The following is a 72,089-nucleotide window of genomic DNA, read 5'->3' on the forward strand; positions in this document are numbered from 1 at the left end:
GGGATATAGGGGGAAATCAGAGTGACCATTTACAAACTATACAAGCTTGAGACAAGATTTTCTATTTACTGAAGGTTCTGGGCACTTGTATACCTGTTTTCATGTGCCTCGGCCTATGCTGGGAAGCCCCAGAAGTTAGGAAACCTCTGGCCCTGGTTCTGACAAGAACCCTTTAATCTCCAGGACTGAGGGTTTTGTTACAGAAGGGGCAAATCTTTCCGGGCTTCAGGATGAGCCTGTTCCCAAGACACTTACTCCCTCCCATCAAATAAGGTATTCCCAGGCTCTGCCCCAGCCGGGCCCCACCCTCCCCCACAGTACACTGACACAAAGCCTGAGGCTCCCTTGTTGGAGACCTCTGGCCCTCTAGCCTGGGCTGCCCCCAACCCCAACCCATACATCCACTAACCAGGGTGAGGCCACCCACAGAGCCATTTAATTATCCCTGAGTGCAAGGCCATGCCGCAGGCGCATGAAACAGGAAGGAAAAACAAGACCTGCAGCTGCACTATGATGTCAGCGATGGGGCAGATGGGCATTCAAATAAAAATTAAAATTACCAGGCAAATATGCCCTTGGCACACCAGCTGTCCGCTGCCCTCAGGCTGACAGGGTTCACCGATCTGTGTCTATTTACGTCATGGCAGGGCCTATAAAACCCCTCTTCGGAGTCCCTTCAGGCTCAGGGACAGGAGTCTCACTCTTTCCCAAGGCCACAGATCTTCCCTCAGCCTGGCCTTCTTCTTCTGGTGGAATTTATTGAAGATTTTAAGGGAGATAAGGAGAGAGTGTGGATCATAGCTGGAAAAATGACCTAATATTGAAGCCCTACATATAGAGGGTCAGGATATCATCATCGCACAGAAGGACAGCCCCGTGTTACCTTGATGCATCGCAGAGCATGTAGGTGTTAATCATGCATCCTGTAAGTGTCCCGGCCAGGAAGTATCAGATTTGAGTCTTGTCCTCTGAGAGTTTATAGTCTGGGTAAAAAGGGAGAGAATAAACATTAGAGAGGCAGTGTGGCAACTTTTGGCTCTGATCGGGCCGGCAGGGTAGGCTGCATGTGTCCTTGTGGAGGAGAAAGGAGAGTAGGTTGAAACCCCGGAATTCCTCCAAAGTGGCCTGGCCTCACTAATCTCTGCCCAGCCTCCTGCTGGCTGGCCCAGCTCTGCAACAGTTGCTCCCTCTGGTGCAAGGAAGTGGGAGCAGGTCTAGGTGTTACTGAGACAAAAAGGTCAGCAAGCAAGGACAACTAAGGGGTCCCTGTGCGTGGAACCTCAGCATGCCGAGGGCTCCCTGTGCGTGAGACCTTAGGTGGGGCGGGCACCCGGGCCACCTTGGGAAACTAATGGCCCAGGCTAGCAAAAACACACCATGCTCTCTCAACACTGTACCTCCAGCCCTGTATTCTAGGGATCAGGCTCCTATACTCCTGCTCAGAAAAGGGCTTAGCCTGGGCTGGTGAGCAGGTGGACAGCAGCCGCTCCCTCGACAGAGCAAGTTTGTCTCCATGACTGCAGAGCAGGCCCAGATGCTGCCCCTTTGCATGAGGGTGTGTCCTCTTGGCTGAAACAAGTCTCTCCACAGAGTCACCTGCAAAGGGCCATTGGCCAGCAGGATAAGCGAGGGTGCCATAGCTTCCCTCCTCTTCTGCAAGTCACTTTATCACAGCAGCTGCAGCCCCTGAGTCCAGAATGCAAGCCTATTTTCCCTCTGGTCTTAGATCAGTCCTTACTGGGCCTGCCTCGTTTCAACCAGGCCATGGCCAAAATGAGGGCCAAGACTACTTATGAGCACTTGCTCTATATTCATTTCCCAGAAGCCAACTCTCCTTCTCCCCATGTTGCAGGGAGATGGGAGAGGAAGCTTGCCCTGACCCAGCATGCCACTGTCTCCTAGGCTGCTGTGATTTGGATGTGATTATGATACACATGGTCCCACAACCCCTTCCCAGCTCCTCACCCTCTCCTGGCTGTTTCCTGGGAGATGCTGCCGATTTAGGCTCTGAGGAGTTGCAGGTTTCAATCAACCTTGTTTATTGGTAAAAACTGACCTAATAAAGCACCTACTGGAAAATCCTGACAATTTCATTTTTAGAACATATGATTAAAACCATTTCCCTTAATATCCAGCAAACCGGCTGGGCACGTTGGCTCACTCCTGTAATCCCAGCACTTTGGAAGCCCGAGGCGGGTGGATCACAAGGTCAGGAGTTTGAGATGTGGTGGTGCATGCCTGTAATCCCAGCTAGTCAGGAAGCTGAGGCAGGAGAATTGCTTGAACCCAAGAGACGGAGGTTGCAGTGAGCTGAGATCATGCCTCTGCACTCTAGCCTGGGTGACAGAGCAAGACTTTGTCTCAAAAATAAATAAATAAATAAATACAAACCCCCCCCCCCCCCAACAAACCTACACACAGCTATTCTGTCATCAAGGTAGGTTCCATTTTAACCTATTCCAGAGCCGCTTACAAACTCTACACCTTGAATGAGAACATCCACATCAGTTATGTTTCCAGTGTTTCCCAAAAGTCAAGGCAAAAGTACAATTCTGGTCCTCCCAGGATAAATGAGATAACAGCATGTCGAAAGTACGTGATCAGTTGATTTGGCTCAGGGATTTTACGTTTTTTTTTTTAACTCTGCCAACTCAAATATCCAGTTAATCTGCTTGCATTTTGGGGATTGCAGGGAAAAGCCTGTGTGAGCAGTGCATCATCCCTGTTATATTTAGCTCATAGGGCACCTAAGGAGGGCTGCTAATACCCTAGTTGGGGCACAGCACAATTCTGAATGAAAGGCATTTTGTTTTGTTTCTATCTGACAGAGGGCCTCCTTTTCTGCAAGTACACTTATATTCAACCCAACTCCATTGACTGTCTGCTGCTGACTGCTCCACAACATGCTCTGTCCCCTAGACAAGATTCAGAGACCAGCCGGGTATGGTAGCTCACACCTGTAATCTCAGCACTTTGGAAGGGAGAGGCAGGTGGATCACGAGGTCAAGAGATTGAGACCATCCTGCCAACATGGTGAAACCCTGTCTCTACTAAAAATACAAAAATTAGCTGGGTGTGGTGGTGCGCATCTGTAGTCCCAGCTCCTCAGAGAGGCAGAGGCAGGAGAATCGCTTGAACCTGGGAGGCAGAGATTGCAGTGAGCCGAGATCGTGCTACTGTACTCCAGCCTGGCGACAGAGCGAGACTCCATCTCATAAAAAGTAAATAAATAAAATAAAGATTTACAGACCCAGTGCCAAGATGTCCACAAGCCAGGATATCTCCAATACTCACAGCTTCTAATTTTTGAGCACCTACTCAATACCAGGTCCTGCTCCAGATGCTTTGCACATCATCTCTCATCCTTGCAGCAACCTGCCTGGAAATGTGGATTTTGTGATCCCCCTTTTTCTAGTAAGAAAACTGAGACGATGAGCGGCCAAGTACCATCCCCAGCATCTCACACACACCGAGTAAGCAACAGCATCAGGATTCGAACTCAGACCTGTCTGCATCCAAATCTCACCTCTATTCCTACATCACATGACTCTGGGGAGAGCCCCCTGCCATTCGTGGTGCCTGTGAGCTGGTATTAGTATGAGAGGAGATGGGGGCTACTTCTCTCTCCTTGAGAAGGGCATGCCTGCAGCCTGCACCCCACTGGTGTGCTCTCCTTTTTGCAGATTCAGGGGATGGAGCAACACTTGTCTTCGGAGTTGTGGGCATGGCCAGGACTCTGCCTCCCCAGGAAGAATGACATGCTCCGAGGATGTGGGACAAACTCGCATGGCTGCACCTGTACCCACTGCCTGGAAACGAACATATTGGGTGGATAATTGGGTAGTCCAATTTCCAGCAGGCTTTGCAGCATGTTTGGAAGAAATGGAAGGAAGTTAGCCACCAACATTTCCCACCAGGCCTCCAGCTTCTCCGGGAGCTCACATTTCTGAGCGAGCAAAAGACAGAGAGAATTGACTCTCCCATTTCTCCTCCTACCTTCATCTCTAGCCGACCAGCATTGGTGTGGACTCATCCATGACATCCTATGAGCAGTTTAGCTCCAGCACCCCTGACAACACCCCGCCACCCCCATTTCCTTGCCCCCTGGCACCTAGGCACCTGCCCCACTCCTACCCCTTCCCTATATTTACATCTAGTCTACAGCACAGTAGAGGTTCAGAGCACCAGCTCTGGACTTCTATATCGAGGGTTTTAAATCCCAATTCTGCCACGTACACACTGTACAGCCTTGGGTAGATCACTGAAGTACTTCTCTGTGCTTCGGTTTCCTCACCTGTACGTGGGGATTAATAATAGTGTCTATCTGTGATGGGCTTAACTGAGTCCCCCAAATTCCTGTGATGAAGCCTAACCCTAGTACCTCAAAATATGACTGTATTTGGGGAGAGGGCTTGTACGAGGTGATTAAGTTAAATGAGGCCATTAGGATGGGACTTTAATATGACTGGTGTTCTTACAAGAAGCGGAAGGGACACCAAGGGTTAGGGTACAGAGGAAAGATTGTGAGGACACAGCAAGAAGGCAGTCATCTACAAGCCAAAAGGAGAGACCTCGGAAGAAACCAACCCTGTCTGCACCTTAATCTTGTTGGAAGAAACTAACCCTGTCAGCACCTTAATCTTGCACTTCTAGCTTCCAGAACTGTGAGACAATAAAACTCTTGTTTAAGCCACTCTGTGTGTGATACTTTGTTTTGGTAGCCCGAGCAAACTCTTACATTGCCTCATATAATTGTTGCAGGGGCTGGGCTTGGTGGCTCATCCCTGTAATTCCAGCTACTCAGGTGGCTGAGGTGGAAGGAGTGCTTGAGCCCAGTTCAAGACCAGCCTGGGCAACATAGGGAGAAACTGTCTCTACAAAACAATTTTTTTAATTAGCTGGGTGTAGTGATGCACACCTGCAATCCCAGCTACTTAGGAGGCAGAGGTGGAAGGATTGTTGAGTCCAGGAGTTTGAGGCTGCAGTGAGCTATGTGATAGCACCACTGTACTCCAGCCTAGCTGATAGATGAGACCCGTCTCTGAAATAACAATAGTAATAATAAACCATTGCAGGGACCCAACTAGATGAACCATCTAAATTGCTGGTAAAGTACCTGGCCCCTAAATGTTTCCTGTTAGTATAGCAGCTTCTCATTATGCAGCCATTGACTTTCTATACCACTCATTCGGTGAATGCCAAAGCTTATAAAGTGTTAAGTCTTTCTAAGAATCAAGTAACTTCTATGAGGGTCCAGGTTTTAGATTTCTTGCCTCCACCCCCAATCTACCCAAGTGACTAATCTATAAGAGGTGGGGCTGGGCGCGGGGGCTCACGCCTGGATTCCCAGCTCTTTGGGAGGCCGAAGCCGGCGGATCACCAGGTCAGGAGATCGAGACTATTCTGGCTAACACGGTGAAACCCTATCTCCACTAAAAACACAAAAAAATTAGCCAGGCGTGGTGGTGGGCACCTATAGTCCCAGCCACTTGGGAGGCTGAGGCAGGAGAATGGCGTGAACCTGGGAGGCGGAGCTTGCAGTGAGCCGAGATGACGACACTGTACTCCAGCCTGGGGGACAGAGCGAGGCTCCATCTCAAAAAAAAAGGTGCTCAAAAAATATTTGTAGATGTAATGTTCTTCCAATAAATATTTAGGAACTAGGGCAGTAAACAAAAGAGACCCAGGGAGTCTGGGTCTGGAATTACAGTCTATCTTCAGGGATTTTAGAGTTTAGTAGGGAAGGGATGTGATGTTGATTCTGTAATATCATTTGCTTTGAGTGTTTTTCTTTTGCGTTTATCTGAGAAGTAAGTGAGCTGTGAATGAGGTGAATCACTCCCTAGTGATTCCAATATGAGAGAATGATGCCACTTAGCACACACTGTGTGCCTACTAGGTGCCTTGTTCTTCCTTGCTTAATGTTCATAATGACCCCAACCAGTTGACTCTGTTATTATTTTAGTTTCACAGATGGGAAAACTGAGGCACAGGGAAGTAAATTCCCTAGGATCACACAACATGTAAGAGTTAAAGCTGAGATTCAACCCAATCTGGCATCACAGCCCAAATTATCAGGAACAGTGTGCTCACGTAACCCTAGTCAAAGGCTCTCAGGCTTATGGCTTTTCTGTTTCCATGGCTGGGTATCCAGCCAGTGACCTGGGGTGTGGACTGGGATGTCCCTCTGTGCTGTGGAATGAGGCAAGAACAGGGGAGGCATGTCCCCACCCTTTCCCTCCAGCTTTATTCTCCTTTCTGGATAGGGGACTAGGACAGACTCTAAAATGGACTGAATATTTGTGCCCAGACCCCAACACTTATATACTGAAACCATGAACCTGATGGGATGGTATCTAAAAGTGGAGCCTCTGGGAGGTGATTAGGCCATGAGGGTGGAACCCTTGTGAATGGGATTAGTGACTTTTATAAGAAACCAGAGAGCTAGGTAGCATTCTTTCCACCATGTGGGCATACAACAAGAAATTGATAGTCCACAACCTGGAAGAGAGCCCTCCCCAGAGCACAACCGTGCTAGCACTCTGATCTCAGACTTCTGGGCTCCAGAACTGTGAGGAACAATGTCTGTTGTTTATAAACCACCAGTCTATGGCACTTTGTTATAGCAGTCCAAACAGACTAAGACAGGCCCCGACTAAGAAGCACATCCTCCAGAGGGAGTTATCTCAGTGACCTCTTCTGTCTCTCTCTCTCTCCGTGGCTTTGTTTGTAGATCCTAGGCTTGTGTTTCTCTACATGTGCTGCATGTTAGCGAGATGCCGGGCATAGTGCTAAGTGTCTCACATGTGTAAGAGCCTCTGTCAAGGTCTAGGAGAGTGATCTCAGATACCAAAGTAGGTTCCAGACCAAGCCAACACTCCAGGGAGGGAGTGGAGAACCAGTGAGTGGCACTGAGAACCTGTCCCTCAGCAAAAGATCCGGGGCTGGAGAGAACTTGTGAAGGTTTTCGGAGAAAACTGTTTGTGTGCTGTGAGCCCCAGCCCCCTGGAAGGACGGGCAGGGTGCCTACTCTCACCTCATTCCGAGGGAGTGTGGGTTCTGTGGGTCCTTGGAGCCTGACCTGTGCCGCCTTGATGCTTGAGGACCCAGGAGACTGGTGTCTATTCCAGCCTGGAAAATAAAAAAGGTGAGCAGCGGGCTGGCTGGTGGCTCAGGCTGCAGAGCAAGAAGAGCAGCTGCTTTCTTCTAATTCTAGGAAAAAATAAGATCCAAGTGGTGCCAATGGGCCCGCTATGGGCCCCTGGAGAGGAGACTAGCATGAGTTCAACCTAGGACCTGTCCAAGTGGGCAAGTGGACAGCAGCAGAGAGAAGCTGGGGCACTGTCAGGAAGGACCAGTCCACCCGCCAGAGGGAATCATTCACCCTCACCAGGAGACTTGCAGGGAGCAGATTCCCAAGACACAGGGTCTCCAATGAACCAGGAAGGACTCCCCTTTCCCCTCCATAGAGTCCTCCAAGGCTGGAGAGCCCACAGCCTATCTCAGATGGCATCTACATCAGGCCTGACCCCCCACCCACACGCCTCATCCTTGGCCTCTTATCCTTCCCCTTCCACTCTCTCCTGCAGGGGTCAGGAGCCCCAGGTGGGAATAGGGGTAGAAGGAGTAGAAGAGCAAAGCCAGAAAGACAGAAACCAGCCACACCCCCTCCCCAGTGGTGGACTCCTGTCTGCAGCAGCCCAACCTGCCACTACTCCTTGCCCAATTGGAATTGAGGGTGATCATTTGCTTTACAAAATGACTTTTCTTTTAACCCAAAGGATTCATCTTGAGGAAGCATCAGCTTTCCTTTAAAGACAGACCTTTTCCAGAGCATTTTCAATTATTTGGATGGTTAAGGTTTTGCATATCTCTGTCTTATCACCCCACTGGAAGAATGAGCTTTTGTGAGCAGATACAGTGCCTTATTCTCCTTCCTCCTCTCCACAGGACCTGATCACCAGAGGCACTTAAAGATCTGATGACTAATACACACTTTTGGGGACACATTGATTGTATAAAGTGAGGTACAGCCCTAAGCAAGATCAACCCACTGCATTTCCAGATTGCTCCAGCTGAACAAATACACAAACCATCCTCACCCTTTTTTTCCTCTCTGCATTTTCAAGCAGTAGGTGGTAGTAATAAAAACACCACCTCGAATTGGGACAGCACTTTACAGTTTCAAAGCAACTTTCATAACCCAAAGTCACTCTCCACCCAACGCTCATCCCCAAGCCAGGCCCATCCATTTCCACCCACACCCCTGCTTCTCCTGATGGCCAGCCCTGTGCCAGCTGCTGCCAGATAGGACCACGTGCCCTCCCTCCAGCAAGTCCATGTGTGATATGGAGAGTTTCCTCATAAAGAGTCAGCTGGGCAGAAATGTGGGCAGAGACCAGAGGGCAGCTTGTTCAGGTTCTGTTTATTATGTTCTCACAGCCTTGTTTATAGTAAAGGTGAAAGACATGATTCCACTTTACATGGTAATGAAACAATTCAATGAGGACTCCATCAGCCAAGCGGTTTATATGGCAGATGAGCTGCTACAAATCTGTTGTGTGCTCGCCGCGTGACTCAGCTAATGCTATCGGGGTTGGAGCGCACACCCAGCCCAGCCACCTTTTCCATACCTGGCAGAGGGAAGGGAGCAGAAGGACCAAAAGGGAGTAAGAACCAGGAAAGGAACAGTTTATTAAAAGGACCCAGAGCCCAACCTAGGAAGGCCAGTGGCCCCATCCTGAGATCTCCCGTCTTGGTCCACAGCATCTTGTGGAGTCCTGAGAGGCCATGGGAACAGGAAGGCATCTCTGCTCTTGGCTTCTTCCTCCACCATCTCATGCCGAGTGGCACGGTAGAACAGGCTCTCAGTGCCAGGGAGACTTTGCCACCTCTCTTGCTTCTAACCCAGAGGGATGCAGATTTAAAGAGGCCTGACACTTGGAAGGGTGGCCTGGGATGGAAAACCGTGATGCCTCTGCCTTCCGTGGAACTGGGCACAGACAGGGTCAGGAGAACTCTGGATACTCTTGTTGCTGGGAGACCATCCTGCCTCTGCATTTTCTACTCATCCCTTCTCCTCTGGTCCATGGAGAAGCAGACACCATGTTAGCGGCTGATCTCTCCCACCCGCTCCTTCCTCTTCAGTCTTCCCCATTCTACCCTCCCCCAGCTCTCAGCACAGTTAAGTTCACAGCTTCCCCTCACAGCAGAGCCAGCTGAGCTGCCCAGCTCAGGTGCCCAGGGCCTGCACCCAGAGGCTGGGCCCACAGCCTGCGCAGAACGCTCTTTCACAGCTTTGGTTTATTCAGAGCAGCAGTTCTGGGGAGAGCACCGGAGATTAAAATCAACTAGGACCTTCCCAGCTGCCCACCCAACCTGGGACCAAAGAGGGAGGGAATGGTGAGGGCTTGGAAAGGCCTCACAGATCTTGATATCCCCAGGACGTGACACTCTCCACTGAGAAATTTGGAAGTTGTGTTACTACTATTATTACCACGACGCTCTTCACTCACCACGTGAGTGGGGGTTCCAACTACCTTGTCGTGTGGCCTTGGGTACAGAGACACACCCTAATGCAAAAATGGCCAAACACAAGGGCGCAGGAAAACAGACAGGGGAAACAGCCTAGGAGACAAACTTGGAGGAGACAGGACTCGGAAAGCATGGCAGAGCGTCTTTCAATCAAGGATCCCTTCAGCTACCACCTTCGGCAAGGCCACTGCCCAGCAACGCACGCAGCTTGGGCCAAATTACCTTTATCTCAAAAGAGCAAGTCAGACCTCAAGGGCATCGAGGCAGCATCCCGAGTCAGGTTCCAAGACTGGCCAGGTTCCTCAGTATCTACGTGCTTGCATCTGGAAATGTGCCAGCCCCCTTGGTCCACACAGCTGTGTTCCCCCTGCCCTTTCCCCTCCCCTACACTGTGTTCCTCCTCACTCCTTAGGCCAATGCTTCCTAAGTTCAGCTGCACATTGGAATCACCTGTGGAGCTTTAAAAATGACTGATGCCTGGGTCTCTACCAAAAGCTTCTGATTTGGCTGTTCTGGGGTGGGAGCTGGACATCTGGGTTTTAAAAACTCCCTAGGTGATTCTAAGGAGCAGCCATGGTCATGAGCCACTGTCTAAGACCATCCTTTTTCCAAGTCCACAGGCCACTAGCCACCTAGGAACTTATTAAATATATTGATTTCTGGGCCCCATCTCAGGTCTATCAGATCAGCATCTCTGGGTGTGCACCTGGGAATTAGCACTTGTCACAGGCTTTCCAGGTGATTCCTGTGCATGCTCAAGTTTAATGAGAAGGACTGCCTCAGAGGATTCTTCCTCACCCCAGAGGTGCCCAAGGCCATGAATGGTTGATACTGACAGTATTCTATTTAGTTTGCCAAGGGCAATAATGAATCTCACACCAGCCCCCAAACAAGTTAGCCCTCCAGTGGGGCAAGGTCACTCAGGGATGGAGAGCAATTCTGGAAGTCACAGCTCTGCCTGGACTCCTGCCCTGGCTTGCCTGGAGGCTGCAGAGGCCCACGACCCAGCAAGCCTTGAGTCCAGAGAGCAAGTCCACAGCACAGGCCCGGCTTGAGGAGCAAAGGAAGACAGGCAATAAATGGAAGTGGTACCCAAGGACATGAGCTTGTGGAAGAGGCAATGGGAGAGAGGGCAGGACTGGGAAACATGGAAGCTCAGGGATGAGGTATGCTTGGATATTGCTCTAGATGTTGTAAACATTTCTCTTTGTTTTATCACAGACCAAAATCTGGGTTGGCACAACCAGAGTGCCTAAAACTAGGCATCAGAGTGGAGAGTGCTGCGCCTCTTGTGGGAAGCAGGGCATACAGGGTATGAGGAAAGCTCCACCCCACGGGAAGATCATGTCTGCCTTGTACTAGTCTAATGCTCACAATTGTCACACACACACAAACACACAGAGACGCTCCACAGGAGTACCATAAATTTAGCTATCACGTTCCTCTACACACGGACACACGCCCACATACTCTTGCTTAGCTGCAAAATTCAGGATCCCCAAGCTGGGTCTTTCACACCTCCCCATTGTAGGAGGAAGTCATCAGGGCGCCATGACACCACCATCTGCAGCCTTCGTTTCCTCAATAGTTGGCAAGAACTCTAGGCCCCTCTATGAGGCCATAGCATGACACTCTTGTTCAGGCTTTTCTCCTTGGGATAGTGGAAGTGGTGAAAAAGGCCCCTTTTAGAATGTTTCACATTTCTATAACTCTGTGCAATTCCAATTTATATGCACCTCATATTTGACAGTAGAGTTGGCAGCAGATGCACATTTCATATGTAAACAATGTTTAAAATACCCTGTTAGAGAATTTAATCATTAAATTAATTCTGGCAGCTTTATCTAAGAAAGAACGATTTGTTTTTTTAACCACGGTTGAGAGGATACTACCTGATCTGACTAGGATCACCCATTTGAGGCTTTGGAGTTCTTGAACACGAAATTCCACAGGTCTCTTCGGTGTGAGGGCTAGGAGACGTGTGTTCTTCTCTCCCCTTGAGGTTCACACAGTCACGCCCATCCTCACTCACAGATAACAATGTGCCATGGCAGTGCAGTGGGCCCTAGCACTAGTGGGACTCAAGGGCCTTCTTGGCCTAGTCTAGCTATAGCTAGAAAAGGAAGAGATTCTCAAAGTTAACGGAGAGGAACACAAGCACTAGAACACCACCAGCATAACCTTAAAAGGCCCCTCACCCCTTAAAACGAGAATGGTTCAGCCCAGTTTGCAATTGCCTGCACAGAGCTTATACCTAATCATGTGCTGTTCCATTTAGTCAAGCTGAAAGTTTTGTAGATCTGCAGTGAATCCAAATCCATTGATCGTGAATTATTCCAACAGTAACTCCACTCTGTTATCCTCTCCACCTGGAAACCAGCCTCTTGCATGCCCTTCTTTCACTTTCTGGTCTCTCTGCTAAAGGTTCATCTCCTTGGCACTACTCTTGTGCCAAAGTCAGCTTTTTCCTGGGTAGTTAGAGTAGGTTCCAGGCTGTTCACTCATCCTCCAAGGAAGAGTTGCCTGACACACTTCCAAGAGCAGCTCTAGGGTATCATGAAAGCATTTTAGGAAGGTTCTCCACGTCCAGATGTTCACAGTGATCTTCTTAGACACACCTCCTATTTCATGCTCAATTCCAAAAGGTCAAAGATCAAGAAAGAAGCTGCTTCATGGTGTCCAAGAGAGAGATCTTTCTAAGAAAGCATGTTCCCAGGAAGTATGCTGGAAAGAGTTTCAGCCTAAATTCCCGTTCTCCCCCATCATAATTACATGACTGGCATGGAACGGGGGAGGTGGAGATACAGGGAAAGTACTAGGCACCGTGGGAGCACTCCATGCTACAGGAATTCACCTCCCTTTGCCAAGTTGTCATCCTAAGAGATCAGTGATGTATGATGCTGCAGAGAGGTGAGGGCAGAGAAGACACAGAGCAACAGACAGGTTATATGGTACCCCTTTGAATAGAAATCTACTGGTGCTACATTCCCTCGTCTCCTGACTTCTGGAAAAGTTCTTCGTAGAATTGAGGAAGATTTGTAAGCTGTATCTTTCTTAATGGCAGTTCCACTTCAGAAGTCATGAAGGACATGTCCCAAGACTCTTTCTGGAAATGTAAGGGTAGGGTAGTCTTGTGAATTCCTAGGCCAAGATGGAAAGTAATCACAGTTTTTCACACTGGTCCAATGGAAATGGAAGAAACAAACAACCCCATGGATTTCACTCCTTCTCCGAGAGGTCACCTGTCAATGACAGCACTAGAAACCTGGAATTCCACAGAAACCTCTCTCCTAAGCTGTGAGGTCCCAGTGAGCAGAGCTGGCCACTACAAATCACAGAGTGGAGCCCAAGTCTTTCAGCTACTCCTTCCAGGGATTTACAACAAGTGGAGTCAGGAATCCTAACTGAGGAGGGTGTGGAGGTGGTGGGAATTGCATTTGCATTATTTACAGATTAGCCTAGCACAGCAAATCTGCCCTCTCAGCAGAGGTGACCCAAGGCATTATGAAGGGCAAGTTGCTGACCCAGAAAAGGGTGACAGCGGCAAGGCGCTACCACTAACCAAAACACAAACATGGGTAAATGGAATAGAGTCCAAGCTCCAGCAGCTGGGTCATATTTTGGAAAGGCCCTTCATTCCCTCCTCACCCCCAGCCTCCCACCCTCAATGCCACTGCTTTTGAACACCTATGACATTTCACATTAGAATATGATCTTTGCAGCAAGGGGAGGGGAAAGCCGGTGATTTCCAGGAGTCCGCTTCTGAGGTCTAACTGAGCCTCCTCTGGCTTTGGGACAGCAGATCTAAGTACATTTTGGACCTCAGGAACCTGGGGTAAGAGTCTTTCTCCATGAGGCTGTGTACTTTTCCTTGGGCTTGGTCAAAGCAAGTCAGGGACGGCTCCTGAATGTTCTTCCTCGTGGCTTCTCGGGTCTGGAAGTCAATGTTTACCTAGAGATACAAACAGAGAGCAAGGTCACAGGCCCTCAAGGGCCAAGGTTTCTGGCAGCTGGCCCTAACTATGCAATAATTATTAATGACAGCGTCTACATGTTTAAGACGATTTTGGCTTTTCAAATTGCTTCCATGGAGGTCATCCCTTTTGATCACAGCAAGAATCCTGCAGCGTCTGAAGACTAGATATTCTCAGTCCCAATTTATAGACAACAATACTGAAAAGAAGAAACTAAAAAGCTTGTTTAAAGTAGTATGGAAAGTTAGCAACAGAGCCAAGGCAAAATCCCAAATTACTTGAATCCCTAATCCAGGGACCTTCACCCTGGCAGGCAAAGGGATAGATGGCCAAGCCAGTTGTTAATGCAACTCCCCTGAAGTAAGTTTTTTCTCCTGTCTTTTCTTGTCTACTAAGGAAACAAATGCCTTGTGGAGGGAGGCCCTGGTTAGAATGTACATCTTTGTTCCAACCAGCATTATAAAGGGCCTGTAGCATCCTAGACAACTGGTAAAGACTTCTTGCATCCCAAGTCAAAGCATAATTGAAGGAATCTAAAAATGCAATGCACCTAAACTGGTAGCAAACATTTTTCTTCATGTAAACCCTCCCCTCCCAAGTAAAATTCTGTATTATAACTCAGAACAGCAATATAATAGAAATTCATCCTATTACTATAAATCATTATAATTAAATAATATAAATAATTATAATTACTCATTAATGAGCAGTGGCAAATACTGAACAGGTGCTTCATCTCTCATACTCTGAAAGGTAGGTACCCTTTTACATTGGGGAAATTGAGATCCAGAGAGGTTTAGTAACTTGAACAAGATCTCATAGCTAGTAAGTGGTGGAGCTAAAATTGAAACAAGATTTCAAAGCAGATCCACATTTCATTAAGCTATGCTGCCTTCCACCAGGAAAATGAACATAGACTGGGTAGCATTTATTCTTGCAAAATCTCTGTAGCAACACAGTTCCTGCTAGCACGTGCTTCACTGACAGACAACTAAAACACTCCTAATGGAGCTCCTCTGATGGAAGCCCTGGGTTTCTGTTTCTTAAAAATGATCTTTTTTTTTTTTTTTTTTCATCAAGGGCCACCAGAGCGATGAGGTTCAGTTTTGTATAAGAAAGTCCTCATCAAGCCTGGCTCAGATCCTCTCTGAGGAGAGAAATGCAGGCCAGAAGCCACGGACAGACAGGATGGTCGCCGCTGCCAACACACCTCCCGTGGAGCCTGCACATCCACAAACTCCTCAAAGATCCTATGGGCCTTAGAGACCAGTTTTGCTGTTGACCTGGTCTTCTTAAACTCCTCACAGGCCAACCAGAACTCCAGGTTCTCCTCACTGAACTCCGTCTTCAAGAAGGCACGGAATGCAGCCACCCCATCTGTGGATGTGGGAGGAAGAAAAGGAGAGATAGGAAGCAGCTTAAGTTTAAGAACTGTAGAAGAAAGGAAGGAAGTAATAGTGTGAGGGTGCCCCTAATTGTCCAATCTCACTGCTCCTCCACACCCTCTTGAAGACCCCATTCTCAGCTGGGTGCAGTGGCTCACGTCTGTAATCCCAGCACTTTGGGAGGCCGAGGCAGGTGGATCACCTGAGGTCAGGAGTTCGAGACCAGCCTGGCCAACATGGCGAAACCCCATCTGTACTAAAAATACAAAAAAAAATTAGCTGGGCATGGTGGCACATTTCTGTAATTCCAGCTACTTGGCAGAGAGGCAGGAGAATCACTTAAACCTGGGAGGCAGAGGCTGTAGTGAGCTGAGATCACGCCACTGCACTCCAGCCTGGGCGACAGAGTGAGACTCCATCTCAAAAAAAAAAAAAAAAAAAAAAGACTTCATTATCCTAGACACACAAGTGTCCTCAGAGACAAGCCATGCTTCTTATTCAAGTCACGGGGCCGGGCGCGGTGTCTCACGCCTGTAATCCCAGCACCTGGGAAGGGAAAAGCAGGTGGACCATCTGAGGTCAGGAGTTCGAGACCAGCCTGGCCAACATGATACAACCTCATCTCTACTAAATACAAAAAATTAGTTGGGTGTGGTGGTGCATGCTTGTAATTCCAGCTACTTGGGAGGCTGAGGTGGGAGAATCGCTTGAACCCAGGAGTCAGAGGTTGCAGTGAGCCAAGATCACACTACTACACTCCAGCCTGGGCGACAAGAGCAAAAGTACATCTCATTAAAAATAATAATAATAATAATAAAATAAAATAAAAATAAAGAGTCATAATGATATTACAAAGCCATATTTAGGAAGGTGTAGTAATATGTTTGGGGCACAGGTATCTGTTCCCTAGGTCTATTGGTGAGCTATGTTGCTATTTAATAATCAGGTCAAATTATTTGTTCTCTAACCTAATCCAAGTCAACCATCCTGAGGAAACACAAAACTTGTTACAAGATGAGCCAGAGGGAACGTGAATGTCTCATCCTTTGCTACTACCAAAAAAATCTGAAAGTAAACTACCTACTGAAATGCAGTCAGTGGTGTCATTCTGTTACCTGGATGGGGTTGCAAGCCTTTTTTTAAAAAAAAAATTGAGGTGCTATATTTTGATGTTTTTCTTCCATGTATACTTTATTTTAAAAGATATTGCCTATCAAATTATGTTTTAGTTAAGATTGATCATAATTTTCCTGCCAAGTGATTTAACAAATTAATATGCCTTTTCATTTTTGTTAATCAGTATCATACATATTGTCAAGCAGTACTTCCAACCAACACAAGATGAGCAGGGTTACCATGTCCAGTTAGAAAGGGAAATCACATTTATTGATAGCTTATGCATCCAGTTAATGTTTTTACTTAAAAATATTTTTTATAAGTTATTTCAACCTCAACACACTCCCCTCTAATCAAATAACGCTGTAGTTTTCTATAAACGGTCCTCAGGGGAAGGGCACATACAACCTAGAATAAAGAAGTGTTCTACTGGTTATAAAAGACACTGGCAATAATCTTTTATTTCTTTTCTAAAATTCCCTAGAAGAACAAAATGTTAACAACTCTTAATTCTAGATGACAGGATGACCTGGGCATCTGACGTCCACCACTATCCACCAGGACCGTGCACTGGCCAGGGTCATTCGATGGATTGCTGGTGCCAGGCTGTTGATATATTCAAATGCTTACTTTTACTTTCTTGAAATGTTTTCATTTCTCTGAATAAAAAAGTCATTGTATATCTTTGTCTTTCAAAATAGATATTTTAGGGCTGGGCGCGGTGGCTCAAGCCTGTAATCCCAGCACTTTGGGAGGCCGAGACGGGCGGATCACGAGGTCAGGAGATCGAGACCATCCTGGCTAACACGGTGAAACCCCGTCTCTACTAAAAAATACAAAAAGCTAGCCGGGCGAGGTGGCGGGCGCCTGTAGTCCCAGCTACTCGGGAGGTTGAGGCAGGGGAATGGCGTAAACCCAGGAGGCGGAGCTTGCAGTGAGCTGAGATCCGGCCACTGCACTCCAGCCTGGGCGACAGAGCGAGACTCCGTCTCAAAAAAAAAAAAAAAAAAAAAAGATATTTTAATGTCTATACTAGAACAGTATCATAAAAGCCAAGACCTTTACTTGCAAGAGCCAGGAACTTAAGAGAAAGGTTTTTGGGTGGCTCCCAACACTAAGCTTTAAGTCACAAGGAGATTTAAATTTGGAAACCTGAGTTTAAACTCATTTTGAAAAGTAGGAATGGCCGGGCGCAGTTGCCCACACCTATAGTCTCAACATTTGGGAGGCTGAGGTAAACAGACTGCTTGAGCCCAGGAGTTCGAGACCAGCCTGGGCAACATGGCAAAACCCTATCTCTTCAAAAATACAAAAATTGGCCAGGTGTGGTGGTGTGTGCCCAGCTATTCGGGAAGTTGAGATGGGAGGATCACCTGAACCCCAGAAGTTGAGACTTCAGTGAGCTGTGATCACACCACTGCACTCCAGCCCAGGTGACAGACTGATACCCTATCTTTAAAAAAAGAAAAAGAAAAGAAAGATGACCATGTTATTTACTACCCAAGCCAGGTCATTTTGAGAGTGAAGGTTGCATTACTGTTAATTACATGCAGACAATAGTTATAAACCATGACCACCACAGGCAAAACCCAGAACACATGATCACCTTAACTCTAAACCATAAAGTATAGAGAAAGTAGAATATAATGTAAAGTTACTTCCTGTCAGGCAGGTGGAAAATAAAATTGTTCCTGTACCGAAAGAGAAGAGGAGAGTAACGTAGTTTAGACTCATATGAGAGGTCTGCTCAGGGCATCTCCTGCTCCCATTCCTACACTGGATTCAAAACTCTGGAAGAAGGGACTAGAAACCTGAGATAAACTGAAAATCAAAATGAAAGAATGACACAGCAATGTTTAGGCAGAGATGGACTGAGAATCATTCATTCAATTCAGCAATGTCTTTTAAAACAGCTACTAATGTAACAAAGCACAGATGCTTCTCAACTTATGATGGGGGTATGTCCTGAAAAACCCATCATAGATTGAAAATACCAAGAGTCAAAAATGCACTTAATAAACCTAACATCACAGCTCAGCTGAGCCTACCCTAAATGTGCTCAGAACACTTTTGGTACAGTATTTAGTAAATTACATGAGCTATTCAGCACTTTATTATAAAACAGACATTGTGTTAGATTATTTGGCCCAGCATTGCAAGAGAGTATCACATCACATTTTGCTAGCCTGGGAAAAGATCCAAATGCAAAATTTGAAGTATGGTTTCCACTGAATATATATCACTTTCACACCATCATAAAGCTGAAAAATCGTAAGTCGAACCATAGTAAGTCGGGGACCATTGGTACTGTAAGAGAACAAAGTCTTAAAATCCTTGCCCATGAAATCTCTCAAGGAAACTCTCTTTGTCACCCCTCCCTCACTCTGTCCCCTCCATGGAGAAGATCCAGAAGTCTCCACAGGCTCTGGAGGGAACTTGGATTACAGAACCAGCCTCCCTGCCAGGAGATCCCCACTGCTTGCAGGAGGGGCCCCTGAGGCAGAGGCTATTGGCAGAGGTCGAAGGGAAAAATAATTGGAGCTGTAGAAGCCTCAGTGCTCTTGGAGGAGGTTTTCTCCTTGCGGAAGACCCAGTGCCCGTGAGAACTCAGTGAAGGGCTGGTTTAGCAAGGGGGGACTCTGAGCAGTGACCAGTCCACAATTTCACTATCCATGGGCACAGTGAGGACCCGAGGGACCGTAGGCCAGAGGCTCCCTCTCCGCGTCCATCTTAACACACTTCCACTGTATTCAGTGAATGAGGAGGGGAATGAGGGGCCCTAAAAGACTGTGTGTTTATCTAAAAGAGTAACTGGAAAGTGACTTGGAAAAGCAACTCAGAAGAGCCTGTGGTTGGTTTTAAACCAGAAGAGACTACATTCTTCGAATGGGAGAGTTTAAGGTTGTTTGTGTCAGATTTTAATTTTTAACCAAACAGAAACAGGTGCTTATGAGCAAGGTGAATGTAGTTATAGACAAGGAAAGCATATTACTTTTCTGCCTTCCTTCATGCTGCTGGTAAAGATAGCCTTGCTAAGGAAACTGTCTGGCCCTGTGCTAGATGAGGTACAGGCATCACCTCCTTAAATCCAGGTTTCAACTCTGTTGGGTCTTTGTGTGGATGAGTAGAGATAACTTCTGCAAAGTGCTCTCAGGAGCCTTGCTTAACTTCTCATCTTACAAATGAGGAAACCGATGCTAAGAAAAGGGACTTGCCTGGTTTTAACAGGTAACAATATGTAGCATTGAAAACTTCATATAAAGTACACTCACCTTCAATCCAACATAGCAATAATGTCATCTTCATTCATTCATTCACTTGTTATGTGACTCAGGCTATGCTATGTGCTAAAAGCAGATATAATCGTAGCTTCACAGAATTTGCCATCAAGGGCAAGCTTGAGCCAAGAAAACATAATTATGATGATTATGATGTAGTGCGATAAGTTACATGATAGAGAAAGCAGAGGGGTCATGAAGGACCCAGAAGGGGTGCCTTTGCCAGCCCTGAGGAGCGAAGGGAAGACCTGTGGGAGGAAGAGGCTTCTAAGCTGACATGGGAAGTAGAGGAGAGGGAAGCTAAGCAAGGGAAGGAAGGAGAGGAAGGAGAAGAGAATTTCAGCAAGAGGGAACCACAGGAATGAAGGCCTAGAATTAAGAAAGTTTACTTGAGTAATTGGAAGTAGTTCACTAAGACTAGCATTTAATAATAATACAGCTGAAAATGACTAGGCCTGCTTATAGGATAGCATACACCAAGAGGCCTGTGAAAGAGCCAGAGAGACAGAAGAATTTTGCAGGACTACAAAAGGCCAGGAAGAGAACATTTCAAGAAGGAAGTGGTCACTGTGACTAGTGCTGCCCAGAGGTCAAGCTAGATACAGTCTGAGAAACAGTCACTAGATTCAGCAAGCATTGGCAGGAAGAGTTTTCACGGTGTAATGGGGCACTAGCTGTCCCATGGTATGTATGGTGGTGAATGAGACTGAAGGAAGTGGAAACAGTCATTCAGATGATGCTTGCAACAAATTTGGTAGATAAAAAAGTAGAGAAATAAGACAGCATAGCTGGAAGGAAACATGAGGTCAGGAAAGAGTTTTGTTTTGTTTTGTTTTGTTTTAAGATAGACTTGGGTAGGGCAGGGCACAGTGGCTCACACCTGTAATCCCAGCACTTTGGGAGGCTGAGGAGAGGGGATCACGAGGTCAGGAGTTTGAGGCCAGCCTGACCAACATGGTGAAACCTCATCTCTACTAAAAATACAAAAATTAGCTGGGTGCAGTGGCATGTGCCTATAATCCCAGCTACTCAGGAGGCTGAGACAGGAAAACCACTTGAACCTGGGAGGCGGAGGTCGCAGTGAGCCAAGATCGCACCACTGCACTCCAGCCTGGGCAACAGAGTGAGAATCTGTCTCAAGCAAACAAACAAAAAAAGATAGACTTGGGTATGTGTAAATGTTGATCTGATCAGAAAAGACCAGTTGAGCAGCAAGAATTGAAGTTCAAGAAAAGAATCTAATTGACAAAATGTTGCACCCAGGAAGGTAGAAGAAATGTGATGAGGAGCAAAAAGAAGGACTATGTGTGAATGCAGGGAAGTTTCTCATTTCAGGCAGGAACCTGAAAGTCTGTCTGACGTTAGCTGGAGAAGATGATAGGGCCTAGGAGAGGTAGGTGTTGTTTTTACTTATTTATTTAGGATTTGGGATAAGGAATTTTACTTATTTACTATACACCATGCTTTTTGCTCAGGACTTTACAAAACATTAGCCCAATTTATTTTCACAACGCTGATCCACAGATAATATCACTCCACTTTCTGCAGGAAGAAATTAAAGCTTAGAGAAGTGGAATACATGGCCCAATTACACAACCACCAAGAGCAGGGCCAAGATTCCCAGCCAGGTCCGTATGACTCCAAAGCAAGGTCTCTCCTGATGTGTATGCAGACAGAAAGGAAAGGGCACTGAAAATGGGATATTAAAAGAAGCAAAAGAATAGTATTTGCTGAAGAGAAATTTTAGAGGAGAGGGACCAAGAAAAAGTGAAAGAACTTCTTTTCCTTAAGGATAAAGGCAAAGAAAAAAAGAGAGAGGTAGAGGAAGATAGAGAAAAACAGCTAGAAAAGGGACATATATGAGATATGTCAAGTGGGACAGCCTTAATCTTTGTTATTAATTTGGGATAAGGTCACTGTGAATGTGGGCTGCATCCATGTGCTAGGTTTTGGGGCTATGCCACAAACAAATGAGATAAAGTCACCACCTCATTGAATTTAGAGGCTAGTCTAGTGTAACCAACATTAAGCGATAATTTAAAATAATCAATTGAGTAATCATAAATGTAGAGTGGGCTATAGTAGGGAAGTCTAAGAGAGCGGGAAGGGTTTGGAACAGCGACCTTGGAAAAGTAAATAAGCATGTGATTAAAACAACAACAACAACAAAAAAAAAAAACAGTCAAACAATTGTAAAGGTTTAGACTTAGATTCCTGGAGGAGTTACAATGCATCAAAAAGGGAGCAAGAACTTTTAATTTGATGGTGCAACAATCATTCAAAGAGAGGACCCATCAGTTCCAGGCCGGCAGATGATCCTTGAAGCTGGAGAATAGCAAGGATTTAGCAAGTGGCAATTGGGACACAGAGGAAGGGGAGAATGATAAGAAGGAAGTTAAAAAAAAAAAAAAAACAGTTGAAGCCAAAGAAAGAATTTTAAAGTGACATCAGCAACCATTGATGGCACACTTACTTTGGGCCCGGCACCACACCTAGTGGTTTATGAATCTTAACAGTACTGGCTTCTCATAGCACATCTATAGCTTAGATCCTGTTATTTTCACCACTTTTTAGGAGAAAAGAACAAAGCTTAGAGAAGCTAAATAACTTCCCCAAGGTCATACAGTCAGTAAGTGGCAAGGATGCTAAACTGCAAAGCCAGCATTCTCATGCATGTAGAAGGTCTAGCCTCTAGTTCTGTGCGACAGTAGCCTGAGGGATGCCTGTGCCAGTGACCACTGAAGTGGAGGGAGAGGACCCCCACTGTAGGGCAAGACAAAGAGGTCACAAGTGACACCATAGATGGTGACATTTCCAGGTGGGGTGGAGAAAAAGTGAGAAAAGTCACTGCAGAAGGCGGAGGGGTATCTGAGCAAAAGTCAACATAGAAACAGGGTATACATGGGCAGGAGAGTTCAACCAAGTTACACCGTAAGCAGTTAAGGCTGACTCAGCCGGGATGGAGATTTGGAGTTGGAAATGTGTGGTGAACTCATAGCCAGCTCTCATTACCTGGCAGCCTGCTGAGGCAGAAGCACCACAGGTCTCAGCTGGCAGCACCAGTTCTGACCAAAATCAGCCCCATCATTAACTGTGTGACTTTGGACAACACACTCAACTTCACTAGGCCCCAGCATCCTCATCTGTAAACTGAAGGGGTTGAATATGATGAGCTTTCCCAGGTAGAGTTAGCACTCTGTTCCACGTCCTCATGGCAACTTAGATTAGCCTATATCAGACATAGCTCTTAGCGGATTGATTGTCACACCTCCACGACTCCATCTTTCTCCTCATCAATGTCAATGTCAACGTCATCACTGAATTCTGTGCTGCCCAGTTTATATACATTAACTCAATCCTTACATCATTGCTCCTAAGCAGACAGAGGCTCTGGAGTCACACAGCCTGGGTTTGAATTCTGCATGACCTTGGAAAAGTGCCTTAACATCTCCAAGCCCATGTGTTCTCATATCTAAACTGGGAATAATGAACAATGTCAGGACCTACTGAATTGGGCTATTATAAGGATTAAATGAGGCAAGCCATGTAAAAGTGCCTAGTAGTTCATTATAAGCAGTCAATAAGTGTTAGCTCTTAGCAAAGTGTGTTTTATAAATAAGGAAAGTGAGACATGGAGAGTTAGTCTGTAGTCACTTGACCAGTAAAAGGTGAGAAGTGGATTTGCACACACATGTGCGTGACTTCATAGCCACCCTGGTCTCTCCTCTGGTGATGGCTGGCAGGCCTCCAAAGGAGAGATAGACAGTAAGCCCAAATCAGACAAACACATCACACACATACCACGGCCCAGCAAGTGTACCATTTGGCTCACAGACCTGGAGATTCTCCAGCAAAAGGACACCTGCTGTCACCTTTTCTGTGGCGAGAACTGAGGCCATTATGTGCCACCATTAACTTGGAACCTGTGTAAAGTCTCTTCTCTCCCACAGCACTGATGGCCCAATGGAGTGGCTTTTTCATGTCAAAAGAGCTGAAGTGTGAGCAGAAAGGCATCCTTTCCAACCATGTCCAGGGGATGCTGTAATGAAGAACAGCTGAGTGGCCTTGCAAAGATGCTATTGTCTCTCAGGTAGCCTCAGCCCAAAATGTGGTGGCCTGCATTTTCAGGGAAGGCTCAGAAAGAGTGAGAGGAAAACCGAAAGAAACTTGAAAGTTGTCTGGAATTTCAAGGAAAGCGCTTGAGAGATGGGAAAGGAAGGGAGAATGGCCCTGCCCTCATGGGCCCTTCCTGGGAGGGTCTGGACCTGAGATGCAACAGAGAACAGACTGTGGCAAAGACGCCCCAATAGACACAGATCACAAAGGCTTGTGCAGACTGCACCTGCCCTCACCCCTCCTCCTCTGCTCACCCACTTTGTATGCCCACCCCTCTCAGCCCCAATCTCCCCCAACCCTTTTTATATTCCCAGAGCCTGCACTGAACAGAGATACTTTAGTCTGAACAATGGAAGGGAGAAGGTGGTAGAGGGCACTGCTGCAGGAGCCCCTCCTCTTGCCTGGAGCAGATGGCAGCAGCTGGCTTCTGTAGACAGACCACTTGTTTCCCCACCCACCCACCTGGCCCACCTTTCCTGCTTATGTGACCAAGCAAACAAATCCAAGCACAACTGTGTAAAATCCTAGCCTATTGCATAGAATAGAGCCAGCTCCACACTGTTTCTCCCCTTCCATCTACCTCCCACCTCCTCCCAGCAAGCTTTTCATCTGCTCCTTTCCCTGACTCCTCAGCATCTTTCCCTGCCCCTTTCCCTGTTCTCCTGTTCTCTTTCCTTTTTGTCCTCTTCCTCTATCTTGCCACTTTCCCTCCACCGGCACCCTCCTACTTGTCCATGAACTGCAGTTGGTTCCAAACACAGGACGTTGGTTTATTTCTGAAAGGCTCATTTGTGTCTCCCAGCATCTCTCAGAGTGACATGCTTTGCATTAGCTGTGTTTCCTCTGCCGGGGCCCCATGTACCCCAGACCCTGCTCCTTCCCCAAGCCCAGGCAACTGGAGTGCCCCCCCAGTTTCCCCCAACAGACCTCAGGTAGTTGGAAAGAGTGACTACTCTTTGACCCCTGAATTCTGGGATTCTGTCCTGGCTCTAACCCATACCAGCTAAGTGTGAGCTTGGGCAAGAGACTTAACCTCTCTGTGCCTCAGTTCTCTCACTTGTAAGATGCAGGTCCTAACAGCATCTGCTCCATAGGGTTATGGGATGCGGTAAGTTCATACGCGTAAACAACATGCAGGCCTGACACATAGACAGTGATTGCTCAATCCAGGTTAGTGACTATTACTCCTGTACTTCAGTGGCTTAAGGAGTCATCATACAGAACATAATATACCCAATACAAAACAATCCTGAGTAACTGAAAGGCAAGGAGGTGGCGAACAGTTTGGGCAAATGGGAAGAGAAATGACAGAAGGACCTGCTGTTTTGTCATTTCATTTTTATTTCACTTTGGTTTTCTTTGTACGACCCTTCAAGAAGTCAAGAGTGCTAAGAAAATTATAAATTTTTGAGATTGATACACATCTAATGACAGAAAGGGAAAGACCTGTGTCCAGAATTCTTGGAACAGTGAGCAGAATATTGGCATCTACCTGAGCATCCACAGAACCTCCAAGAACGCTCCGCGGCTGTACATGCTGCCTGCAGCTGACTTTCTCCCTCTAGTTATTTGATGGAGGATGCTTACATAAGAAAGGAATCTGGGTCACTATGAATGAGCAGTGCAGCTGGTACAGCAGGGAGTGGAGCTTAGGTGACAGTTCAAGGCCCAGGAGCCCTGATGTAGCTGGCATCAGGGTGGGCTTGAGCCTAGCTCAGTTCCCAGGCTTGGAAAAATACAAGAGCACAACAACAATTTATTTTAAGTTCTCTATTTATGAAAAATGCTGTCCCAAAAACCAGAGTCCTCTTGTATCCCTGAACAACTGGAGAAAATAAGCTGGTGAATGTGTTCCAAGACCAGATAGAGGAGAAGAATGGAAATTACATTTCTAAACTCCAGGATACATATACTAATAGTGATGCCAAAACTTCTTTGATCCAGAAACAAATCACTGCTTTGAAATTTGTGATGAGAATAGCATCAGGATCAGAGCTTTTCTTTTGTGAAATCTGTGAAATAAATGCTTTTAAACAAATAACTGGAGGTGGCCACAGTGGTTTGTACCTGTAATTCCAAATATTCAGGAGGCCAAGGCAGGAGGATCTCTTGAGCCCAGGAGTTCAGGGCTGCAGTGAGCTATGATCATGCTACTGCACTGCACTCTAACCTGGGCAACAGAGCAAGACCCTGTCTCTAAAAAATTCTAAAAATAACTGGAGCTAAGTAAGATTTATGTAGAGAGATTATGTAGAGAACAAACTATTTCCAGTTGTGACATTTTATTGGCAACCATTTGATATGCTAATTATACTTCAGTAGTGTGATTAATGTAATATTCTTCAATGATCTCTACTTCATTAGCATATACATAGCAAGGTGATTTATTATAGTTGTATTAGGACTTGAAGATTCTTAAAGTCTTTGCACCAGAAAGGACATGAGAGAGCCTATGATCAAACCCTACACCGGACATAAAAATGGTGAGCTCTGAGATTGCATGACTTCTTATACCTAGGATGTGATAGCAGAAGAGTAAGGAGAGCCTGGGTTTACAACTCCTATTCCAACATTCTTTCCTATTTTATCAAGGAGAAGCTGAATTAAGTAACCAGAAAATCAAGGTGGAGCCTGTATCTGCAACTATTATAAGAAATCAGCAAAAAATTTCCATTAAGGGGTAGACAAAAGAAGTGTGCCCCTAACAGGGTAAAGGTTAGCATTCACAAAGGAATCCTTTAATACAGGAGAAGTATTATAAAACCTCATGTAGCCGGGCACAGTGGCTCACGCTTATCATCTCGGCACTTTGAGAGGCAGAGGCGGGCAAATCGCGAGGTCAGGAGTTGAGCCTGACCAACATGGTGAAACCCTGTCTCTACTAAAAATGCAAAAATTAGCCAGGTGTGGTGGTGGGCGCCTGTAATCCCAGCTACTCAGGAGGCTGAGGCCGGAGAATCGCTTGAACCCGTGAGGTGGAGGTTGCAGTGAGCCAAGATCATGCCACTGCATGAGTGAGACTCCATATCCCAGCCCCTCAAAAAACCCCCATGAACACGAGTCCGTAGGCTAAAAGATTTTGAAAATCAAGTATCCAGAAATAATGGTCTAGTTAGTTTGATATAGAAATACTGCAGGGACTCACACACACAAAAAAGGGAATATATCAAATTTACCTTCTGGGCTTTTAAAAACTACATCCTCAATGGAATTCCCACACATGCATGGGGAGGTTTGAAGAGGGGCTGCCAAAAGCTCATGAGGCAAAGGGGACGAGTATTACGGGATTCAAAGAAGCCCTACTGGCAATTCTAATACTACCTCCAATCCACAAACTCAAGCTGCCTGTGGGATCAAGAAGCTGGCACCATCTCTGGCACATAAGAGGCATGAAATGCATGTTTTCTCAATGAATTTAATATTATGTTACAGCAAAAATAATTAGAATAGCTATTTTTTATTGAGTGCCTCTGTGGAGAAGTCATCCTGCTTAGCATTTCAGAACCATGATCACACTGAACTCTCACAACTGTACAAGGTAAGTCTCATCATTCCCCTTCTGCAGATGAGGAAAGTGAGGTTCACAGAGGTTAAGTAATCTGAATATGGTCACATCGCTGGTGAGTGACAGAATGGGTTAGAAGCCTGTCCAGTTGCTTTCATTCAGACTTTTCTCAACAGACTTTTAATAGTTGCCTAATATACTCCAGGCATTCCTTCACTGAAGGCCAAATGCACCCACATTTCTGGGTCCAAGTGCAAACTACAACAATGTGAAGATGATGGCAAGGAAGCAGATGTTTATTTTCCACCCATCTCTACTTCGCACATCTTTTTCTAGCTCTTATCCTCAATCTATCCAGAAAGCACACCTGCCATATTTGTTTGTTTACTGTGGAATCCTCCTCCCTGTGGAAACTGGGATACACAATGCACCGTTAGGGATGCGCTGCCTGAGCACTTTGGAAAGCTTCCATACGAGATACAGTCTTTAGTGTGTTTCTTGGAAAGCACAGGCCATCTGCCCCACCAGGATGCTCCAGATTCCTGGTTTTACTTATGTGCCTTTGGGAACAGGACTTCTCAAGCTGAGATGTGCATAAACCTTCCTGGAGGGCTTACGGGAAAAAGATTCCCAGGCCCCAGCCCCAGAGATCTCGATTCAGTAGATCTGAGAGGATCCCCAAATTTTTATTTCTCACAAGCTCCCAGCAGATATTGGTGCCACCTCCCTTGAATACCACTTGGAGTAACGCTGTTCTAGAACGTTTTGGCTTGGAGAGGGATGTGGGGAGGGCTGTGCAGTGAATGGAAGCCTGACTGTTCAACTGTACATTCTAGAGCTACAGGCCATTTAGACAAATAATTTAAGAAATTTCATGAATTGATCATTTTAATGTTTGTTTATTTGATTGTTTGGGGTCTTCTGCTTGGTTGCTGTGTGACCAGCTCCAGTCATTATATTTTTACATCTCAACCATTATCTCAAAAGGGGCTAGTTTTTAAAAACTAAAACTTTCTCTGTGGGTCTCCTGTTCTCAGAGGTGGATAACAGCTCTGCAAATGCAGAAGAGCTTTTAACTGTACTATCCATTCACCCAGCATTCGCTGGGCCTGGCGGGATGGGTCAGGGAGAGCCTCTGTGCTCCGTGCAAACAGTGAAACAAGGCTAAATACCAAGTAAATGACTGGGGTGAGGTGCTCATTCACTCAGGTGTGTGGTCACACATAAGAAGTGAGAGGGAAGGGGAGGGAACCCTGCCTTCACCTCCACCTTAAAACTGGAATAAGCCTAACTTTTTATGTCCAAAAAGTATCAAAGGACAGAGGGAGGCAAGAAGGAAGGGAGAAAGAAGGGAAGGAAGGCAGGGAGGAAGGGAGGAAGGAAAGAAAGAGAGAGAGTGAAGGCGAGGAAGGGGGCACCAACTCAGAGTTCAGGACTTAATGTCCCACTAAACATTTGCATGAACCTCATAAGGAATAAAGAAGAATACACAGCATTTTGTACCTGTTTCCCAGCAATCTGTCAGAAAAGATCTTCCACAAACGAGGAATCTTTTCTCTCTTGGGTATGAGCTGCAGAGCAGAAAGTCTCCTGAGCGCATACACATTCTCTCTCTCTCTCTCTCTCTCTCTCTCTCTCACACACACACACACACACACACACTCGGGGCCAAACTACACACACAACTCATAGACATGGAGACTAATTGTTACTGGTGGACAGGAAAAAGATGCCAAATTAATGCACATTAGAAATCCTTCCCTACTTAATGAAGCCATCAGCAATTTCAATTTCATTGTTCGTTTGTTAGTTTTTGTCTGTTTTTAAAGAGTGCTTAGCTAGTAGTTACTTCCCGGACCTCCATGGGTACTTCTTCCACTTTGTATGGCGTTTGTAAACAAATAAAATTGGAAATAAAATGGCTCCAAACATTTGCCCTCCAGATTATTTAAATTCTAAGGTTTAAAAAATAGCAAAGTTGCTTTCTTTTGCTTGAGATTTCAGCCTATGAGGTGCTCAGTCAAGGAGAGAAGCAGCGTTTTAACACAGGCACCGTAGCCCCTCTTCTGGTGCTGGAGCCATTTCAGCTCTGAAGCAGTATTTTACATAACCCTGCAGGCAGCGCTGAGTCAAACTACCTGCCAAAGGTGATTGGTTATTGCCCAGCCTCTCTGTGTGCTACAGAGAGCATCCTGGATCCAGCTTCTGACACCTCCTCCTACTCCAGATCCTTCATTATGTAGATGAGGAAACAGAATTTCTAAGAGACTGAGAGACTCCATCCTGATCATCCAGATATCCAGTAACAGCTGGGTCAAAATCGAGAACACAGATGTGACTATCAGACAATGCTCTTCGCTTAATTGTCCAAAAGCATGTTCCCCAATTAAGTGGAAATCATGCTGTAAACCAAAAGCAGCCTCTACCCCCGATCAGTTAGGTCTTCTAATATTGACAAGACGGAATTGAAGAGGAGCACTGATGTCAGGATTCTATTTGGAATCTTGAGGCCACCCAGCGTGCAGTCAGCACACTGCATTGTTTCCTGTATTATTGGTATGCATGCCTGTTCGCTCAGAGGCTGCGTTCTTCACCAGAGATGGACCATGCCTTGTTCATTTTTGTGCTTCCCCTCCTCCAGCTGCTTACCATAGATTTTGCACATAATGAGCACTTGGTACATCTTTTTAAACATAAATGAGTGCCTAAAACACCCAACAGAACAGGGATGGCAAAGATGTACTACAGATTGAGAAAGGGGGGTAAAATAATCATCTGTATTTTCTGAAATAGAAATCTTAAGGGGGACAGCTGCCTACATGGATAGAATTACCAGGGACTGGGTTCTAGACTCATGTACTTTTTTTCTGGAGCCCAGTCATTCAGGGATTCTTCACTCTTCACTTCTTAGGACATGTTATTGTCTTAATTGCAAGCTCCACAAACCTCTGATCAACAGTCTCTCCTAAGAGACCCGCACACGTGCAATCCCTTTGGAAAAGCTCAGTCAGCCCTAATTGAGTCACAATACCAACCCAAATTAATTAGACTTTCAGAAAGTTGTCAACATCTTTCAAGATAACCTGGGCTGACTACTCCATAGCCTTCACAGGGGAGTACACGCTCAAATTCTAAAAGCTTGAAATTCTACCAGTGACTCCTGAATAAAGATCCCTTCCTTTTCAAAGACATTCACTCCCCTGGCTGTTTACTTCTATACTAAACAGAAATATAAACAGAACATCAGACTCCGAGAAGGATCACAAAACTTCAAAGCTCAAAAAGCATATTTCTGCAGTAGTTTTACAAAGAAGCAATCTGGTGTCAGCTTGTTGTTTTGTTTTTTAAGAAACAGGGTCTCACTCTGTCACCCAGGCTGGAGTACAGTGGTGTGATCATAGATCACTGCAGCCTTGACCTCCTGGGCTTTAGCAATCCTCCTGCCTCAGCCTCCCGAGTAGCTAGGACGACAGGCATTCACCATCACACCCCACTAATTTTTTATTTTAGTAGAGACAGGGTCACTATGTTTCCCAAGCTGGCCCTGAACTCCTAAGCTCAAGTGATCCTGCCACCTCAGCCTCCCAGGTAGCTGGGACTATAGGCACCTGCCACCACATCCAGATAATTTGTTATGATTATTACTTTTTTAGAGATGGGGTGTTGCCATGTTGCCCAGGCTGGCCTTGAACCCCTGGCTTCAAGTGATCCTCCTACTTCAGCCTCTAAAATGCTGGAATTGTAGGTCTGAGCAACTGTACCTGTCAACTTGTAACTCCTTATCAGAGTCCCCATCTCAGAAAAGTGTCATTGCATTCCTGAAAACCAAAAGCATCCCTGACAGAAGCAGAACCAAGTGTCTTCAGATTTAAAAGCCATCAAATCAGAGAAATAAAATTAAACTTCTTACATTTCTAGGTCTTGCTACTGCAGCAGTCTAAATATACCCTAAGCTTCCTATCACTAATTTCAACACCATAAACTCTGACCATAATGGCTTAATATTAATAACTGGCAGCAAAATTTTTAATCTTATTCTCAAGGCACATTTATTTTGCATTTGATAAATAAAAGTATCATTTAAAAAAAAAAAACCCACCATATCCTTACAAAAGATTCTTAAGTAGAGAATCTTTAAGTAGAGAACCCAAAATCAACTAAAGGTGTCCTCTTATTAAATTTCTCATATTCAGTGACAGGTAGCAAGCATCTCCATCTCCATCCCCATTTTAGAATGAGGAAACAGCCTCAGGGACTTGAACTAAGTGAGTCAGTTGTGAGGCTAAAATAGAAACCAAACTTCAAGATGACCTTGAATGAAATCCAGCCAGAAAAGAAGGCGAAAATTGGTAGTGATACTTGTTTAGCCTAATGTGACTCCAGAAAAAAAGTCAGAATAGCCTCATAAAAAAAAAAAATAGCATTACTGCAAATCCTAAATATTATTATACATTTGCCATTACCTTGGCAAATTCATCACATAAGCTTGCTGTTTGGGGTGTAGCCATATGTTACATATGCTATATCTATGCTGTCTTATTTTCCTTCCTAAGTGCAATCCACAGAATACTAAAGTGACTATTTGTCTCACAAAACTGCTTGCTACAATATGTACTTATTCTTAGATTTTGCATTTCATTTTAAAATCTATTCAAACGTATTTATTAATCAGTGTATCCAGATCAGCAGCATGGTTGGAGGGAACTGCTCATCAAATTGAAAGCAAAATCACTTCTTTTTTTTTTTTTTTTTTTTGAGATGGAGTCTCGCTCTGTCACCCAGGCTGGAGTGCAGTGGCCGGATCTCAGCTCACTGCAAGCTCCGCCTCCCGGGTTCACGCCATTCAGCCTCCGAGTAGCTGGGACTACAGGCGCCCGCCACCTCGCCCGGCTAGTTTTTTGTATTTTTTTAGTAGAGACGGGGTTTCACAGTGTTAGCCAGGATGGTCTCGATCTCCTGACCTCGTGATCCGCCCGTCTCGGCCTCCCAAAGTGCTGGGATTACAGGCTTGAGCCACCGCGCCCGGCCGAAAGCAAAATCACTTCTAAAGACATCTGAAGACTGAGAGTTTCTGTCAAGACCACCCAACTACTTAGTAACAACGCTGAGTCAAAATCAAGAACGCAGGTCTGACCTCCACCCAGTGCCTTTCATGTAATTGTACCAAACCATTTTCTCCAAGTAAGTGGAAACACTACTCCAAACTAAAAGCAGCCCTCTGTTCCCAGATCACTTAGGGCTTCTAGTGTCACTGCGACATATTTAAGAGGAGCAGGAAATGTCTGTTTGAAGCCTTCTTTCTCTTCACAAAACCCCTCCCTCTTCCTCACCCCTGCTCTGCCATCACCAGGTATTAAATGCCACTAGTTTCAAAAGCCATTGAATTTGAACTTGCACATAATGAGAAAAAGCAAGAGATGAAAAGTTTGGCTGACATCAAATTGCCCTCTCCACACCACAATATGCACAACTATTTCTGCCTTTGTGGGAAACAAAAGGCATTACAGACGAGGAAGGGAAAAATGGAAGAGGAAGTATAGCAGAAGTTGTATTTCAGTAAAATGTATACTCAGTAAGAAATTGAGGGGTAAATGCAGCTGGGATAGCAAACCCTCAAAACAAAAAGCAACAATAAAACTCAAAAACTGTCAACTCAAGTGAGTAATAAAATGCACAAAATATTCATTTGACTGATGCATAGCCCAAGACTCTCCCATAATTTGGGGGGAGGCCATTCAATTCTACAAACGAGATCTGGCTGGAACCTAGCTTCTCTCATTCCCAAATGAGCCCATCATTCCAAACCTCTAAGCTAAACTCTCTCTTGCTAAAACTGCTGAGAATACAAAGGCTTCTTGGGATCACACTTTGAACCCAGAAAACAGAAAAGAAGGCCCTCATCTCACTGCATTTAAATCATTCATTTTCTTTTCTATATGCTCCTCTAGGCAGGAGGCTCTGTGACAGCATGGCCCACAGAGGTCTGGATCACCTATTACATACCTGGATCATCACAGGCCTTTGGTACATCTCTCACTAAATGGATGATTTGCCATGTCATAATATGACCTGAATTCTACTTACACTTATGAGAGAGAAGCACATCAAAGGAATCTGCCCACCTCGTAGCTTCTTCTGTGGATAATCTCCTAGAAAAAAAGAAACATCTGTCTTGAATGTTTCTGAAATAACCTCCTTGCCCTCAACAACCACTAAGATTTTCTCAAAAAAACAAATTGGAAAAATGTGGGGAGTGGATGGGGGGAGTGGGTAGCAAATGAAATGAAGGCTATACCTGGATTCCTGCAATTCTGTCGCTGTAAATTTGTACATTCTTAAGTAACTGATGAAAAAAAAACCTCAAGACTGGAATCCAGTGAGTTTTGTCTGTTGGCTTTTAGTCTAAAGAACAAAGCTAAGTAAGTACATGATTTAAAGGTGTCGAGGTAACAATGGAAAGAAACTGGTCTTAGAGTCAGAAAAGTTAGACTCAGCTCCTGACTCCATTCTTACTGTCACCTAAAGGTCTGCACTCCTGAAATGGGGATAATGATGCCCATAACATAGTTGTGTGAGGGTTACACAAGGTAACATCTATGACATTTAATACAGCACCAGCATAGAAGAGGTGCTGAATTCAGGTTACGTGAATCTAAGCATATTTTTAGAGTAAGTTTAAACATTTATTTCCAAATTGAGAGCTCAGATTGACAACTAAGTAGAACCCAGAAGTATCCTTTGCCACCCACAGTTTTAAGAGTGATGGATGATATGGCTTTCTTAGGGAAAAAAAAGAGGATTCCCATTCTGAGATCACTAAGCTATACATTTTGAAAAGGAAAATAAACATTCCTTTCACTCATATCCAGTGATATAAAAGGAGCTGCCAAGAGACAGGATTTTTCCTGTGGCTCATCTGGTCAGCAACTCACTAAAGAAGTGAGCTATATTACTCGCTGTATTACCCAGGGAATGGCACGTGGCCGTACTACTCACTTGAGAGCGCGGTTGGGTTTGTCTGGAAGAATAGCTGTGAAATCACTACACGAGTCTGACTTGTGAGACAGGCATCCCAGTCGAGTCCTCATCCCTTTGTTCCTGCAACAAGCACAGGGGCAGAAGGACGGGGAAACTCTCATGATCACAGCTGTCAGCTCTATACAGGGCCCCTGGAGCTGCTGCTACGGGAGCCAGCACTGCCCCCACCCTTCCCCAGGTGGTCTCTGAAGACTTCACGAACAGGAAGAGAACACCTAGAGAATCAATAACTACCTGAACAGTCATAGGTACCCTACATGGCCCCCTAGAGGCTTAATGCTTTTTAAAGCTGACTCGGCAAGTTGATGGTAAGTCAATGAAGGTCACTGGCTTGGAAGAATTTCTAAATTAGGATTCTCTGTAGGGAAAGAAAATACAGTGATAACAAAATAACAATCCACATTTTGCTTTTCCACAAGGAGGGCAAAATAACAGCAGCAGCAGCAGCAGCTCCTGATTGCAAAGACCCAGAAGGAGTACCCACACCAGGAGCAGAGGAATGTTTGCAAGGTGCAGGGTGCATATCAAAGTCTTAAGCACAAAGTAGGGGGCCTCAAGGCAGGTCAGTTCCAACTCAAGTTCTCCCCACTCATCCCACAAATCTAGCTATAGTCAACCCATAGGATTGATGCTTGCAGGGGGAGAAGAGTAATTGGTACAATCAGCAATTAAGAACCAGTGTCCCCTTTGTCAGTTCTTATGCTTGCCTAACTAAGCTTATGTATTCCTATTTACATTTAGGCTCATCTCAATAAGCATAATTAAATTTTTAACATGTATGTTTACATTTCTCATATGTTTTATTTCCCAAAGGACCCATATAATGACATCGGGCAATTAAATAGTTATCTCTTATAACAGATCCAGTGAGAAGTTACTCTAATGTCTCTTTCTGACTCCCAACATTAGCCTCCGTTTACCAGTTTACATTTTTTTATATGTTTAATTTTTTTTTAGAGACAAGGTCTTGCTATATTACCCAGGCTGGTCTCAAGCTCCTGACCTCAAGTGATCTTCCTGCCTCAGCCTCCTGAGTAGCCCAAGCCACCATGCCCAGCTAGCCTCTGTTAACCTTTAATTAGAGGTTGACAAACTGTAGCCCTGAAAAGGTGCCTGTCTATGTAAATAAAACTTTATTGGAACACACCACCACCATTTGTTTACAAATTGTCTAAAGCTGCTTTCAACTACAAGGGCAGAGTTGGGTTGTTGCAACACAGACCATACGGCCCACAAACCCGAAAATATTTACTCTCTAGCCCTTGACAGAATAAGTTTGCTGACCCCTGACCTTTAACTATGACAACTCCTTGTGTTGAGGGCAAAGGTAAGTGGGACGGGTTTAGTATAATCAAATCAGGACTTAAGAGTGACTTAGAAAAAGGAACTGCCGCTTGCATGTTTGCAAAAATTTGCCACAGAAATAGTCCTAGAAGATGCCATTCTGCACATTGAAAGGCGTCCTTCTGGCCTAGCTTTCTTTCCTGTTTTTCCTAGGGGTGGGAAGAGACCTTAGAGGTCATCCAATTCAATCTCTTTTACTTCAAATGGATTTTCATCCCTGGTAATTGTCTTCGTTCACAGAAATCTTATCCAAGAAATGTCTGCTGGGATGGTTATTATATTTGGCAGGGGTGGACAGCATTTGTATTCCACAGCACGTCTCTGAAGAGCCTCCTAGGGCTGGAACATCCAAGTTCCCAGAAATATCCTCTCTCCTGCAAAAAATTGGGCCTGCACGTCCCCTGCTTCCACCTTGAATCTCAGCCAGGCTGCGTTGTAAAGCTATCCATTTCATGGCATTTCCAAACATTGGCTACTGCTATTCTCTCTCCTGCGACAGCGAGCATCTTATGTGTCCACTCGTGCTTGCAAATTGCAGGGTGTCTGACAGCACGCCATGCGAGCAGCTGATTAAGGGCCCTCCAGTCATCACATTCCATGAATTCAAGTAAAGGTCCTGCTCAGGCTGCCCCATAGGCCAAAGCCCAACTTTCAGTGAGTTGGTTCATTCCTCATGCCTCAGGATCATCAATCATAAAACACTCAGGTCACTGTCCTCAAAGAGCAATCAAGAGGACTTTCAAAAAATGGCAAATCCACGCAAGCCATTTAACAAGGTTTAGCAGGGGCCAGTGTAAAGGATGCTACTTGTTACCAAGACAACTGTGATTCTCCCAAATAGTTTGCAAAAATCTTCAACAAAATATTCTTTGGGACAAAGTGGTTTTATTTTTCATCTTTCCAGCTAAGACCTCAATTATAATCTTCTTAGCTAGGTCTGAAATAATGAGGTTAGAAGTAGGAGTCAAAGGTTAAGGATACTTTTTTAAAAATAACGAGGCTTTCCCTTGTCTGTCTCTTTTCCACAGCCCCTATCCCAGTAACTCACAGAGATCCCTAAATGGTTCCATACAAGCTCATGCACAGTCCCTCATCCCACCCCATAAGTCACTGCCAAGCTGCCTCACCAGTCAATGGGAGGGCTTCAGCTAAGGCAGGTCCTGCTTGCAAGGCCACAACTTTGCAAGAGGCATACAGACAAGAACCGTGCAGTTCATACAGGAGGCCTATGAGGACAGATGCAATTAGACCACGCATGGGCTAAGGAGGCTTGGGCCAGGCTCAAATAGCAGAGGGGGTGACAAGGTGGAGAAAAGAGGAAAGGGTCAGGGGCAAGAAAACAGGCCATTGATTAATTACCTGCGTGGCATCAGTAAGGCCGCCATACAGGCATCCGCTTACGGTTAACCTTTGGGCTGGTTTGCAGGGACGTCAGGGCAGGAAATAAGACTGCGGGGCTCAGGAATTTACCCTTGCACGTCCTCTCACCTAAAATCAAAGAATCTGCTGTAAGAGGGGCCACCCTCTCTTATCTGACTGCACTACATTTCCTCTCAGACGGGTTTCCGCCAGCGGAACACCTCCCCACACACATCCCCCCAGGCCCCACAAATGTCCACTTGTCCTTAGCAGGGGCGACAAACCAAGGATGGACAAGAACAAATTGTTGGCCGCTTCATGTTGTTGATTATTGGTTAGGAGTTCCTGATTCCCCAACCATTGGCCATCAAAAATAAATTGGGACGTGTGCCTCAGGGGAGGCGTGGGCCTCGCAAACCAAAAATTACTGTTCTCTTTCTCTTACTAAAGTGGGGCCCAAGTGACCAGCCAGCGGGGTTGGAGGAGGGGGTCAGTACTTGCTCCAAAATAATCTGATTGGATGCTGCTCTGATTCTCGCCTCCCTCCAAGGGCACCTGTCCCAGGTGGGAGTGCGTGGAGACTCGGGAAAGTGGGAGTGGGAGGGAGGTTGGAGGAACTCCAAAAGAGGCTTGTCAGGCACCGTCACTACACAGGCTTGCTCCTCTGCAGGGATCACAGGTGCAGGCTGAAGAAATGAATATGCAAGTCACCCTTTCTCGCCCATATGGAGCCTATATGACCTTCCTCAGTCTGGGGACTGGCCTATTCTTGACATGAAGCAGGAAGGACATGAGTGTGGGGAGACAGGGGTCATTGAGGTTGAAAGCTGATTGACTCACAGTCTTCCTCTCCTGAGGGTCCCATTCTCAGTGCTTCAAACCCTTTGTTCCCGCAGAAGACCTCTGATAGGAAGAAACACGTGAGGAGAGCAGCCTATCCATAAAGCGCTCCCCTGGGGAACTCTGACACTGAACATAGAACCCATTTTAAAAGAAACCTAATTTAGATAGATAAGACTCTTATGTCAGCTACACCATTTAAATTATTTTTATACTACCGTGACTATTTCACAAGCACTTTTAAAAATAGCTTCTTTAATAATACTACCATTAATAAAATTAAAAGATTGCTTTGTTAAAACTAGAAAAAAAAATTAGTTAGACTGTGTATGAAGGCCCATCATCATGGATTGTGTTCCCTGGCTGCAGGGACATTTCCTTAATCTTTCTCCTAACCAGGCTTATACCTAGACCCCAGGAGTCATGAAGTCAAAGCTTTTGCAGCTGTGATGGTCCCTAGAAGTCATGTTTGGGGCACCTAGGCCTCTTGCTGTGGGATATGGCCTCAGGGGAAGGGGAAGTCCATGCAGGGACCTTTATTATCCTAGAGCCAAGTGGAACCAGAGACGACTACCCACCTACGTTGCAGACAAGGTCATTTGGGGCAGGGGATCACCCAGCCTTCTGTCCCCACCTTGTCTCTCTTCCCATCCCACTGCCAGCCTACACTAGCTTGCCCATGCTGTTCAGATGCCTGTCTCTCTCCTTCAAATCCAGCACTGCCCGAATTGCTGCTCAGACCCTCCACTACCCATTTGATGTGCTCAGCCACAGATGCCAATAAATAAGAATCAGCAGGACACTCTGACCCAGCTGCCTTGCCCATCCCAGCACCTCAGGGCTTTTATCCCATTTGGCCCTGGACTTCTGAGAGTTAGAAGTTACCCAAAGCCCAGGAAGTTCAATGGTGTGATTGCCCGCACAGTGCATGTGCCCTCATAGATGGGCATTAAGTCATAAGTGCGTCTGGGGCAGACAGGATGAGATATAATGGGAAGAGAGGATACTCAAAGAAAAAACAAAGGTTAAAAGCAAAGAGCAAGGATTTATAAAGAGGGGGAGAGAAACTAGAGCCTCTGCGGGAAGAAAGCAATCAATATGCATGAAGAGACAAGTTAATTAAATATGGATAATGCAATCGGTGCACACAGACATCCCGGAGAAGAAAGAGAAAAGCAAAGGCAATACTCACTGTCTTTGGCCAGTCCTCATGGCCTGAGGGTCTTTGCCAACTGGATGGTCAGAGAGGCTGCGGGTTAAGGCGCTCTGGAGAAAAAGTAGATCTTTCTTTTAGCAGTCAAATCCTCGGCGAGTGAAGGGCATGTGTGCATGAACACATAGGCGCGCACACACACATATACACACACAGGCATGCACAACACACCTCCCACCACTTGAGCCAGGCAGCAAGCGGCCCCGCTGAAAGCTCTTCTCTCTGCTTGTCACATCCAGTAAATACTGAAGCAGCCTACACCCAGCGGGCGGCGGCTCAGCTCCCGGGCACGGTCTGCATGCCCATCCTCATTGGCAGGATGCAGAAGGTGCCCCTGAGCCGAGCTCAGCCTCACTAACCTGAAGCTCCTCTGGCTGCAGCTCAGGGAGAAGTCCCCACAGCCCACAGCTGCCTCCCTCTGCACCCAGAGGCTGTGCGGGGGGCAGCAAAGAATAGGTATTAACTCTTTCCAGTCACCAGTGAGCTGAAAATCAAGTGTCCAGGGGGCCCTCTTCTAATGAGCCCTGCTGCTGGCTGAAGGTTGGCTGCTGCACTGGCAGTGGGGAGCGTAAAGATCTTGCCCCAGACAGCTGCTGACAGCAGGAGCCACTCCAATTCAGATCTCCTAATGAGCCAGGAGGAGGGGGGCTGTCTTGCTGGGTGTGATGTGATGTGATAAATGCAGAGAGCAAGAAAGCTACAGGGCAGGTCACACATCTAAATTCCACCCCCTTTCTCCAAATTTCTATTGTGCTGCACTACCAAGCCAAACCACACAGCCCTGAAATCGCCCTCTCTGCCACATCTCAGCTGTGCCCCTTACTCTACAGAGGCATTTCTCCCCCAGCTCATCTCCACTCCCACCCTAACCAGCACCAACCACACCACTCCCCACTTCTTAATGAGAAATTTCCACCTCCTCTGCCTTCCCAAACATGCATATTTCCAACTCTATGCTCCTGCCTCTCACCTGGTTTTTCCTACAGTAGAAACTCACCTCTCTCCCTCATCCATCACCTAGCAACTTCCCCCTACTTGCATTTGTTATGGAGTGAGACTTTTTCCTTTGTTCTGCCCGATCTGCACATGATCCCTATTTTTCTGTCTTTTCCATTTTTTTTTTCTTCCAAACCTCCTTACCCACATGGGTCTTCACACTGCCTTCTTCAGTTCCAGAAGGAGGACCCTCTTCCTGCTTGCCCTAGTGTAGTGGGTCTCCAAGCATGGTCCCTGGACCAGCAGCGTCAGCATCACCTGAGAAGTATCAGAAATGCAAATGTTCAGGCCCCACCCCTAGACCTACAGAATCAGAAACTCTGGGGACAGTAATCAGCCTTCCAGGTGACTGGTGCATGCTAAAGTTTGCAAACCGCTGCCCTGGGAGAAAGCTTGTCTTCTCATTATGCTCTAGGTCCCTAAGGCTGAGTCTATACTCCCTCTCAGGAACTAGCTCCAAAGACACACAGCCTTAGCTGCAAACCATTTCCAAAACCCAGAAGGCAGCAGAAATCTCAACAGAAAGTGATGGCTTTATAATAATGGAAATGAATTCCATTTTTCAACCTTTTTAAATGTATAAAGCATTTTCACGTATTATCACTCAACAATCCTACGCCATCGTCACAGAGGGTATTATTATTATTCCCATGTTACAGATGAAAAAACCGAGGCCAGAAAAGGTGATGTACCTTTATCAAAGTGACACAACATGCCAGAGGAGGCACAAGGACCAGAAATTGAGCCTTATGACTCTAACAGCAGAGCTCTTTCTACTACATCATACCAGGACCCAGTCTTTCTGGGCAGATCTATTGGTGCATAACCTGAATTCTCTCAGTGAAATGATTCTGCCACAACTACTCATTGCCTGATGATAAGATGAAATAAAAATTCTGATGCTGCCTCCACAATGACTCATTGTCTCTTTCTGATATCGTCCACAGTGCCCCACTATTAAAGAAAGGGAACTTTGTGTTATAAAAAGAGAGGCAAAAGAAAAGTTTCTCATTTCTTATTACCCCTTTCTTGAGCCCTGTTGCTAATTGGGGTTTAGAACTTCAGCAGAAAGAGAACCCTTCATTTCTGGACATTTTCTTGGTACACTGCACCATAAGAAACTGGCACACAGAAAAACTGATGAATAAAAGCCCATTGATAAGCACTCCCCGAATTCAAGATATGTTTATAGAATAAGGTGAATCCACATAGCTAATGTTTAATGAGCAGTTAGTATGTGCCAGACACTATGCCAAACATTGCTTTGAGTTATCTATTTAATTTTCAGAACAAATTTACAAAGCCAACACCTTTATCACCCCTCTTTTACAGATGGAGAAACAGAAACACGTCATTTAAAAGTAGCAGAGCTGGTATCTAGCACCAAACCTGGTGCTTCCAGCTTCTGCTCTGCTCCTCACTTTAACACAAAGGTAATGCCATCATAGGACACTTCCTACCAGCACTAAAACAGTAGAACAAAGGTCTCCTCCAAATCTCTTACTGCCCAGGCCACTATCCAGTGGGTAAAGGCCCTGAGGAAAGAGAGCAGGGCTGCAAATGGGCCTGAGTCACAAGTGGAAGCTAATCAATATTAACCAGGCATCAGAATCTTCAATTAGCCTTTGGAGAAATAATATAGTCATAGGAAGTCAATAAGTCCAATGTTTAAAAAGAGCTATAGTAAACAAGAAAAATGTAAAGTAACAGGAATATAAAGAGCAGAAGGAAAAAAAGTATGTGGACATGAATAATACAAGGAAACAGAACATTAAAACTAGTCCAAACTTTTTTTTTTTTTAACCAAAACACTGCTAAATGTCAAGAAGTAATCACAGAGGACCACAGTTTGAGAAGCACAGACCTAGTGCAGGCCCCTCTCACAAGAGGACACCAGCATAATCTTCCAAAGAGACCGGTGCATAATTTCAAGGAGAATTAAGCTGAACCTAAAGTTAAGCATTCTAGCATTGTCTTCTTTCCTGAAATAAATAAACAGAAAAGGCAAGCAGGGCTAAGTGCTTGTGAGAAAGGAATTCATCACCTTGGACTCTGTAGTCCCCAGGCTTAGAGCTCTGCCCCAGGAATGTAGAGCTCTGGGTTCTTTTCCAGCTACTGCTCCTGACTTGCTAGCTGGAGTTGGCACAGGACATCTCAACTGGCCACAACTCACGTCTCTTACAGGAACACAGTGATTGCAAGCCCCGCTCCTGCTTCTGGGCTGCCCTGCCCCCCTCTGCACTTCCCAGTCTATACTCACTTGCCTTGGGAAGCCCTGCCCTCTCCAGGCACCCACCACTCCTCTCCAGAATCAGTGCTTCAATCTTGCCTCTTCAGCTCTAGGCTGTTTTTCCAGAGGTTTGCTGGACAGCTCCTCACATCTCAGACCCTGCGCGCTATACTGGCTCTAAATAGACCCTGCATGCCCTACTGTCTCTAAACAACTACCTTCCCACATCCTCCATTCCTGCTGGGCTCCCTGTGTTTGCTTGTGACATTACTCTGCCCAAGTCCCACAAGGGACCCTAACCGTAACCTTAACCCCAACAAGTACAGACATTTCTGGCTTCTTTTTCTCCATTCCCCTTCCTAAATTGGTTTTTAAATCTTGTCACATTTTTGAAATATTTCTCAACTTCATTCCCTCCCATCCATTGATGTTGACATATGAGAGGTTATTCAACCCCCAGCACCTGCACAACACCCTGCCCTCTCTTAAATAACTGATCTCCCTGCCGTCATTTCTTTCTCTGTCCGCCCACAAACCTTGCACACCACACTACTGCTGGAGTACCACTGAATAGATGTCATAAAGTGGATCATCTGTGCAATCATCTTTGATGGGCCCCAAATCTAATATCCAAATGACTCCTTGTCCTGCCTGACAATGAGTTTGTCCCGTTTGCCTATCCCAGTTTTCTATCCCACACACACGCTTGATTCCTCTGCTGTCCCTTCTGCCCAGAATGTCCCCACCCTTGATCTGCCTGTTAACTCTCAGCTTCTTCCCTAAACCTATTACCTCAAACTAAAAATTCTCCTTTCCAAACCTTTTTCAGAATTCTCCCAATCAGAAGGAACCCCCTCCATCCCAATAGCACCACCTTGCTGTAAGGCTCTCTGACAGCCCACATCACAGGCATAGTTTATTCTTGAGATTTATGTTTTATGATCTTCTCAACTGACTGTGTGCTCCAAAAAGACAGACTCTTTTACTTACTGCCCTTACTATTAATTCTCATTGCCTCACAGAGAGCAGGTGTTGAGTAAATGTCAGCTAAATTTGATTTCGAGTTCATGAAAAAAATCAGAAAAATCGCAAGGATTCTTTATGGCAGAAACATGTTAGACTTCTGCAGCCTTCTGGTCAAGACTGAAGTCAACGGAATGCTAATGACACTCAGGGTCAGCTGCACAGGTACGTAAGGCATTTGCAAACTAACCCAATAGCCGGGTCAGAGCAGGGTGGAATTCATCAAGAGCAGAAGGAGCACCTGGCATTGTCACACAGGCCATGAGAATGTAATTAAATTGAAGATAAAGGGAGCTTAAATCTGCAATATAATATTTTTAAAAGCCACCAGAGTGGAAGAGGAGGTTTATTGCCAAATGCCCCTGTGTGTTTATCTAACCAACATACCACCTAGGATAATACCACATTTAAAGCTTTTAATAAAACAGTCATTTGGATATTAGATTTGAATTCTGGTCAGCATGCTAAAGCTCTTCCGTAAATCTTTTAAAAGCAATTTCCACCTCGTAGCTTCCTAGTAACAGTAGAAACATGAATCAACATATGCTGCATTGATTTAGGGTTTCCATGGAGACCGGAAGGACACAGGGAAGGGCAGGACAGAAGGAGGCCACTTGGCCCAAAATTCTACTTTAAAAAATGCATCTCGATCTCATTCCTCTGAGCATTAGCAGCCTCATTTCCTGTTCATCAGTTCAAGTATCCACATATTTAATTTGTAATAATGCTGCTCAGCTCCTCATAAGGAACATCAGAGGGGACATGGAGAAAAGTCAGCAGTTAAAGCTGTGTGCCCATGAGGTTTGCAAAGAAAACCAAGAAGCACAGGATTTGGAATCAGAAGAAAGGGCCTTTGGTACTAACTCTGCAATTAACTAGCTCCATGACACTAACTACTTCTACTAGCTCTGTGATCACCAACTAACATCACCAAGACATTGCAACTTCAATTTCCTCATCTGTAAAACACAAATTAACACACCTGCCCAGTCTATTTTTCAGGGTGATTATATGCAAAGAAATGAGAAAGTCTGTGGGGGAAATGCGCCGTAAATTCCAGTACATCACACCCTATTATTATATTTGAAGATGATTTTGGCTTCCCTTTAAATGGGATTTTGCCAGTGAGCAAGGAGATGAAAAAAAAAAAAAAAGAGATTCCTGATTTACTAGAGAGTAGACTGACTGGAAAAGAAAGTGTGGTGGATTTGACAGCCCTGAGCTTCAACCCCAACTCCATAATTTTCCAGATTAAGGGCAGATCCAGAATTGTGGGCAAACTACTCGCCCTCTCTGAGTATCATTTTCATCGTGGTAAAATGAAGATAATAACAATAGCAATGTCATAGTCTTGTTATAAGGATTGAATTAGATAATGTAATGGAGTCTTCACCATGATTCTCAACAAATGGCAAATAGCTGTTCTGTGTGAGCCACTTTTATCATTATTCGTAGTCTTTTCAACTATATTTTATCATCTGTAAAATGGGAATTAAATTTCCTGGTACTTCCTCATTTTACATAGAGAATTACTTAGATGTCCGTTCAGCTATTTAATAAGCTGTTTGGGGAAAGGTGCTATATAAATAGAATGTCATTATTTAAAGATTCATTTTTTACCACCTGCTCACCAAGGTGAGACAAAAATGCATAAGATAGCACATCTGTAATGATTCTTGAGCTGCTCAGTGGCTGAGGGTTACGTAAGTCTCTGTTACCTTTCTCATTTCCTTTTGTTCCTCTTGAGCATTCATTGTCTCCTCACTGCTCACTGCAGGGTTTTCCTCTTGCCAGCCTCTTTTCTTTATTCACTATCTTTATACTCCCCCTTCTAAGTGTGTCTAGAAAGAAATTTCAAAGTTAAATTTTGGAGGCTTTGGTATCTAACCCTGCAATTCTTCCTTGTGTCTCCTAAAATGAAATGGTATAGCAACAGCAAGGAAAAGGAAACAAAATCAGGAGGTGTTAGAGGATTCCACAGTGCTCCCTCACAGACAATGGCCATCGGGGTTAAAAATAAAGCTTAAGAAACACCTCAGCCAAATGTAATACGTGGACTTTGTGTTGAACCCTGATTCAAATGTAAAAGTTTAAAAATAATTCAGTGCCATTGAGAAAATCTAAACACTGATTGGATATTTAATAGTATTAAGATATTATTGTTAATTTTTAGTACAATTTTGATATTGAGGTTTTTTTTTTTTTTTTTTTTTGAGACGGAGTCTTGCTCTGCCACCCAGGCTGGAGTGCAGTGGCCGGCTCTCAGCTCACTGCAAGCTCCGCCTCCCGGGTTCACGCCATTCTCCTGCCTCAGCCTCCCGAGTAGCTGGGACTACAGGCGCCCGCCTCATCGCCCGGCTAGTTTTTTGTATTTTTTAGTAGAAACGGGGTTTCACCGTATTAGCCAGGATGGTCTCGATCTCCTGACCTCGTGATCCGCCCGTCTCGGCCTCCCAAAGTGCTGGGATTACAGGCTTGAGCCACCGCGCCCGGCCAATATTGAGGTTTTTTTTAAGAGATCTTATCTTTTAGAGGTACACTCTGAAATATTATAGTTGAAATGATATGCTATCAGTGAACCACTTCAACATCATCTTGGGTGGGAGGCTGAGTGGTAGGTACATAGGGACTCACTGTTCTGTTCTCTTGACTTGTGTATATTTGAAATTGTGCCTAGAATGTGTAGCTTCAGTAAAATAAGCCAGTAAAGTGCAAGAATACTGAAATACAGAAGGAGGAGACTATTTGAATGGAACTTGATTTTCTGTACATTTTCCACTGTAAGTTTTTCTCCCCTTGAATAAATCCATTTTAAGAAAAAATCTATTATTTTATGCCTAAGGAGCAGGCGCTAAAATTCACAGAGGTTTAGAGTGGGTATAGCTCCTAGACATCACTACAGAAACTAAACTTTGAAGACTTTGTCCAATGTCGCATTTCTTAGAGGCATAGCCAGGGCTCCAACTCAGAGTTCCCGGGTGGAATCCAGCCACATCCTTTATTCCCACTGCTGAGCTGCCTATCTACACATGCAGAATCCAGGGCCATACGTTAACACTGGACAAGGAGACAAATGATGGCCTGTTTGCTCACCTCCCCCAGCCCTTCTCTGTTCCTACTGTGATAGCAACCTTAAACACTGAACTCAGGTTTTACAAATGACCTTTACAGTGACCAACTGGTTTCTGTGAGGGCAGCTGAAGGGCAAGAAGGTAGAGTGGAGAGAGAGAGCTCATGCAACATACGCAACTCTTCACACCCTCACAACCTGATCTCCTTGTCCCATCAAGATCATCAAGGCCTCAGGTATGAAATACCCGGACCTCGTTTTGCCTCCTAACCCTTACTAATCTATCCATGTTACACACACTCTGACCCACTTCCAGCTGCTCTCAAATATGTCTGTTTAAGGAGAATGCTTCCTCCTGTGGCCTTCCGCTTATCCTTTCCCGTGGACCCTGCTTTATGAACCCTCTATCTTTATTTTCTCTTTCTCACATGTTATTCTGCACTTAACAATAACAATATTCATCTCTTCTATTAAAAAAAAAATTCCCTTTGGGAAACATGTTGGGCATTTCTCCTTTTATCAGCAAAACTGCTTGAAAGAGTCTCCTCTGCTTCCTCACTTCCTATCCCTCCTAGCTCCTTTTGCCATTTGGCTTCCATTCCCACCATTGCCCCAAAACACAGCTTCCATACTGTGAGGTCCAGTGGAAATGTTCCAGTACTTGTCTTTATGAACCTCTTTGCTGCCTTTGCCATGGTGACCATTCATTTCTTGCACCTCTCTCCTTTGACTTCCCAACATTACACTCCCCTGGCTGACCATCATCCTTTGCTGGCTTCTCCTACTCCTCGTCTGTCCACTCCATAAACACCGTTATTTTCCTTCCTCTCTAATCTTAGCTTCCTGCTCCTCTCACCTTGCCTGCTACTTGGACAATCTCATCCTTGCCCATAGTCCTAACTACATTGGGTATATTGACCATTTCTAAATATTTTTCTCCAACTCTAGCCGCTCTCCCAACATGTAGACACCAACAGCTCCCAGTCATGCAGACTCAGATAGCCCTTGGGTTGCTGAACGTACCCCTCAGATATCCTACAGGCCCAACAACTGCAAGTATATCTAAATAATGGACACATCATATTTCCATCTTTTCTTGGCCCATTTTATCTGCCACCCTCACCACGCCCACCTCCCACCCCACTCGCACCCCCTACACACACATACAAACCTTGGCTTCCTCTGGAATTGCTGATCTCAGTTTCTGGCACCACCATCTACTGAGTAACTCAAGCCAGAAATAGGAAAGTAATTACAGGCAACTCCCTTTCTCTCATCTCCTGTCGACAACCAATTACCAAATCATACTGATTAAATCTTTCATAGTTTTCAAATCTGCCTCCTTCCCTCCATCCCTGCTACCACTGCTCTGGCTCATGTCCTCATGGTCCTGGTTCATGTCCTCACAGTCTGTGGTCTCCATTGACACAGCCTATTCTCTTAAATTCAGCTCCAATCTGTAGCCATAATCACCTGGTTAGTCACAAACATGACTGCATTTCCTTCTCCTCAAAATCTTTAAGCCCTCCTACTCTAGGGGTAAAGTTCGAGCTTAAGAAGGATCCTGACACACAAACTCCCCAAGGTCTGGCTACCTTGAGAGTTACCTACCACTCCCCTGGCTTGTCCTTCAGGCCCCAACAACTCTACACTTTCCACAATCATGAGCACACATCACAGGGTTTCATGGCTTTGGGCCTCCTTTGTTTCATTTCCTCTGCCCAGAATGTCCTTGATCTGAGTGAGTCCTGCTCATCCTTAAGCTGCACTTCAGGACGACTCCTCCAAAAGCCTCACCTGAACACCCAGGTTCAGGAAGTGTCCTCTGTGCTCCCATGGCTTCCAGGCACACTTCTCTATGTCAGCACCTGGCATAGCTAGGTACCTACAACTGTCTTCCCCTAACCAGACCCTAAGTTCATCAAGGGCAGGGAGCATGGGTTCATTCATTCATTCACTCATTTAGTCATCTGGCTAACATTTAAGTGTCTCCTATGTGCCAAGCAAGGTCCCAGGCATGGGTACATTATATTCCCTATGTACATTGCCTAGGTAAAAAAATGTATTTTTCATCTCTATACCTCCAAAATGTAGCACAGTCCCTGGCAACAGGAAAAGGCTCAGTTAATGTATGTTGAGCTGACATAAGCCCCCCAGCAGGTAGGTAAGGAAACTATGTTTGGTGTAGGATGCTGGCCAACAGAGACAGCGTGGAGTCACAGTGTGGCACAGGGTCCAGGGTCAGCAACAAGGGTTCAAGCTCCAACTCTGCCCCTGTATGGCAGGTTCTCCTTGGCTTAGGACCTTGCCTTCTCATCTCTGAAATCAGAATTACTAAGGCAATGCCCACTTCCTGTGTTACTGCAAGAATTCAGTGAAATATATAAGTAAACACTGGATGTAAATCACTTAGGCTTACAAAAACATTAAGTCACAGGGAGAACATCAGAGTCAGAGAAGGCAGAAGCCCCACACCCAGTGGGGAGAGGTGTGGAAGCTGCATGGACGGGACAGCAGGGCCAACGGTGGAGAAGCAGAGGGATGTAGTTTTCAAAGCCATGGAGCTGAGAGGCAAGCATGAAGCCCTGCCACAGCTGAAATGTGGCTTTCCCTCCTATCTCTCAGTGCCAGGGTGCTGGTTATCAATCTCTTCCCCTTCTCAGATAGTAACAAAAGCTTTACCATTTGCCATCAGAGTCTACAGCTGTGGGCAGAGAGCAGCTTCAGCACTCTCCCCCTCCTCTGAATATAAAATAAGCTCTTTCTAATCCTCCATTTTTAATGACTTCAGGCAATGGCTTTCATGTCCTCCCTCCCAGCTCCATTCTAGCCAGACACCTAGAATCACACAGCAAGGAGAATCCACAGCCATCAGACCCAGGAGTGGGGTTCAGCCACAGCAACAGCAGCAGGGAATAGTGAAGTGGAGCCTGGGACTCTGGGAACAGTTCCCCCACTGGTATCTGCTCCGAAATTCAGAGAACTGTGAACTGAGAGCACTCAGTGAGATGCCTTGCTTGCGGGCATGTGCTGGTGCACGTTAATGTCTGTGCTGGGGGCGGGAGGAGGGACGAGGGCTGTGTGGGTGGGTGCACTGTGATGCACAGAGATGCTGAGCAAATTCCCCCTGACACTTTTCCTTGAGAGACAAGGCCCTGGGAGGAATCTACCTTAAGTCACTTAGCTTTTCCAAGACCCTCTTCCTTCTAGAATCTTTTACAGATGAATTCAAAAGCCTTTGGAAAATTCCATACAGAGAACATTGACAAATTCCATGCAGAGAACACTGGCAAAGGTTCTGATGATGATGCTGATGTTTCTTGGACAGTGAAAAATACCCCTAGGCACAGAGAGGAAGCAAGGAAGCATTTCTGACATCTCTAGAAATGTAAGTGTTTGGACAAAGAAGAAACCAGAAAGCACAGACAGCCTGGAATAGAATGGACAGGAAAATTGTTCTAAGCCATAAAGTCATTATATGTAACAAAATTTACATTTGTATAGCACAGTCACAAGTTAGGGTTGTGCTATACAAATGTGAGTTTTGTTACTTATAATCACAAGTCAAAAGTTGGAGTTGGGATTGAGAAAGGAAGATGGAGAACAAAAAGGACATTTGAGGCTTAGCACCTGCTAACTAGGAAGAACAGGCAAATTTCTGCACCCTTGCTCCTGGCAAGAGTGGTGGGCTTAAAGGTTCTGAAGAATCTGTTAGACAGTAAATGGGGACGCTGATACAAGGACAGGTGCTTTCACTTCTTTGGCTAAACTTCATCGAGTTTTTTTTTTTTTTTTTTGCCCCCCTTGAGCCTCAATTTGTTCTAGCAAGTTGGGATAATTAAACAGCATCATGTAGGGCAAGCACCTAGCAAAGTTGTTCAGCACATCTTGACCACTGGGAGCTATCATTCCTTTCAGCTGATCCTCACAAGCTCCTTTGAAAGTGAGCCAGGCACTTGTTATAGCTCTCATTTTACAGATGAAGCTGCTCAGTGGCCCTGAGTGGAGGGCCTAGGGTAATTCACTTAATGGCCCTAGGAAGACTTGAACCCAGGACCTCCAGTATTTTTTCCACCCCAACTCTGCCTGTTCAGCTCATGCTGCTGCTCACCCATGGCTGAGATCCACACTTGGAGGGGTTTTCTTAACAGAAAGATGAGGGTTGGCTCAGCTGTCCATCCATACTCTTGCCCTGTCCTCTAGGAGCCCCTAGCAGTAGTGGCATGGCTGTTGGACTAAGGAACCGTGTTCTCCAGGTCAGAGTTCACTGACCCATGGGAGAAAGACCTTCACCTAACTGGCATGTTTCATTCACCTGGACAAAGAATAAGAGCAAGTTTTCAGATCCCTTTGTGTGTTAGAAACTATGTGGAAAATATTTTTAAACAAAGAAGAAGCTAAAAGAAGGTGATACCCAAGGGAGGCTTACCTTAGCCTGGCCATGGTGAGACGTGAGCCACACTACACGCTCTACTCCCCACTCACTCATCAACTTTCCAATCTAACACACACTTCTTTCAGGAAACCTGCTCTAAGAATGGGGGGAGAGCAAACAGTTACTAAAGACTAGTTTACGGGAGTGAACGCTCACCGGACTCTCATTCTCAAAATAATAATAGCCATCATCAGCGTAATATCATGTTGCATGTTCATAGCTTTTAACTATAAACAAGCACTACTATGATCTCATGAATACAGTTATCTCACTCCCACTTGCCAGCACCTCCTCCATTTTCCAGGAAAACTCTAAAGTTCTTCAAATCTATAGGAACATATAATCCAGAATTAACCCGGACTTCAGGATGGGGTAAGATTGCCTTCATTATTTCATTAGATTGTAAGCACCCCAAGGTCAGGACCTACAAACACTTGCAAGCCAGGTTCTCAGTATGTAGTTCAACAATAGGTTGATATTGAGTCACCACTCTATCACAGAAAGAGAAGAGCAACCCTCCTCCCAGTGATCAAAAAAAAAAAAGTCACTAACTAGACAGTGCTGAGAAGGACCCATTTAGCTGATGCCATGGACTCTTCAGTCCCTGTAGGAGGTAACTGTGCCCTCAACTCACTGCTTAGAAATTGGTGACCTCCAATTTTAATCTCCCTCCAATTCATTGTGATTGTGAATTCTTCTGCATCGGAATGTATCACCAACGTTAGTTACCAGCAACACCAAAGACCTGCACATGTACTGGAAACAAAACAGATTCTGCGTGCAGCCAGACTGCTGTGCAAGCAACCCATTTAAAACAACAGCAGAAAAAGACATGAATGAAACTAAAAATAAAGAGACAGTGTTATCATCCAGATACCAACCTACAATATTTTCAGAGCCCCCTAAAGGAGCTGAGAGAAGAAACAGGATCACCTTTGAACAGAAAGTAGGTTTTAGGGGACCTGAGGAGTTGGGGTTGAGGAAGGAGGATGGAGAACAAAAAGGACATTTGAGGCTTAGCACCTGCTAACTGGGAAGAACACATATTTCTACACCCTTGCTCCTGGCAGGGGTGGCGGGCTTAATAGCTCTGAGGAGTCAGAGAGTAAATGGGGACAATGACAGGAGGCCAGAACCTTTTCTGCCCTGCAATGTCCTGCACCTCTCAGCAAGACTTATAGCCTGGGCTGACCTGCCCAGGGACCCACTCAGGCCCTGCTGGAAGTAGCTGCTCTCTCTTACCTGCCTGACGGTGGGCAGCGCAGCTGGGAAGGTGTGGCTGGTGCGGTCCCCAGCTGGGCATGGTTCGGTGAGGCCCTGAGTGACAGTCAGCCACCTCCTCCTGGCACCTGGGAGAGGGTGGCAGAGGGCGGCCCACTTCACCCAGCGCCCCTAGAATAGTGGCTTCAACATGCTGCTCCCGCCGGCTCCGTGCCTCTCCAGGCTCTGCATCTCATGAAAAGGGAAAGAGCGAGCGAGCGGCAGGGGAGGGGGTGGGGAAGTAGAGGGAGGGGAGAGGGGCACTCTGACAGATGATGCGCACTGCCACGCAGAGTCGGGGGAGGACCACAGGCTCCAGCAGGATGGCACTGCCTGTGTGGCTCTCCCTCTCCCAGCTCACTCAAGGGCAGCTGCCTCCGAGGGGCTGGTGGCTCTCCAGAATTCAGGGAGAGGCAGAGCTCAGAGGGGATGGCAGAGGGGGAGGTGAAGGAGGGAGAAGATCACCTGGGACACAAGGAAGTGAAGCGGGTAACTGGATTGTGGGAGAAAAGATAACCTGCTTTTGCTCAAAAACATTCCAGGGTGAAAGTGGTTGCTTTATGAGAGATAGTGAAGGGGGAAAGATAAAGCCCCATATTCGTGGTCTGGCTTCAAGGTTGTTGCTCTCCTTTCTTTCATAACCAACAAGGCCACTTGCTTAGGATTTCAGCAATGGCTAAGGCAATTTATATCACGCACAGCTCCAACTTTCTCAAAGAGGCAAAACAAACAAACAAACAAAAATAAACATGAAAGGTTGTAATGCATGAAATGTTCTGTGTCATTTGTCACCTTCTGCTGCAAACAAGCCCGACTGTCCCCTCAACCACCTGCCCATCCTGTGGCCAGGGGGTCATGGTGACAAGAACAGGAGCAAGAGGGAGCATCGTGGAGAAATGGAGAGAATGTGATGCTTCTGTCTGTAAAGGTCTATTCGGAGAGTCAGGACAAAACCTCCAGGAGAGCTTGGGCCAGAGCCCAGAGCAGCTTTGGAATGGAGAGGTGACCCTTCCCATGGATCCCACAGTCTCCTGGACCTGCCATGCATATGAGGCAGGTCCACTGCACAGGCCCGGGGCTTACAGTCACCAGCTCTATTTACAACCACAGCCAGAGAAAGGGGATGACAGGGAAGTAAATCAACAAACCATGGAAGACAGAGAAGACCAAAGGAAGCTGCAGCTAGGGAACTCTCCACAAGCACAGCTAATGAGGGGGAAAGTGATCTTAAGCAAGGGCCTTCTCTGGAGGGAGGGAACAGGAGGCAGAGGGAGCACAGAACAAGACTGCTGCAGGTCTCCAGGGAACCGTCCTTCCCTGCTGCACTCTGGGCGTTCTCAGTCAAGCCTAACTGCAGATGTCCTAACAAGCGCTGACCCACGAGATGACCCCTCAGGGGACAAGTCACCATTTCACTGTTGCACCATTTCAACAAAATCAGGCCGATTCAGCAGACAACTCTTGGGAACCTAGTATGTGTTGTGGGGGATGCGGTGACGACTAAGACCTCCTTGTCATGTCTTAGGTGACCCAGTGGAGGAGAGAGATTTAAATAGCTGACACCAATGCATGGAGAAGTGAGTTAAGTACTCATAGAGCTCTGCGGAAATGCTGGGAGAGCACAGAGGAAGAGGGATTAAGTCCAACTGGGAAGTCAGGGAAATCCCCTCAGAGGAGGCATCCTCTGGACACAACCTGCACCCTGAAAGTTACATGTGGATTTCGACAAGCAGGGTTGACTGAGCTAGAGAATGCCAGGCTGAGGAACAGCCTGGGCAATGGCATGGAGTCTAGAGGTACCTGGTATGTTTGGGAAACAGTGAGTGTTCTTTCTAGGGAGGCAGGAGAAAAAAGTAGAGTGTGATAGGATGCCATAGTGGTGAATGCAATGTAAAGGGTCCATTGGGACCAGAGGGTAAAAACTTTAAACAAAGAAGTGTTGATCAAATGTATTTTTTGTATCATCAGATCTGTGTTTCGAGAAGATTCTAAGTGGAGAGGGATTGGAGGCAAGTGAAGCCCATCAAAACTTATTATAAATTCCTAGGTGAAAGAAGATGAGAGCCAACAAAAAGACAATGGGCTTGAGAGGAAAGGACAAGGTACAGAGATTTGGGGAGACTGAATTAGCATGACGTGATCCTCTGTGCAGGATAGGGTGAGCTCAGAATGGAGGGCTTGGGGATGGGAAGGAGCTGAGAATGACTCTGCAATCCCATTTGAGAACTAGTTTTTAAGGCTAAGGGACCGAAGAGGAAGAGCAGACTTTGACCTGTAAATGAAAACTTACTGTGTGTTTGGCTGAGCTCTGCGGATAGGCCAGCGCAGAAGATGAAGAGGAGATGGAAATACAGCATTGGATCTTAGCAGAGAGGTAGGAGTTGGGAGCTCTCCGCCTGAAGAAAACAGATGAGGGGAGTAAATGGAATCACCCAAGGACAGCAAGAGAAGAGAGGCCGAGGGCAGGACTTTGAGAAGTGACTACATTTACATGAGGAGCAGAGAAATAGGAGCCGACCAAAGATACTGAGAAAAATCATGGGAGAGAAAGAGAGTAGGAGGACCAGAGGAATGAAGTGTCACAGGAGCCGGGAAAGATGAGCTTTTGAGAAGAGTCAAATACTGCAGAGAAGTTAATGTGGGTGAGAACTGAGATGAAAATGGCAAAATGAATTTTAGTCATAGGTGACCACTGGGAATGTGGCTTAGTGCAGTGGGCCTCAGACTTTAAGGAGCATGAGAATCCTCTAGCACACTTATTAAAATACAGATTTCTAGCTCCCACTCCCAGAGTTTCCAGTTCAACAGATCTAGGGTGGGGTCTAGGAATTTGCATTTTTTTTTCTATATTTTCCCCCAAAAGATGGGGTCTCACTATGTTGCCCAGGCTGGACTTAAACTTCTGGCCCCTCAAGGGATCCTTGGGCCTCAACCTCTGAAGAAGGTGGGACTACAGGCATGAGGGCTCCAGGAATTTGGATTTCTAACAACTTTCCAAAGATGCTAATGTTGCTGGTCTGGGTACTACACTTGACAACTATTGGCTTAGAGTATTGCTTCTCAGATTTTCAAATTATGGCACACACAGAAAATAATTTTTGTATGGAACACCAGAGTAAATGGAACCCAGGGCTCTGCCAGACTGCCCAAGGGCTGAGGGAAGAAATATCTCAGCACATGGCAGTGTACACTAAGCGAACAGGTTGGGGAGGTTTGGCTGAGAAGGATAAAAGGGGAAAAGGTCAAATACCAAAATATGAGTGGATCACTAGGCTGTCAAGCAACAGAAATGAATTTTGCTTTCAAGAACAGGGACTCTCTTTCATCTTTGTACCTCCAGCACCAAGTAACTATCGAGCATATATAAGGACTCTATATTTGTTAGAATAAATTGAATTAAGAAGTTTGGCTGAGAAGGAAAAAAGGAGAAGTTGTTGCCTGCAGAAAATACAGAACCAACTGAACCAATACAGAAAATACAGAAATAAAGAAGAGAGAAACCCAGGTTTAAGAAGGCAGAAACATTTCTTTATCCATCCCTGGTCAAGGAACTCCACCATTTCCTTAGTGAAGAGGGATTGGAAGGCACCTCAGACTACACGGATTTATGGTACATTTACACTGACTTGTGATAAACTGCATAGCCTTTAAACTGCATATGTCCCATTGTCTGATAGAGGTAAGGCTTTAGAAACTTCTGCCACTGTGCAAATCTCTTTATTCATTCACTTGCCAGTATTTAGTTAGAGTGTTTATTCTTAGGATAAGAAGATCTGAATATTCAGAGGAAGAGATTAAAGAGATTAAATGTATAAGAAATTTATACCACCTAACACCTTGTCTTGATTTTTATCTTTTATTGAAATGAATTATCCCAATAAATTGTAAGCTCTCTGAGAGCAGAGGCTATAACTAATTCATCTTTTTTAGCCAGTGCCCTGTGCAGCACCTGTTACTTAGTAGATAGTACACACACACACTTTCTCTCTTTCTCTCTCTCATCTTCGTTTTTAAGAAAGAAGGAACAAATGAAAGGGAGAAGAAAGATGAGGAGGAAGAAAGAGAGGGAAAATAAGAAAAAGAGGCAAAGTGTTACATGTAATGGCCCCAGAAAATGTCCACACCCTAATCCTTGGAACCTGTGACTATGTTGTCTTACTTGGCAAAGGGACTTTGTAGATATGGTTAAGGTTAAAGACTTTGAGATGAAAATATTATCCTGGGTTATCTAGGCAGACTCAATCAAATCATATGAGTCCTTAAACATGGAAGAGGAAGACAGAAGAGTGAGTCAGAGATAAAGCCAAAGAAGGAGAGATTCAAAGTAGGAGAGGGATTCAACCCATGTTTGCTAGCTTTGAAATGGAGGAAGAAGGCCAGCAGCCCAGGAATACAGTTGCCACTAAAAGCTAGAGACCACCCCAGTTGGAGTTCATCAAGGACACAGGACATCAGTTCTGTAATCACAAAGGATTGAATGCAGGGAAACAGAACCTCCCCTCCAGCCTCCAGAAGGGAATGCAGACCCAATAACACTGATTTTAGCCCAGTGAGCCCCCTATGTGAATTTCAACTGACAGAACTGTAAGATAATAAATCTGTGCTGTTTAAGTCACTGTGTCCATGGTAATTTGTTGTGGTAGTAACTGAAAACTAACACAGAGGGGCTGTTCTTGGTTGTAGAAAAGACACGTCTTGCATTTCAATAGGAGCCAAAAGCAAAAAAACAATATAGAGATATAGAAGACTGTTGAAAACCAAAATCAGAAATTAGATGGCCTTTGCCTTTTAGTGAAGTGTGAGATCTAAATCTCTCCCTAACAGCATCTCTCTCTCTCTCCCCCTCCATCACTCTCTTTCCTGTGCATGCGTGCGCAAGCGTGCACACACACACACAGACACACACACACACCCTACAAGTGAATATCTGAGCTCAATCTTAAATAATTTATCAGGATCCCTTTCCTTCCCCGGCATATCTTATTTCCAGCAAAAATAGCTTTATCTCTCTGATTGGTTAGCTACTGTTGAGGAAGTCTTTCTTTGCTCTTCCATACAGTATGATCTGTCACAGGGAACACAACAAATGCCTAAGGTACAGGAGGAGAAAAGTAGAGACGGGCCACCTCCCCTGGCAAGAGAAGAGAGCCTCTGGTGATGAGAATGCAGAGCCCACTAACAGAAGGAAAGAAAGTAAACAGACAGCAGAAACACAATCAAAATCACCCAGTCCTTGGATAGGAAGGAGTCAGAAGATTCCAGGTAGACAGAAAATAGGATGGATGGATGGATGGATGGATGGATGGATATGGATATGGATATAGATACAGTTAATGGTCAAAGGAACAAAGAAAGCTGCTGGACTCCACCATATGGAACAATTTATATAGAGAGCCATGAAAGTTCAACTCTCCCTAGACTTGGGCGCAGATGAGCACAGGCCAGCCCGTGAGCACATGCACATACACACTGACACTCATCACTCACAGAGTTTAAACCTTGTGATATCTCAAGGTCACTTCTAGGGAATAGAATTTAAAATATCTATCTGGAGATCCTGTTCTTGGCCTGATCATCCTGTCTGAATAATCCTTGAACTCCGTTCATTTTTCTTATTCCATTTCCATAGGCAGAAAGTGGGCTCTAGGGTCAGAGAGGTACTCTGAGGACAAATTCCAGCTCAGCCACTTACCAGTTCTGTGACCTTGAGTAAGTCACTTAACCTCTCTATGCCACAGGGTCTTTTCCTAGAAAAGAGGGATACTCATCCTACCTGTCTCATAGGGTTGTAAAGAGAATTAGTAAGTTTATGTGTGAAAAGCCTTAATAACTAATGGATAGCCCCTCTGCTCCTTCATAATTCATGCCCTCCTGACATCTCATAAATCGTGTACTTCTCTGGTACAACAGTAGCACACTACTTTTTAATTACCTGTTTTCTTGTCTGTGTCACCTGGCTAAACCATAAGCTCCATGAAGGCAGGGACTGAATCTGTCTTGTTTCACTCTGCTATACTCACCTTATCCCAGGTACTCAAATATCAATGATGGAGTTGTACCTCTCACCCTAGGTTATTAAATTATTAGCACATAGAAATGGATGTTTAAAATATTTATCAGTACTTAGCTCTGTCCCTTTGGGCGAGTCATTTAAATTCTTTAGGTCCCCATTTTCTTTTCTTTTAAATGACAGGGCTACACTAGGTCATCTGTAAATTCGTTTCCAACTCTACAATTCTATAATTCTGTACTTCATTTATACTTCTGGTCTCATCTGAAATAAATTGTTAAGCAGTTTGGACAAAAATACACCTCATGATTTGATAAAACCATTACTAGGGTATTATCAACAGCTGTGGCAGATTGTTGACGTGATGGCCCTTCATTTGTCCACAGCTCTCTCTATCCATGACCTCTCTATCCATTCCATGGTACTCTCTCCCACCCTGATTCTAGGTTTAGCTACGTAACTTGCTTTGGCCTATAGGACAATAGCAAACAGGATGCAAATAGACTTGAAAAGCACTTATGAATGGGGACTTGCTTTCTCTTGCCACTCATGGAATACTATAGCTTTCTCATGAGGAACCCCGCACTAACTTACTGCATGAATGAAAACATTTGATCCAGTCCCCTCTTTTGTACCAGCCCACAGCCAGCCTGCTGCCAGATATATGAGTGAGGTCATATTAGATTAATCTAGCCACCAGCCAATCCACCAGCTGACTGTTGATATAAGAGTGAGCCCAGCCAAGATTAGCTAAACCAGCTCCAAACTAGAAGAATTGCCCAACTGACTCACAGGATTATGACCTAATAAACAGTTGTTGTTTTAAACCACTAAGTTTTAGGATGTTTTGTTACACAGCAAAAGCTCACTGATACATCATAGACTAGCCCAAATTTTAGCTCTCTTCCTTGAACACCAATTGTTTTTAATTTACCCCTCCCAACTTCATTTCTAGCATCAAAGAGCAAAACTGGCAAAGGCAACTAAATGAAATCTGGACTCTATTAGAAAGTTTACTTGTGAGAATCTGAATCCAGCAGCATGTCAAAAAAGCTAATCCACCATGATTAAGTAGGCTTTATTCTTGGGATGCAAGTTTGGTGTAACATATGTGAGTAAATAAATATGATCCATCACATAACGAGGACTAAAAACAAAAACCACATGATCATCTCAACAGATGCAGAAAAGGCTTTCAATAAAATTCAACATCCCTTCATGTTAAAAAAAGAAAAAAAAAAAAAAAAAAACCTCAACAAACCAGGCATCATAAGCACATACCTCAAAATAATAAGAGCTATCTATATCAAACCCACAGCCAATATCATACTGGATGGGCAAAAGCTGGAAGCATTCCCCTTGAAAGCTGGAACAAGACAATGATGCCCACTCTCACCACTCCTATCCAACATAGCACTGGAAGTCCTAGCCAGAGCAGTCAGGGCAAGAGAAAGAAATAAAAGGCATCCAAATAGGATTAGAGGATATCTCTCTTCACAGACAATAGAATACTATAGCTAGAAAATTCCAGTCTCTGCCCAAAGGCTCCTAAATCAATAAACAACTTCAGCAAAGTTTCAGGATACAAAACCAATATATGAAAATTAGTAGTTAGCATTTCTTTTTTTTCTTTTTCTTTTTTCTTTGTTTGTTTGTTTGAGATGGAATCTTACTCTGTCGCCCAGGCTGGAGTGCAGTGGCACAATCTCAACTCACTGCAACCTCCGTCTCCTGGGTTCAAGCGATTCTCCTGCCTCAGCCTCCTGAGTAGCTGGGATTACAGGCACATGCCACCACACCAGCTAATTTTTGTATTTTTAGAAGAGGTGGGCTTTCATCATGTTGGTCAGGCTGCTCTAGAATCCCTGACCTCGTGCCCACCTCAGCCTCCCAAAGTGCTGGGATTACAGGCATGAGTCATCACACCCAGCAATTAGTAGCATTTCCATACACCAATAATGTCCAAGCTGAGAACCAAATCAACAATGCAATCACATTTACAATAGCCCCAAAAAGAATAAAATATCTAGGAATATAACTAACCAGGGAGGTGAAAGAGCTCTACAATAGGAATTACAAAACACTGCTGAAAGAAATCATAGATGACACAAACAAATGGAAAAACATTCCATGCTCACGGATAGGAAGAATCAATATTGTTCAAATAGCCATACTGCTGAAAGCTATTTACAGATTCAGTGCTATACCTGTCAAACTACCAATTATATTTTTCACAGAACTAAAAAAAATTCTAAAATTTATTTGGAACCAAAAGAAAGCCAAATAGTCAAAGCAATTTGACTGGAAAAAAAAAATTTAAAAAGCTGGAGGTATCACACTACCCAGCTTCAAACTATACAAGGCCACAGTAAATAAAACAGCATGGTCCTGGTACAAAAATAGGCACATAGACCAATAGAACAGGTTAGAGAACCCAGAAATAAAGCTGCACACCCACAACCTTCTGATCTTTGACAAAGCCCACAAAAACAAGCAATGGGAAAAGGATTCCCTATTCAGTAAATTCTGCTGGAATAATTGACTAGCTCTATACAGAAGACTGAAACCAGACCCCTTCCTTACACCATGTACACAAATCAACCAACATGGATTAAAGACTTACATATAAAACCTAAAACTATAAACACCCTTGAAGAAAATCTAGGAAATATCATTCTTGGCATTAGCCAAGGCAAATACTTTATGGGGAAGACTCCAAAAGCAATTACAACAAAAACAAAAATAGATAAGTGGAGCCTAATTAAAGAGCTTCTACACAGCAAAAGCAACTATCAACAGGATAAACAGACAACCTAAAGAATGGGAGAAAATATTTGCAAACTATGCATCCAACAAAGGTTTAATATCCAGAACCTATAAGGAACATAAACAAATTTACAAGGAAAAACAATCCTATTAAAAAATGGGCAAAGGACATAAACAGACACTTTTCAAAAGAAGACATATACATGGCTGACAAGCATATGAGAAAATGCTCAACATCACTAATCATTAGAGAAATACAAGTCAAAACCACAATGAGATACCCTCTCACTCCAGTCAGAATGGCTATTACTAAGAAATCAAAAAAAAAAAAAAATAGATGTTAGCAACATTGTGGAGAAAAGGGAAGACTTACACACAATTGGTGGGAATGTAAATTAGTTCAGCCACTGTGGAAAGCCATCTGGAGATTTCTCAAAGAACTTAAGACAGAATTACCATTTGACCCAGCATTTTCATTGTTTGGTATATACTCAAATGAATATAAATCATTCTACCATAAAGATACATGCACATGTGTGTTTATTGCAGCGCTATTCACAATAGCAAAGACATGGAATTAACCTAGATATCCATCAATGCGTGGACTGGATAAAGAAAATGTGGTACATATATACCATGGAATATTACACAGCTATTAAAAAATGAGGTCATGGCCTCTGCAGCAACATGGATGGTGCTGGAGGTCATTATCCTAAGCAAATTAATGCAGGAACAAAAAAAGCAAGTGCCACATGTTCTCAATTATAAGTAGGTGCTAAATATTGAGTACACATGTACATAAAGAGAATAACAAAGACACAGGGCCTTTGAGAGTGGAGGGTGGGAGGAGAGTGAGGATAGTATCCAGTACCCTACTGGGTACTGTGCTTATTACATGGGTGACAAAATTATCTGTACACCAAACCCCCATGACACATAGTTTACCTATATAATAAACTTTCGCATGTACCTCTGAACCTAAAATAAAAGGTGGAAAGAAAAAAAAAAAGTTTACTTGTATTTGTTTCTTCTGAAATCTTGGTCAACCCTTCTTTACCTCAGGATGGTTAATTTTTTTGAATATGTTTACTAAATTACACCTATCGTGACATCTCCCACTTACCTAATACAGCTTTGTGAGCTAACCGTATGCCAGCTATTTTGCCCAAATGTCTAGTCTTCCCAAAGGAAGAGATTAGTCCTGGAGAGAAGGAGCTGTGCTTCTTTGTCCTTCACGGTGCCCACTGTGGCCTTTCTGTGATTTCCAGACTTGTAAAGCTTAGCCTAGTCAACTTTTTAAAAATTCCCATGCAGCATCCACAGGATCATCAACTGTTTATTTTTCAAAGTAAGAACATTAAAAAGTGGTTATCTGTGGCTGGGCACGGTGGCTCACGTCTGTAATCCCAGCACTTTGGGAGGCTGAGGTGGGCGGATCACTTGAGGTCAGGAGTTCAGGACCAGCCTGGCCAACATGGTGAAACCCCATCTCTACTAAAAATGCAAAAAATTAGCCGGGTGTGGTGGTGCACACCTGTTATCCCAGCTACTTGGGAGGAGGCATGAGAATCACTTGAACCCAGGAGACAGAGGTTGCACTGAACCGAGATCGAGCCACTGCACTCTAGCCTGGGTTTTAGAGTAAGACTCCTACTCAAAAAAAAAAAAAAAAACACACACACACACAAAAGTTATCTACTATTGCCATCACTTTATAAAATCAAGAAAATCTTTATGTCAGAAAAGTATGAAACACATAATTGCAGAATGAAGGATAAGTCTTCCCACAAAAGCACAACTGGTGAACTTGCACCCCCATATAGGTACACAGAAATTGATATGAAGAAACATACACACTACATTACATTGGCTTTTTTTGTGTGTCTCATTTTTCTGTGTTCAGTGATAACTTTTTCTTTGACTACAACCTATAGATAGACTGTATTTGGGAATCACTGGCCTACATCATTGCATACATGAAACAATAACTGAGAATACCAAAACACCACAATCAGAAAAGGCATTTGGCAAGAACAGCTAAGAAATATCTTAGCATTCATAACTGCTGCTAAAGTGGTTAGTCTTTTTTCATATTGACTCTGGAAACCTACACTGGAACAGGCTTTGTCCCCTCCTACCACTGTAGCAGATCCGAGTAAGACAAGTTTTCAGCACCACAAGAAATGGACATGTAATAAATAGCCACAACTCATATTTTGCAGAACACTTTGAAAAAAAACAAACCTTCCTCCATTTTAGCACACTCAGAGCTACTGGAGCTCAGGAATCCTATTGAAGGGGACTCTGCAGGCCAAATCTGAATTTTGAGCCACTGTAAAACTATCGCAATCACTTAAAAAAAAAATTAAGAGACAGGGCCTTACTATGTTGCCTAGGCTGGATTCAAACCCCTAGGCTCAAGCAAATCTCTCACCTCAGCCTTCTGACTAGCTGGGACTACAGGCACATGCTGATGCACCCAGCTCTACAATTGCTCTTAGCCATTTAAGAAAGCATTTTCTCTAACCCGGGCTAATATCCGATATGAACAGCAAGGGATACAGAAGTGGTTGATAGACAATGCAGAAGCAAGATAAAACAGAACAACCATTTCCTAGTGCATACCAACTGCATCATTTACTCAGTCTTTAGAGAGGAGAGATTGGAGGTCAATGCACTACAGCTTAATGTACATGTGCATACGTTTAAGATAAATATTGGGTTATATACATTCTGTATCTGGTAGATGTGGAATTTCAAAACTTCCACAGAATCGTGCACCTACACCTGCCCATTTACAAGCTCCTGCACCCATATATAGTGCTCAATATAAATTTTGTTTAAAGGATGAATGAATAACTAAACCTTCTGCTGGGAAGAGGATTTATTAATTTAATTAACATTTATTTAGTACCTTTTATAGACCAGACATTGTGCTAAGGATACATTTACTAGGGCTACTCCCATAAAAGAAACAATCTTGGTTTCTTCTCTAGTTCTCATCCTCCCTACCCTGCCTCTGTCCCTCCGTAAGAACCCATCCAATTTAGGAATTCACCAACTACTCAACTTTTAGACATCCCAAAGCCATTCTCAACAATCGCCCTCCAAGCCTGTCTTTTGTTTCTGAACTGATATTGCTCCAAACCTAGTCTGTGTCTAGCTTTATTTTTTATTTTTTATTTTATTTTATTTTATTTTATTTCTGATATGGAGTCTGGCTCAATAAGTGCTGAGAGACTTATTGTATGTCTGACTCTGTCACTCAGGCTGGAATGCAGTGTCGTGATCTTGACCCACTGCAACCTCTGCCTCGTGGGTTCAAGTGATTCTCATGTCCCAGCCTCCTGAGTAGCTGGGATTACAGGCGTGCACCACCACACCTGGCTAATTTTCGTATTTTTAGTAGAGACGGGATTTCACCATGTTGGCCAGGCTGGTCTCGAACTCCTGACTTCAAGTGACCTATCCTGTCCTAGCCTCTCAAAGTTCTGAGATTACAGGCATGAGCCACCATATCCCGCCTCTGTCTAACTTTAAACCTTGGATCTGGTGCCCTGATTTCAATCCTGTCTTTGTGTCTTGTAGCTATTGCTGTGTAACCACTCAAAAGCTGTTTGGCTTCAAATAATCACCATTTGTTATTGATCGTGAATCTCTGAGTCATTTAGCTGATTTAGCTTATCTGGAGCAGGCTTGGTTGATCTTTGCTAGGCTGGCTTATGAACCTGAAGGGAGCTGGTGGATCAGCTGAGACTGGTTGGTCTAGAATGCTCTCACTCACATGCCTGACATTTGGCTGTCTGCTGGCTAGGGTGCTAGGGGTGGCTGGGCCACATGTTTCTCATCATCTGTCTGGCTAAGCAAGCTTTTCCATTTTTATGGCAGAAGTAGGAGTCCCAAGAGAAACAGCAAAAGTGCAAAGACATTTTCAAGCCCAGGTTTGGATCTACTGCAACCTCACTCTGCCACATTTTACTGGCCAACCCAAGCCATAAAGCCAGCGCAGACTCAAGAAGCAGAGAAACTCCACATCTTGATGAGAAAAGCTGCAGTCATGTTCTAAAGGCATGGATATGGGGAGAGGTAGAGAATTGGGGCCATTTTAATGCTGAATCTAACACAATCTTGGTACTTGAATTTATTTCTAGAGTTTGAAACTCTTGACTCTTCCTGTTGGTATCAGACCTGGCTCGTGTCTCTGACTTTTCCAACCCTGCTGCCTCAGGTAAGAATCTCCACTCCATTTTCACCCCTTAGGGGGCACCCTCTGAAGCCAGCCCCTTGCTAACAAGAAGGAAACTCAGACCCCGTCCATGAATCAGTTCCCTTATTCTTAAGTAATCTTTTCTCTTGTCTTGAAAAAAAGAACCCCTTTAGCTATTGTTAAAAATAGATATCTGAACCAGGCTGAACTCCGGCTGACAACTGTAATCAAAATTCTGATACCCAGAGAGGGCAGACCACATAAGAAGAACCCTTACAAGATGCTACCTTAACAAGGCTGAATCCTTATTGAAAGACAGAAATAAAATACTGTATTTTCTCAATCTAAAACACTTTTTTTTCACATTTTCACATTTCTAAAGCTGAGATGTCTTATAATCAGTGTGTATCTATAATGTGATAAAGTTGGTGATTATTCCTCACCCCAGCCAATCCTCCTGAAAAAATACACAGCTGAATTAAAAACATAATTCATCTTTCAATTGATAGAATCTTGTAACTGTGGTGGGCCACCACACTTCATTGCAAATGCCAATTGACTGCTTACTAGAATGACTTAAATGGAAGCAGGAGAAAAGTAAGGCCATGAGAACTAGTAGGGCTTCCAAAAGCTTCTGTGTGCTAATGTCTCCAATTCAGGGATTTAGAGGGAATACTAGCAATACCAGGTAGGACAACACAAACAGGTGATTGTCGTCCTCCCTTGACTTTTTCTAGAATGATGATTATTAAAAGGGAACAGATGTGAGTTCCCCAGTTTCTCCCTTCCCCTGCTACCCTCTGGCACAGTGGCTGCTGGCCAGTAGAATGGAGAGAAAGATAAAATCAAGGAGAAGAAAGAAGCCAAAGCCACGTAAAATTCACAAACCAGTTGGTGGTCTTTCTGTAAGGAGCTGGTATAATCTGGTCATTGCTTGATTTATTTCATTGGGTTGGTTTCTTTTATTGTGTCCATCATAGCAGTTAAGCAGGCAGGCTCTAGAGTCAGACTGCATTGGTTTAAATCCCAGCTATTTTAAAGTGGTGTGACTTTAGGCAAGTAATAACCCTGCTATGCCTCAGTTTCTGCATCTACAAAACAGGGGTCAAAAATTAGTTGATATTTATACACTTACAATAATATCTGCCACATAGAAACATGAAATAATTTGTTATTATTGCCTTCTACTTGAAATTCCCTTGGAGAAGAAGAATCTCCTTTCTCTGGAAAGCCAAATATAATTCCTTAAAGTCCTAGAAGCAACCTTTAGTCCCTCCCTGATGCTTATTTTCCCCCTAAGATTAAAGCCACATAGCCCTTTCCCCAAGATGCTTGCTTTTTTGTGGGTGAAAAAAATCAGCAATATTATGATGATAAGAGTGAATTTGCTGTTGAGCATATTCCTTTTTTGGTGTTCAAAACTCCACCAGTGCTAAGAAAAGGGCAGAGTCGCCTCAGCTAGAGTCAGGTGCTTATCATCATTTTGTTTAACCTTGAAATAATTCTTACTTCGTAAGCACAGAATTCACTGCATAAATTAGACCAAGGGGAATTAGAACAATGTGTGTGTAACTCTGTGCACACATGTCTCTGTAATGAATGTGGAGTTACATATATTCAGCACGTCTGTGTAAGCGCCCAGAGACTTATTGTATGTCTGAAAAATAGAGCCCAGAGAAGCATAAAGCTATTTATTTGGAAGAAATTACACTGTTTTTATGATTCTGAAAAGGTTAAGGCAGAAGATAGGTGACTGTGTAGAGGGAGTTATGACTTGCGCATTTTGATTCATCTTTTCTTATTAAAAGCCGCCTCTCCGGCTGCTGCACTTTCATCACCCTGCATACCTCCATCCCTGGGCCACAGGGGTTTTCACATCACCACAGAGGCAGGCCTTCGTTCATTTGATTTATTCCATTTGGGATTAAATACATTGAAAGGGGGCCATGGCTGAATGGGTGTTTCTCGCCTGGCTCGCTCGGTATTTAGAAATCAAAGAAGTAGCTTCATGGTGTATGTGGAAGGGGATGGAGTGTAGAGAGGAGGAGGTGGTTTCAGCAGACAGGCAACTCTTCCCATCTTCCCAGGAGCAAAGATTAGTTCCCAGGGCCCAGGCCTCAGTGGCAGGGGGTCAAGGAAAGCAGGTCCAAGACTTTTCCTAACCCTTAGCCCCCAGGGACGGGCACATGCCACAGGGAAAGTGAAAAACATTTTACAAAACAGGCTAGACACGTGCCACATGACTGTGTCCTTAGAAACTTCCCCACAGATCCCTGTTGGAGGCTCTTCTCCCTGTGCTGTGGCTCCCCAAAGCCTGCTTCATTGCTGCAGGGACCTTAAGAATCCGAGGGGATTCACAGAGCCCTGGGGATTGCAATGGGATTACCGGGGAGGGATGCAGGGAAAATCCCCGGAGAGGCCTGCAGTGTGCTGCAGGCCTGGGGCCTTCCTGGCAGGACGGATATCTCTATTCCTGGAGCCAAAAGTTCTGGGATCTGCAGAAAGGGATCCCTCCGGGACTATAATGAATGCCGTGCTCCAGCGGTGCCGGCTCGGTTCAGCTGCTTGATTAATGACATATGAGAGGGCTCACGGCAAATTTAACAGGAGGGCGCACCCTCACACAGTGCCTGCCCTGGATAAGATCCGGCACCTCACACCCTACAGGAGACTGCAGAGGGGCTCACATCACTCCTTCCCGAGCTCTGGATCCAGAGCGAAGCCCGTGAAGAGCCCGCCTGGGTCTCAGGTTCTGGGTCCGGAGTGCATAACAATGCGCCCCAGAGCCCGCCGAGGGGAGAACTGGCTCCATCTGCTCCTTCCCAATTCTCGGCTCCGGGGAGGGGGAGGGGGATCCCTCGGCGGTTAGGCCGGCTCCTGCTCGGTTATTGGCTGACACATTTTCAAAGCTACTCTCAAAGGCTTTTATGAAAATGCTGTTGCCGGGCAGCAGCTAAAGCCATTTGCCCTAGAAAATGGAAGGAAGCAGGTGTAACCATTCACCCCAACATGACCCCCAAAATATTCCCCCCGACACACACGCTAGTCTACAGTGTGTTAATTTGTCCCTGTATATTTCAATAAGTGCACCAATCTGACACCTCAGCATTCCTCCCCGAAAATGTAACCATAAGGATTGTTCTGCCTGGTTTCTCTTTCAAGAGAAAGGAGGTGCCAGTCCAGGGTGATATTCCAAGAGACACCCCAGGTTCAGCCTCCGGCTGCCTCTGGTGGCAGAAGACACAGGGTGCATCTCCCGTCTTCAAATTCCCATAGCTTTCAGGAGATAGCAGAATTGCTGGAAGTCATGAGTGTCTTAGAAAGACCGAATGCTTTTTGTTAGAGTTCTCATTCTACTAAGTACACAAAACCGAACAGCATTTAAAAATTAATGTAGTGTCTAATTTTTGTTAAATGATGAAATTTTATGTTTCAAAGTGCTTTGATTTGGAAGCTTTGTATTTAAAAGGACTCTCACAATCATCTAATTTGATCATCATGATAGTCCAGTGGATTACTTACATTGGAGGAAATTGAGACACCAGCAAAACATAGATATTTAAGGATTTATCATGTGTAACATAGCAGAACTGGGATTCAAGGGCAAGTTTTCCAATTCCCAGTCCAATATTCTAAGCTTCCCCGTTGTAATGAATGCATATATTATGAATCATTGTAACAAATTCCTCATATAAATTTACCCAACATGTTGTCATGTTTTCTTGAGAAGGTGTTAAATGTGTCAAGTGTGACATTTAGGCCTTCTTCTTCACCAACTTTTAGCTCCATCCCAAATGAGGCAAATAAGTGAAATTAATGGCATGGGGCGGAATAGTGGGGTTTTGAGTTGATGGACAATAGGCAACCATTGCATTTCTTTGAGCAGAATTGTGACATCATAAATTAGCATTTTAGGAAACCTCATCGAGCAGCAAGCGTCAAATGACTTCTGTGACTTCCTAAGTAGATATTACATTTATCCATGACTTCCTAAAGAAATTATATTCTTCAATATTTTTATCTGACCCCTAAGTGATAATAACAATAGGAATTTCAGGCCAGGTCAAGGGCACAGGTCACTGAGAGATGACTCGGAGGAAAAGGCAGGGCAGAGTTATCAGCTCCCTTGAATCATATCCATGTCTAGCTTTCCTTTGAGACAAAAGTAACTTTTTGTCCCTTAAATGCAACTTTTTTGTCTCTTAAGGAGTACCATAGAGGAGGTTCTTACAGCACTTACATCAGAGGTAGGCACTACTGGGAGAAGTTAAGATTTTAGGGTTGGTCTCCAGGTTACTCTTTAGATGCAGCCCTGTATCTAGCAGCCTGGAAAACTGAAAGCTCTTCAGGAAGCAGGACCCCCAGGTAAGTAGGCAGAGGCAAAGGAATCCTCCTTAGTGGCCCAGTTAATCTTTGAGCTGAAATTATTGAGCTGCCATCTACACTTGGATCTTCCCTTCTTCACTGCTGGAGTTCTCTACTTTTAAACTATTCGTTTTATATGAAAAAAATGCTCCCCATCACTAACCGTCAGATAAACGTAAATAAAAACCAAATGAAATATCAGCTCACACCAGTCAGAACGGCTACTATTAAAAAGTTAAAAAACAACAGATGCTGGTGAGGCTGCAGAGGAAAAAGTAACACTTATACACTATTAGTGGGAATGTAAACTAGTTCAGCCACTGTGGAAAGTAGTTTGGAGATTTCTCAAAGAACTTAAAACAGAGCTGCTATCTGACCCAGCAATCCCATTACTGGGTATATACCTAAAGGAAAATAAATCATTCTACTAAAAAGACGTTGTGCTATTCACAGTAGCAAAGACATGGAATCAACCCAGGTGCCCATTAATGTTGGGTTGGATAAAGAAAATGTGGTACATATACACCATGGAATACTACATAGCCATAAAAAGAACAAAATCATGTCCTTTGCAGCAATATGGATGCAGCTGGAGGCCATAATCCTAAGCGAATTAACCCAGGAACAGGAAACCAAATATCACATAAACATTGGGTACTCACGGAAATAAAGATGGCAAGAATCAGAAAGATGACTAGAGTAGGGAGGAAGTGAGGGGGGCAACGGTTGAAAAACTATTGGATACTATGCTCAGTACCTGGGTGATGGAATCAGTCATACCCCAAAACCCAGCATCATGCAATATACCCAGGTAACAAACCTGCACATGTACCCCTGAATCTAAAATAAAACTTGAAATTATAACTTTAAAAAAAAAAAAAGTGTTGTGTCGTACACTTGTTGACAAAGGGATCAGTTGGTTAAATAATAAACTAATAAGGCTAAAGATCCAATCCTAAATAAAATATTTATATCATCAGCGATTTCCTAATTAGATATTACATGTATCCATGACTTCCTAAAGAAATTCAATTCTTCAATATTGTTATCTAACCCCTAAGTGATAATAACAATGGGAATTTCAGGCCAGGCCACATGCACAGATCACTGAGAGATGACTCAATATTTTGAAAGAGATAAAAAGTTTTATTCTTTATTTAGACCAAATAGGTGTTCACCTACCATATGTACATTCACAGCCCATCTAACTGCAAATATATGGACAGTAAGTCACCTCTCTAAAGGAGAGTGCAGTGGGTCATCACAATGTATAAGCAATGATAAAGCGGCAGAAAAGGAACACTTGGATTGTTTCCAGTAAGTTCATTCAAATATTCGCCCTCTCATTTATTTACCCAGGAAGTTATCCTTTTTGAGTACCTATTATGTACCATGCACTTTGCAATGCTGGACAAGATAGAGGTCTAGACAGTCCTATCTGAGTAAATAATCCCAAACCAGTGCTTCTACCTAAGTTTTGCAAAGATTCCTTACCCTCTACAAATTCCCTGCCTTCTGAAGGCAAAGGGGCATTTTTTCCTGCAACCCAAATTTCTCAGAGAGATGATTAGGTGGCAGCAAAAGCTGCAAACCAGAGCCTTCCCTGGAGGCTGGGAAAATTGTGTTATCTCAAGAGGAGATTACGCTAATCTGAATAACAAACTGCTCTGACTCACAAATCCTACCTACCAACCCCAAACCCTGAACTAACCTGATGAGATAGCAAATAGAATTGGAGCTTGTGGAGGGGTGGCCGAAAGGTATATTTTCATAGACCTCGGCTAAGAAAAATCCTTTTGTTTTTGTGTCTTCAATTCACCACAACTTCAGGGGTTTTGTGACTTTATTTTGTCCTAATCCATGCTCACAGCATCCTTCCACCTTCTACCTCTATTCTAAAGTGAAAATACAGAACCAATATCAGCTATAACCTGATTATCTGTAAAAATTGGGCCAGCACAGGGTCATGGATAATAACCACAGACAATTTTGAAAATCATTTAAATTTGCCTTTGGCCTACATTTGTTTACACAAGTGCATTTCAAAGTAGATTCGCCTTCCTAATTACATTTTGTTTGCATTTCCTCAGCACACATTGACTGGGAAGTCAGGGAGGGGTGATGCAGAGTAGGCTGACTGTTGAAAAAAGCTGATTAAAGATAAAAATTTGTAGGAGTTAAACCACACATTTTATTATTCATTTAACAAATATTTATTGAACATTAACAAATGGTATGGCACGGCACTTGGTTTTGCAGGAAATATAAAGTTGAAATGAAATAGTTTCTGACCTGAAGAAGTCTGACTTCTTAGAGAGGCAATAATATATAAAGACTTTACATTTATGCAATAGAGATTTCACTATAGCTTTAACTATAAGCCTAAATAGGACTGTTTTTACTCCAAATATCTACAGGGCCCAGGTGGCTTTTGATTGAATGGAATTCAGACAAATAGTGATTCCTCCAATAATCTCAACTGCAATTTTCTGTATTTCTCCACTTGTACAAAATACAAGTTTCTCAGCTTGCATGAAATAGCCACAGAATCACCTCCCTGGGTACTAGAGCTCTCAGGACAATGGGTTGGAGAGGTTTCTCCTTGAAACTGCACATCTGCAGGTGTTGAGGAGTTCATCACTGAAGAAGTAAATACTCAGTGTCTCTCATTGTCCTCAGTTAAACCATTCTCAGGCAAGCCCTGTCATGAGCCCTTCTTTTGGTTTCTCTCCATTCTTGGAATCTGCATTACACTACCCCTAAAAGGCCAGGAGCCCTCCCAAATTCAGTCCTCCACAGAAGAAAAGTGTGCCAAGTTGGAAAAAAGCAGGTAAGTGGGGCCATCTTGGACCCATATGCAGAATGAGACAAAGGTGTGACTCCACAGTACTAACCCTCCCCGCAGCCTGTCCCTCTAAAACTGGTTCCTTTCCACTCTGCGGCCATTTCCACTGTGGAAAGAGGAATCTGTGATGCAGATTATGTGTGTGTCACTTGCTGGGTGTGAACCGCAGACTCACCCTCA

The 72,089-nt window shown here is 44.5% G+C and overlaps 1 protein-coding gene across 3 annotated transcripts; it reads right to left on the reverse strand.

Annotated features, from left to right (window-relative positions):
- Positions 1-8,406: 8,406 nt before the first annotated feature.
- RGS8 (regulator of G protein signaling 8) lies at positions 8,407-39,956 on the reverse strand. Of its 3 annotated transcripts, XM_033198058.1 has the most exons (7): positions 39,843-39,956; positions 38,682-38,755; positions 36,650-36,778; positions 33,905-34,006; positions 32,993-33,057; positions 14,719-14,885; positions 8,407-13,486 (listed from the first exon to the last, which is right to left on the reverse strand). In XM_033198058.1, the coding sequence occupies exons 3-7, from the start codon at positions 36,673-36,675 to the stop codon at positions 13,304-13,306; spliced, it is 543 nt and encodes a 180-aa protein (XP_033053949.1). In that variant the 5' UTR covers positions 36,676-36,778; positions 38,682-38,755; positions 39,843-39,956; the 3' UTR covers positions 8,407-13,303. The 3 variants fall into 3 exon arrangements, with proteins under 3 accessions (XP_033053949.1, XP_033053948.1, XP_033053950.1); XM_033198057.1 differs by lacking the exon at positions 36,650-36,778; XM_033198059.1 differs by lacking the exon at positions 39,843-39,956 and having other exon boundaries at positions 38,682-38,949.
- Between the last annotated feature and the right edge of the window lie 32,133 nt (positions 39,957-72,089).

Source organism: Trachypithecus francoisi, unplaced genomic scaffold, assembly GCF_009764315.1.
Source record: "Trachypithecus francoisi isolate TF-2019V2 unplaced genomic scaffold, Tfra_2.0 Lachesis_group5, whole genome shotgun sequence".
Taxonomy (NCBI): domain Eukaryota; kingdom Metazoa; phylum Chordata; class Mammalia; order Primates; family Cercopithecidae; genus Trachypithecus; species Trachypithecus francoisi.

Coding starts and splice junctions, on each gene's coding strand:
- RGS8 (XM_033198057.1), bottom strand. Junction 34,007..38,681: donor ATGAGGACTGGCCAAAGACA/GTGAGTATTGCC, acceptor TGCTTGTTGCAG/GAACAAAGGGATGAGGACTC. Junction 13,487..14,718: donor ATGTGCAGGCTCCACGGGAG/GTGTGTTGGCAG, acceptor TTGTATCTCTAG/GTAAACATTGACTTCCAGAC.